The sequence below is a fragment of the Amblyomma mixtum genome, chromosome 3, assembly GCF_055824585.1.
Source record: "Amblyomma mixtum isolate Tamu chromosome 3, ASM5582458v1, whole genome shotgun sequence".
Taxonomy (NCBI): Eukaryota; Metazoa; Arthropoda; class Arachnida; order Ixodida; family Ixodidae; genus Amblyomma; species Amblyomma mixtum.
The window spans coordinates 211,116,394-211,187,488 of record NC_143014.1 but is presented as its reverse complement, the minus strand read 5'-3'; the positions used below and the strand labels follow the sequence as shown (position 1 = coordinate 211,187,488).

The following is a 71,095-nucleotide window of genomic DNA, read 5'->3' as shown; positions in this document are numbered from 1 at the left end:
AGAATCTACTGGAGAGCTACTGGACAACTGGAAGTAATCTGTGATCCGCTGATGACCTTGCCTTGTTAAATCAGGTTTAAGTTTATGGGCGTTTTACGTCCCAAAGCGACTCAGGCTATGAGAAACGCCCTAGTGAAGGGCTGTGGAAATTTCGACAACCTGGGGTTGCTTAATGTGCACTGATATCTAACACTACATGGGCCTCAGGAGAGGAACTGCTAACTCTGATCAATAAATTGGACAGGCAGAGCGGAACGATGGGTATAAAAGTTGACATGCAGACAACAAAAGTAATGTTGAACAACCCTGCATGGGAACTGCAACTGTTCACAACCAGTAGCAACGGGATGGAAGTGGCAAGGAAATGCGTGTATTTAGAGCAGGCGGTGACAACTCATCCGGATCATGAGAGCAAAACAAAAAAAATAAGAATGAGGTGGACCGCATGTGGCAGGTTTTCTCAGACTATGAATGGCAGTTTACCAATATCCCTCAAAAGGAAAGTACAAAAGCTGTATCTTACGGGTACTGAACTATGGGGCGGAAACATGGAAGCTAACGAAAAGGGTTAAGCCTAAGTTAACGACAACGCAGAGAGCTATGGAGAGAAAACTAACTTTAAGAGAGTGCAATCCGGCAGAGTGGTTGAAGGAACAAGCGTGGGTTATTGATATCTTAGTCGAAACCTAGAGGAAGAAATGGGCTTGGGCAGGGCATGTAATGCTGAGGCAAGATAACCGCTGGTCCTTAATGTTAACGGAGTGGATTCCAAAAGAAGGTTAGCATAGCAGTGGGTGGCAAAAAGTTCGGTGTGCGGATGAGATTGAGAAGTTCGCAAAGATAGGTTGGGCTCAGCTGGCAAAGAACAGGGTTAAATGGAGACATATGGGAGAGGCCTTGGCGCTGCTATGGGCGTAATCAGGCTGATGATGATGATGAAGCTTTGCAATATATTTTCTATGCTTCCTATACATGCTCCCCAAGCAACACTGCTGCGCGTAAACTGAATGCTTATTAAACAGCCCCGCCGCGGTGGCTCAGTGGTTACGGCGCTCGGCTGCTGACCCGAAAGACGCGGGTACGATTCCGGCCGCGGCGGCCGAATTTTGATTTAGGCGAAATTCTAGAGGCCCGTGTACTGTGCGATGTCAGTGCACGTTAAAGAACCCCAGGTGGACGAAATTTCCGGAGCTCTTCACTACAGCGTCCCTCATAGGCTGAGTTGCTTTGGGACGTTAAACCCCAATAAACCAAACCAAGCTGATTAAACAGCACCAGGGACCCCATATTGCGGCTATGGGGAGCCTGCGCTGCCCAGGTGGCACTGCAGTTATTCCACTATTCGACTAAAAACTGCTGCCGGCAGTCGCTTGGGCCGCTACAAACGCGAGTGCACATTCTGAACGATTCGAAGCCCGCGTTTTGTTGATAGCACTATTTGCCTCGCTTCTGTAGACATAACCCAGATAGCTGACAGGCACCACGTGTGGCTTCGACAGAGCGCAGAAGCTCATGCCACTAAGCTGAGAAAGATGGCGTGGAATAGCACTACAAATGCACCAAAAACTGCGTGCTCCTCTCGCTATGCTGTGTGTTACGGCGCTGCAATCGACACGGCAAACTTCAGCGCAGGTTCCCCATACGCGTAATAACGCCTCCCAAAGTAAATTTGTCTCGTTCGCATCATTCTGCTCTATGAAAAAAATTAGCCATCAAACAATATTTCCGTGGCCCACATTAACATTCCCTTTGCTGCACTGCGCATACCATCAATTTTCACCATGACTGGCGTAATAACTTCCGCAACCAAAACGCGCTTGTTGCAGCGCCAAGAATCGCATTTTCGGTTGGGATGTCAGCTGAACAACTGCGAGGAACGACAGAATGCACAGGCGTCTGTGAGTTGCCACTTACGGAGGCGGTTGGCAGCGGCAGCAGCAGCACCGCAGTTTTACGCTCTCCTAGCAACCCCCCAACTCCGCCGTCACAACAAAGCGGTAGCAGCCGCCGTTGGCTGCGGACTCTGCACCACAATGGCGGCGTCCCGTGGGGCGCAGGCCGATGTCTTTCTCCACTGGAAACGGCTTCGAGGACTGATGTTGGCTGCACCTGATAAAATATATGCAATCACATTGGTGTAAACGAAAAGCACGATGAATATGGGCTCGTAAGCGGAAATAAACAACTGGCTCCGCTGTACGAAATGCTAAAATTTTGCCCACGCACTGACTTCATGATAGCTGGTGATCGATGGGGTGAAGTTTATGAGTAAAGACAAGCAAGCGCCGACGTATAATTACCGAATTTACATCTCTATTGGCGTCAACTGGGTTATACCGTATGATGTCACAATGGCATATGCACGTTTACAATTATTAGGAATAAAAAGTAAAGTGTTAAATATGTACTGTTATTTGGCCTACCTCACCATGAATTGTAAGAGCAAAGAATAAATACTTTGCCACACACACGGCAGCTGATCATACACAAATCCATAATACACAAGTCCATAATAAGTGATGTGCTCAAGATTTTTACGTGAATACTTCATCTATGACAATTTTATTTCAAGTCCATATTGAGCAACGTGCGAAAGTATGCTACGACATTAGTTCATCTCTGACAATATTTGCTTTCGCAATTACCAAAAATCTTCTATAGCTATCTCAAACATGTGCCCGAATTCAATCATACTACTTCCACGCCCTACCTTACCTACTTCGTCAAAGAGGTAAGAAACTGAGGGGTAAAATCACCCGTCTGGGAACACTGTGCAAACAAAGATGACAGCCTCCTGGGTACGCAGCGGGCGTTCGAAATGGTGCCGTTCTTCGATTTGTATTCGCCATGACACGGATTCGCGGGACTTTGGCGCAGGCGATCAGATTATAGTGGCTAACCAGCTCCTCGTAACAGGACTGAACAACCACACTAATGACCGCATGGAAATCATAACCTTGTGCATTGAGGCATTCTGTTTGCAGTATGGCCAGCACCAGATCTCTTGTAGTGATAAAATCTCTTTCGGAGAACCCCAAGAGGCATGAAGCGGAAGATCTACTTGTCCTCAAGCACGCAGGCCCCGCTCTGCGTCCACCGTCACTCTGACGTACAACTCCGTTCAGCGAGGCCGTGTCGCAGCACCAGAACACTGGAGTGTTGCCCTCGTGGCTTACTCGTCGAGGGGACACAGCACTTATAGCAAGGTAAAAACTGCAGATGATACAAAAATCTCAATGACCGGTTCATTCTTCAGTATCGCCGCGCCTACAAAACGAAACCATGATCGCAGCACGATCACACGACATTGATACACTAGTCACAAGGCAAGTCTGTGACTGCCTGGAGGAATGTGATCGTCCTGAGTGAAATAATTACAAGAAATGATTAAGGACACGGTCACATTTCTTCCACTGCTTACGCTTTTCTCTGTGGTGCGCTGCGGAGCACATCATGTTGTTCCCTCAAAGGGCAACACGACAGCACTAATGTTGTTCCCTCAAAGGGCAACACGACAGCACTAACTACTTTTCAGTGCGAAAACACAGAAAATGAAATATAGCGCAACTATCGCGAATTTCCCTTTTCCGTTTATTCGCTTTTCACGAGACGAAAGCACGAACGGCATCGCGGCGTTGCGAAAACTAACGCTCGTTACCTTGCCGGGCGTGATTTTAGGGATTGTCGCGCAGGCCGCTGATTGATGAGGAGAATTCAGCTAGAGCGCCTATGCAACTGGGCAGAGTAGAAGGCTGAGAAGCAAGCTTACCGTGATTGTTTGTAGTCATCAGTGCCTTGTCCTCCGATGATAGCCGACCGAGGCCACGATGGTCTTGGCGATCTCGGCGACCGGTGGCTGCCGAGCTGGGCGCGTGACATGGTTGCGAGTTCCTGGCGGCTCTCATGGCAGCAGTCAGCTCCTCGTCCAACATTCTCCTGCGCCGCGAGGTAGAGTGCGGAACCACTTTGAAGGGGCTGAGCAGCGGGCCGGTCCGGACAGCCAGGGTGGACTGCCATAGCTCTGCGATGCATCCTGCAACAATGGTTCCAACGAAAAGATGGCGTGCGTTCGACGGCTCGCGCAGCTCGAGCAGAAGACTGGAGCGGTTCTTTTTCTCCTTCTTGCCGTTCGCTTTGCGCGTGCCCTAGGAAACAAGTCGCCAATAATTAGGAGGTCCCTGGCCACGCGATTTACCCCGATGCAGGAGCTCCTTTGACGTCTACAATCGCGGAATCTGAGTGTTCATTACGTCTGCAAGCTTCTCTTGTTAAAAGGAAACACTAAAAGATGAACAAATTAGAATGTTATTCATATGGGCTTCGAGAAGGAAGATGAAGAAGAAGACGTAGACGAACGAAGAAGAAAACTTCGGATCTCATCGAGTGCTTTGCTAATTGTTCAATTTTTTCTTCTCTATGCATTATTACACTTTTATTTAAATAACTATTTCTTTTTTATTCTCTCCCTCTCTCCCATCGACATTCTTGTTAAATGTTACAATAATTCTTTTCTATGCATTATTACATTTTGAAAATTTCTCAGTTATTTCTTTTTTTATTCTCTCTCTCTTTTTTCACCCCAACTCTTATCTCTTCGGTTTGCGTGCACTACTTAAGGTGGAATCTGCCGGGGTTTTCGCGTGCTTTTCTTTTGCATTTATTATGTAAAGATGAATAACAACCTCTGCCTCCCGATTCTTGGCCGATCCCCCACTGTGGGTGTGTGCAATGTTTTGAAAAGATAGGAACAAAGTCTTCTGTCGTTGTTCCTGAACGACACACTTTTTCTGTGATGCACATAGCACTTAACGATTCTGTTCAACTATGCTTCATGGTGGTTGAAGAGCATGACGAGGCGTCAAAGATACTGAACGAAATAAAGGAAGTCAGCAAAAATGAGTGAGCATTTATGTTTTGCCGCCCGTGCAGCAGTGTAAATCTCATAGTTTTGTAGCGGTCACGGTGACAGCGTCATCAGCAACAACCTAACTACTACCTCTATTGGAAATAGGTCTCTCCCATAGTCTTCAACTTTTCTCCTGCTCCAGCCGCGGCCAGCATATACCCACAAACTTCCTATCCTCCCCTGTCCATCTACTTACTTGGAATGCAATAGGCTACCCTAAGTGGCCGTCGGTTTCTTTTCTTTTGCCCTCCGCTACACATGTCCCAGCTATGCCCACTTCCATTTTTGATTTAAGCTAGGTTATCATCAACTCGCGTTTGTTTCCTAACCCACTTCGCTTTCTCTCTGTCACTTTAACATTACCTCTATCATTTTATATTTCAAAGCTCGCAGCGCTTTCCTCAACTTAATTTCGAACCTTTTGTAAATTCTAGGTGTTACTGCCCCATAAGTGAGCTCTTGCATCATACAACTACTGAAACATTCTTCTCGAGGTGTAATTCTAAACTGCTATACATCACCTTTGAGTACCTTCCAAATGTACCCAAGCGCTTTTCTCTCCTATTTTCCTGCCATGGTCTCGATCTGCAGTCATTACTTGCTGTCGACCACTGGCATTCCATCCTTATACTAGTGCCTAAGCCATCTACATTATACCAGCAACCACCGTAACATACCGCGTAGTTTTTTGCCAGTGGGTCGCGAACACGTTGAATATTATGTACAGTCTTGGTGAAAAGTGTTAAGGCCACAGCATTCAGCTCCAGTGAAATGAATGTTCCTAGATGGCTCCATTTAGCGGATCATGCAAAACATAAATCGAGCAGAAAGTTCCCCAGTAGCACAAACGGGGCTCTGAATTGCGGACCCTCGTGGGCCCCGCACGGTTTGCCCATGCGGGCCCGATGTGGGGTATGTACAGGATTTGCAACTGGGCATCGCGCGGGACCCTCAGGAGCAGCCATTGGGCTTGCTACATAGGACCCCTATGGTGTACATGCATAAAAACGATAAAAGCGGTTTTCTTCGGTCCCTTGTGGGACCAATAGGGGCAGAAAAGGGCTTCTCAGAGGGGACCTGCAGGGGGGACTAGGCGGCAGTGCAGCGGGGACCCACATGGGCTAGCCCAAGCCCAGCCCAAGCGGGCTAGCGCAAGTCTGGCCTACGTGGTGAAGTCCACACCCGCCCCACGCCAGGCCCACATGGGCTACCCATACAAGGCCCACAGGGAGACACACACAGACAAAGAAAGGCACAGGGCCCACACAAGCGCTGAATTCTGGGCTGGTGTGTGTGTCCTCTTTCTTGGTCTATGTGTGTTTGCGCTGTTGAACCACCATTATGAATCTACACTAATTAGCTCAATCTGCAGTTCTTTCAAAGGCAAAACCAACTCTTGCTTCTCAACCGGTTTTTCTTGGGACGATCGCTGCCCCACCCTATTTCTTCTCCCGATTAGAAACACCTCGATGCGGGCTATCTTTTGCCCATCGAACCAGAAACACGAGCTCTGATGCATTCCGGGCGAGGTCTATTCTACAATAGCAGATATTAAGAGACAGGGTAAGGAGCTCGTTCAGGTGAAATCCTTGCGCCGCCCGTCGTCAGTCGGAAAAAATCCCACAATTCCTGTAAACAGAAAATAGAAAAAGGAAATAGCGGACGTTTGGGTTCGAACCCATCCCCAGTGTGCCAAGTGGGCACGCAACGCGTACGCCACGAAGGGTTTTTTTGTTATTTATTGCCCGTAGGCCACGAAGGGTGGTGGTTTCAGGTGTGTTTGGGGGACACCCATTGAACGGGTGGCCCGGTGTATGCCTTAGTAACCTGTGCTTGGGTTGAGTTCTGCTCTTACAGTAGTAAAAAAAACAAGCAAATATTAATGTGCTAATTACGCGTCAGAAGTTGGACGGAATGAGAAGGGGCGTTATGGTGCTTCATCGTACTGAAACAAATGGTGTGTATGTGAAGAAGTAGCGTATTATGCCGTGCACTGTAAGCTAGATAGAAATTGATGACAGATAGTCAATAATTGGGATTGTAATCGACGATCGTGATCGGTAATGTGATTGTGGATTGGTAATCGCTAAGAAATAATAAAAGGAAAAAAGAGGAAAAGGAGGAGAAGGAGGTACCGAGTATCTCACGCAGCGGAAGTTGTACGTCGCATTACTTAAAAAAAGATAATGCGCGCAAATTAAGACAGGACGAAAAAGAAGACCCGGACAAGTCATGACGCCTGGCCCTGAGCATTGGCAATGCTCAGTACCGAGAATGCACCTCACGCCTTGGTATTTGAAAGAATAATGTTTTGCAAATCTGTGTCGTAACATTGCTGGTGTATTAACAGGTTGCTCGGACGATTTCAATGCATGCATGGTCATCCTCTTTTTTTTTGCGGCACATTCCGCAGCATCGATGCGATGCATGATGTTTGTTCAGGGCCTTGAGCCGCTCCCCCTCAGGATGCTTGTCGCTGATTTCTCTCGCAGATATACACCATACGCCTCTGTAAAATAAAAGAATACAAACCCTAAAACTAATTTATTCATGTTAACATGAAGGTCAAGCAATTTCCCTATGTAACTGAAAGATAATTTTGCGGTATTTCATCTCTCTACGCAGTGCAATCTACAAATTGCTAGCTAAAAGGACACTGAACAGTTAGAAAGTTTCTGTTGATGCCGAGCATATGAACGAGACGGAGGCAGCACTTGGGCAACAGAGTGATTTCAGATGCGTACTTACGTCCCAGCAGCACGACGTCGCCGTCATAAAATCCGCCTTCACCGCCGTGGCCTTCAGCTCTCAAACGTAAGTAAATGTTACTGTTCACCACTTACGTCTTACGGAGCGAACTCATTCATCACTGAGACAGGGACGATAAGGTTCCAACATTCTTGCACTCGACGTACGCATAGAAGGCGATGTCATCTTCGATCGTGGATTGATCAAGGAAACACGAGTAAAGGCGCAAAGAACTGTATAGCACAAATTCAACGAGGACGAGCGAGTGCCAACGCGTTTTCGCAGCTCCCTTCATCGCCTCACACTCACCCCAACCGCAGGAGAGAAGAAAAACCTTTCCCAAAGCAACGCAGGAAATGTGCTGACATGCGTCTGCGTTCGAGTCACGTGAGAACTGTGACGTCATTGGGTCTGTATATATTTGGCTGCAATAAACAGACTGGCGTCTTTCGCTCTGGGCTTGGACACAGACCTCGCTGCTTCTCGATGCGTCTCCGCTCGGTTGGAACATTCACCCCGATAGCGGCCGGACGCCGCTACGACATGGTGTCAGAAGTATAAAGCTGGGACCTGGGAGAGAAGCATAGCGCGAGAGATAGACGAAGCCAAAATCTTCACAACACCGGGCCTTCAACAACCACTGCCGCTGGACTTCGACAATACATCGGAGTGGCGGGCATGGATTCAGCATTTCGATGACTATCGCGTTGCTTCGGGCCACAACGAACGTTCTGAGGAAGCACAGGTACGAACGCTTCTCTACTCTATGGGACGGCAAACTCGGGATATTTTTGCCACTTTCGGTCTCTCGGACGAGGACTCGAAGATTTTCGACGTCGTCAAGAAGAAGTTCGACACACATTTCATAAAAGAGGTCAACGTCGTGTACGAGAGCGCTTGCTTTCACAAGCGACATCAAATGCGCGGTGAGTCAGTAGACCAGTTCATGACGGCGTTGCATGTCTTAGCAGAAAGGTGCGATTTTGGCGAATTTAAGCAACGACTTATCAGAGACAGGTTCGTCATCGGAGTAACAGACGAAAAACTTTCAGAGTCGCTACAGATAGACTAAGCTTTCTCTTGCGTCCGCAGTTGCGAAAGCACGCCTTAAAGAGACGGTTCAGCACCAGCAGGAACTCCTTCGCAACTCCACGGCAGACCAAGCCTCGAGGGTACCTCTTGCCTGTAAAAATGTGACAGTTGGCTCCGCAGCAACAGTCGACGCCGTGGGACGTAACAAAAAGACTCAACGCGGGAACGCCAGCTCTTCAGTGCGTCATGACGGACGCTGCACCTACTGCGGTAACTCCCTGCATCCACGAACATTTTGCCCAGCGAGGACAGTTAAGTGTAATTACTGCGGCGTAATTAAAGGGACACTTTGCTAAAGCGTGCCTCAAAAAGACTTCCACGGGCAACCAACGCAAGGTACGAGTTTCTTCTGTGCAAGCGCGCAGACGGGACATTTTTTTGTGGGAGAGATTGGAACGCCAGGTGTAAAAGCGCGATACATTCAAGTATTTGTTAACTCTGTTCCAGTGTTTGCAAAAGTTGATACTGGGGCCGAAGTTACCGTGCTTCCGTAATCTTTTCCTGGTCTCCCCGTTAAGTTAGCGACAGCAAACGAGGTTTTCTCAGGCGTGAGTGGTTCACGCCTGAATATTTTGCGCAAATTCGAGGCAGAAATCGCTTGGAAGAGGAAACGTTCTCGCCAAACATGTTATGTCGTCAGCCCGCTACGACGTGTTCTTCTCGGTTTGCCCGCTCTGGAGGCACTAGGAGCCGTGACGTTTGTCGATTCAGTCGCGCAGAAGGGTTCTATCGGTAGTGTTCCAGGCCCCGAGGTTTGTAGTAACCTGTGCGCAATGCCAGGAGAGTATCAGATTCGGCTTCGCTCAGACGCGGTTCTGTATGCTATAACTGCTCCATGCAAAATTCCAATTCCGCTCAGGGAATGCGTCCGCTTTGAACTCGAAAAAATGGAGCGAATGGGCGTTATTCGTACGGTTGACGGGCCTACGGAGTGGTGTGCCGGTATAGTACCAGTGGTAAAGCCGAGTGGGGATGTCAGGATCTGTGTACACCCTACACAACTGAATAAGTGCGTTCTGCGAGAGAAGTTCGCCCTCCCCACAGTGGATCAAGCTCTAGCTTCTATAGCCGGTGAAAAACTTTTTTCTAAACTGGACGCAAATTCTGGTTTCTATCAAGTACGCCTAAGCAAGGCTTCGGAGGAATTTACTACCTTCATTACTCCGTTCAGGCGGTACTATTTCACCAGGTTACCTTTCGGAATTACTTCAGCACCTGAGTATTTCCAGAAAAGAATGTCCGAAATCCTGGCAGGCATGCCTGAAGTCGTCAAGGTAATGGACGGTATTTTAGTTTTGAAATATACCTGCGCTTAAAAGACACGGACAGAAAGAAAGAGACACACACACAAAGCGCTGGACTTACAACTGAATTTTTATTCGGGAAACAAAAGGGAAGGTAGGACGACATGTGACGAGACAGTTGTCAAAATTTTTTATCATCCGGGTGTTACCATCTTCCATTTTTATCAGCTGCTGGTGTGCATAAAGAGCAGTGTTTCCCGAATTAAAAATTCAGTTGTAAGTCCAGCGCTTTGTGTGTGTGTCTCTTTCTTTCTGTCCGTGTCTTTTAAGCGCAGGTATATTTCAATATGGTAAACCAACTCGCCCAAGAAACCACTCTGGTATTTTAGTCTTTGGAAACAGTAAGCAACAACATGATTCTAGACTTACAAAGGTCTTGACCAGGTTGGCAGAATCCAATGCTACGTTAAACAAATCCAAGTTGTCTTCGGCGTTATAAGGCTCACTTTTTTAGGTCATCTTCTTGGTGAGGAAGGCGTACAACCCGATCCAGCTACGGTAAATGCTGGGAAAGAAATGAAGCCCCCGAGCAATGTAGCGGAATTGCGCAGCTTTCTGGGCATGAGAAACCATTTGGGGCGCTTCTTTTCGCACCTTGCTCACACTACAGCTCCTTTGCACGACATTTTGTGTAAAGATAGGGCCTGGATATGGGTCCCAGCGCAGAACGCTGCGTTCGAAAGTGTGAAATCTCTTATCTGCTCCGCGAAATGCATGGCTTTTTACGACCCTCGCCTTGCCACGATTCTATTGGCAGACGCTTCGCCTTTCGGCCTGGGCACAGTCCTTTCTCAAACGCAACGGAACGTTGAGCGACGCTTAGTAGCGTTCGCCTCGCGTTCCCTCACGAAAACTGAGGAGCGCTATGCGCAGACAGAAAAGGAGGCGTTAGCCTTGACTTGGGCCGCCGAAAGACTCGATGAATACCTCAGAGGTAGGGACATAGTCTTCGAAACGGACCATAAGCCTATTGTTTCCTTACTAGGAAAAATGCCTGTTGATATGGTCCCACCAAGAATTCAGCGGTTCAGATTGCGGCTCATGCGCTATCGTTTTGAGGTAGTCTATGTTCCGGGAAAACACGTAGTCACTGCCGACGCTCTTTCGCTAGCGCCAATCAGTGGAGACAAGCGAATAGCCGGAGAATTGACTGTGTCTGTAGTTTCTTCCTATGCAAAATCGTGCATTGAGGGACTGGAAACCGGAGATAATTTGCTAAAAAGAGTGAGAAAAGCTAAAAAAACCGATGCAGGTTGCAAAGCACTCCGATTGGTGTGTCGCCAAGGCTGGCCAGAAAAACCGAGGCTTCCTTCCCACCTCGCCCCTTATTGGCTAGAGTGCGCCTTTATAGTTGAAGGCAACGGGTTGCTATTAAAAGAAACCGGACTCGTAGTGCCTCAGTCCCAGAGAAAAGAAGTGCTAGAAAAGTTGCACCACGGGCATCAAGGCATTTCTAGAAGCTGAGCATTGGCTAAAGAGTTGGTTTGGTGGCCAGGCCTTAGCGAACAACTTGCGCAGCAGGTGAAAGATTGTGAAACTTGCGCGCGATGTGGTACTCAGAATGCAGAGCCGTTGATGACCACGGCTACTATGAATTTTACATGGGAAAGAGTTGGTGTTGACTTGTGCGTTATCAATAATCGCCACTATTTAGTGCTGGTCGATTATCTGTCTCGCTACCCGGAAATTGCGCTTCTGCCTTCAACTACAGCTCTAACCGTTATAGAGAGGATGAAGAGAATTTTTGCTCGTCATGGCACTCCGGAAACGCTAGTGAGAGATAATAAACCGAAATTTTCATGCTCCGAGTTTGAAACTTTTGCTGTTGAGTATGGTTTAAGTCACGTGACTGTAAGCCCAAGGCACCCGCAAGCTAATGGGGAAGTGGAAAGAATGGTGCAAACAACCAAGCGTCTTATACTTAAATCGAAAGACCCCTACCTCGCACTTCTCGAATACAGGGCGACACAAGGAGTGCTGTGCTACAGTCCTGCAGAAATCCTGATGGGTCGACGCCTAAGAACTCGCGTTCCGATGGCACCTCAACTGCGGGGCCCAACACAAAGTAGAATGACTGATCTTACAGCTAAGGATCATTCGAATCGAAAATTGCAAGCGCGTTACTACAACAAACGTCATCGTGCTAGGGATCTCGGTCGGTTGAAGGTCGGTGATCTTATGTGGGTTCAAGACTTGAAAACCCGGGCCACTGTTGTTTGTGCTGCAGCTACCCCGCGGTCCTTCGTAGTACGCACAGAACAAGGTGTTCTGTTCTGCCGTAATCGACGAATGTTAAACCGCTTGTCTATTGTTGGGAAAGCAAAAGGAAGTTATAAGTTCCCCAATGAACATGGTCAGGAGGAGCCAGATGAGTCAGTCAGGGACGCGCCTGCCAGTCTAAACAGCTGTCCGGTGGGGCCAAAGCCGAACGCCAGGTGCCTTCGGCTCCAGTCACGGTGACCAGGTCGGGAAGAGAAGTTCGCCCTCCCGTTCGCTGGGGATTTGATAAGTAATCTTTTGTGTGTGTGCACGTTCTCTGGCTGAGCCATGCGGAGTGTTTATTATTTTTTTTTTGAACAGAACAAAACTGTTGTTACCTGGTTGTAAAGTTCGCACGTTTGCCTGTGAAGTACTTAGTCCCTCAAATGTGATAACGGGATTTCTGATGTCCAAAAAGGGGGATGTGCTGACATGCGTCTCCGTTCGAGTCACGTGAGAACTGTGACGTCATTGAGCCTGTATATATTTGGCTGCAATAAACAGACGGGCGTCTTTCGCTCTGCGCGATAATGACTGCCACATCGCTCCTACCGATGTGGCAGTCATTATCGATTTTTTTACCTTTGTGTTTGTCCCTCGATTGGACTGTTGAATCTCAAACTCTAAGCACATTCTCATCCCTGCTTACTTCGCATTTGGTAGTCGTACATTTAATATCGGTACCCGGTCAGAGCAGTGTGACAGTAAATGAGATTGCTGATCGCCTCGCAAAGGCGTCCCTAAGTGGCGCCGTGTTGCCCTATACTTCCGGCTACTGCGTATATCACAGCATATATGTTCCGGTGACGTGCGTTGCTGAGCGCGCAAAACAACACTTTTAACCTCACAGATTATTCAGATATGAGATAGCCCTTAAGCAAGCAATTTTCTCGAGCCAGGCAGCTTGAAGACTCTCTGAAGAGGCTCCGCTGCAATATCCATCCTCTAAATTTCTGTCGACACAGCCCTGGTTTGACGCTATCTCCGTTCTGGGCACTTTGCCGTGAACCTGAATTTATACAGGGTGTTTCACCTATGACTTTCTGCAATTTTTAAAAGTAAGCGATTTGAATTAGATGCGCGCTTTTTCTGGCATAGCATTGTCAGTGGTGTAGTACATCATAATTCAACTAAGACGTGCTAACTAGCAGGCTTGTTAACCAATATTTAATAGTTAACTTTTAAACGATTACCGTTGGGCTGCTTAATTATTTAGAGGCATGCAGCCCACCGTAAGTAATGTCCATATCCGTTTTTAAAATTTCCAGAACGCGATTATCCTCGGCGCTGTGGCCCAACAAATTTCGCCTACATCGCGCCAAAATACATGCGGTTTGAGAAGCTTGCAGGCAAAGCAACCTCTCCAGTGAACCTAACTCGTCGAAATAGCCAAAATTTGTTGGGCCGCAGCGCCGAGGATAATCGCGTTCTCGAAATTCTAAAAACGGATATGGCCATTACTTACGGTGGGCTACATGCCTCTCAATAATTAAGGAGCCCAACAGTAATAGTTTAAAACTTAACTACTAAATATTGGTTAACAAGCCTGCTAGTTAGCACGTCTTAGCTGCATTATGATGTACTACACCACTGACAATGCTATGCCAGAAAAAGCGCGCATCTAATTGAAATAGCTTATTTTTAAAAATTGCAGAAAGTCTTAGGTGAAACACCCTGTATATAATCTTGTCTCTATCGTGGCCTGTTCACCTCATTGAGAAGAAGGTTACTGGAGGAGCGCTTACTGCATCTTGGCCTAAGTTTGAGAAGCCCGATCTTGCTATCATTTGGCGTCACCGCACTTGGGTTCAGCCGCTGGCCTGTTTGTACTCTTGTCCAAACTTTCTTTCTAGAATCGCATCGACTGCCTTGCTAAGTCTTACAATTCTTTCTTTTCTATGCATTATTCCGCCTTCGCTTAACCAATTAATCCTTTTTTTTAAATTTTCATTCAAACACTTCTCTTTCAGTTCAGGTATGCGTTTCCTTTTGCCTTTATTATGTACAGGCGTACAGCAACTCATGCCTGACGATTCTTGGCCGATCCCCCAGTGCGCGTGCCACCTTCTGTAATGCTAACAACAAATGTGCTTATTTTCGAGAAAGCGTGCAAAGTGGGCCTTCAGTGTCCTTTTCTGGCCTGGTAGTCAGTACTGGGGAGGAGGAGAAAGAAGGGTATATTGGGTGAAGGTAGGGGCAGAAATGAATGCACCTATTCCAGTTGGAAGACGCAGCTCCTGGTCAGGGTCATGGGAATGTACAGCATTAATTTGCTTGCGCGGTACTACAACAAGCCGATTCGACATACATTTAACCACGTACCACAAAGGCATATCGACCGCGAGACGCGAGAAGCCGGCCGCGAGACGAGGCCGGCTTCCTAAAATCTCTCCAGGAACGAGACACCTCCTGCTAGCAGCAAATACGCCAAAACAAAAACGAATATGGGCTTGTGACTGCCCCAAGTGAAACACGCTGCTTGATTGAAACAACAGTGCTTTCGCAATGGTAAAATAATGTGAAGCGAAAAGGTCATTCCTGCCACACTAGACGGTTTTATTTCTTGAATCGCTGGAGACCACCGCCTGAATATGAGAGGGGAAAGGAGTCGTCCGCATGCGAGGTGTGAGGGGTGACGTCCAGTCACACACCGAACAATTTCGGCAGCTGGCCATAGGCACCAAGTGTCAGAAGAGACAGACAGAAAAAATTTATTTCGCGACCCTAGTCCGAGTTGCCGCCTCAAGTTGAAGAGTTGGAACGAATATCGCCCAACACTTGATCTATATGGGCAAATAGCAGTGGCCACAGCATTGGACGGAGCGCAGCAGGAGGAGCGACCCTGATCTCTGATGAATAGGGCGATTGGTGGCTAGGTATCTTGGTTCGGGGCAGTGTGTTGACGGCGTAGCACGTGTGCAGGTCGATTATGTCTGTACGTTGTCATAACAGGCACAACATACGTGAAAGCGGAGATGGCCCGAGGACTTGAGTGAGTGGTGGCTAAACAGTAGAAAATTTGTTTCCGCCGGTCTAACGAAAGTAGATTCGCGGTAAAATGTGGAGAGGGGACAGGAAGGAGGCAGCAGGTGTGTCGTAGTTCTTTGTCTTTCTGTCAAGTATTTTCGGTGCACTGCCCGCTCATCGTAGGGGTTCTAATCAATCGGCCGAGGGGAAGGAATGTTGGGAGACGTATCGCGGGCTAGGGCGTGTGCCCATTCGTTTCTACTCTTGTCTAGTCTACGGGAACCAATTCCAGAAGGTCGTGGAGGTTTTAGGACTGGTCAAAAGGTATTTTTTTAGCTGGGCGGGATATGTGCAGGGAGCATGTGAGTGGCGAAGTATTGGAGGGCATTCTGGCTTTCCGTAAAGACGGTGATCGCATCAGTGTGGTGACGGTGGTGAAGGATCGCTTCTGCTACTGCTTGTGTCTTTAATGAGGTCAGGTTTGAATTGCCGATGTGGGTTGGACTTTCTGGTGGCAAGGGCCTGCAGTCGAAATTGTAGCGTTGAAGTCCCCTAATATTCCGTCGGAAATGTGGGTGTCGAGGAATGCGGTCTTGAAGTGACATGCTCTTGCATCTGGGCGTGCCGAATTCCACTCCAGGTGCATGCTGCACAGATGAGGCAGGATAGTAACGAGTGGTAGTTGGTATCACGGCGGTCGAAAATCGGAGATTGTCGGGAGGTACGACGTGTCCATGCAAGTTTTCCTAGTATGACACGCCATGACGGGAGGAGGTCTTGTGGAGCTCGTGATCAGTTAATCGTTACGTGTGTGTTTGTGGAGAGGTGGCTGTTTGTTTGTCGGGGGATTATTGATGTCCACATCGTACTTTTTTATTCGGTTGCTATGTGAGTCAAGGATGTCAATATGTGCCGGACGTGGACTCGGAAGGTTACCAATTTTCAAAATAATTAGAGCGCGATAGGCATTGGCGGCCCTCCTCTTGGAGTTGAAAATCGTGTATTCTGATTTTCCGGTTGAGCATTCGCGAGCGGGGCGCCCCGCTGGCAGAGTGGGCATGACTAATCTCCATGCTTTTTTGGACGATAGGTAGCTTCTTCACATCCTGGGTTACTATTAGCATAGCAGATCGTGATGTCATCCACATAGATGGCATGTTTTAGGTGGAGAGTGCTGGCAAGATTTTTTATTACCAAGTTAAACAACGTGGCGGATAGAATCAATCATCGAGGTGTGCCCCGTTTGATGGGGCCTAGTGGGTGGGGCTGATTACCCAGGCTGATTACCGATCGGACAGGATGTTTTGTATTAGTTAAATAGTCGGACTTCTGGTTCGGTTACCTGAAGGTTGTTGGAATAGCGCTGCGTGAGACGTTGTCGAAAGCCCATTGATGTCCACATTCACAGCAGTGTTCAATTGGGCCGCGCGTGGGACAGCGTATGCGCCTTTCTATAGTCATGCAAAAATATCTTGCCACGTGCTTGCCGAGGGCATGGAGTGCGGGTGGTAGACGATGGAAGTGTATAAGTCTCACTCCAGGAGAGTGAGCACTGTGGGCAGCATTCACTCCATAGCCTTTCCCATACAGGAACGGAGTGAAAATTTGGAACAAGCATAAGCTTCGCCTTAAAGGGACCCTGAAAAGCTCTTTGCCAAGGTTAGCAAAAGCGCACGAGAGATTGGCATTCCATCACTTGTCCCAACACCGCAAAAATTGTTAAGCGAACTTGATCAACAACGAAGATATCGCCGATTAAAAATGATGCTCCTCCTCTCCCCCACCTACCACCCTCAACTCATACACGGGAGGCTCGTTCCGAAAAAAAAAAGAAAAGACGGGGCGATGCTCCGCCCACGACTACGTCACGCAATGGCGCTCGGCTTGTTTACTTCCGGTGGTCCCAGCCATTTGCCCACGCGTGAGTTTCGCCGTTCAGCTGCTACCGCATAGCCTCCTGTCCTTAGCCTCGCTGCTCGAACGGCATGGATCCAGAGCTCGAAGCGCGGCTCCGTGCAGCCACCGCTGAGATGGGCTTCGAGCCTTATCAGTACACGCCATACAGAGACCCGCAGGACGACGACGACGGTAGCAGCGACACGTCGGCGTGTTCACCGGATTCACCCGGCGGCAGCGGAGGCGACGGCGTTCCCTGGTGCGTTCCGTAGTTTGCGTGCTTAGGCGCATAAATTATCGCAACTTTCTTCTCTCACGAAAGCCCGTTTCATGTCTGCCTCGGCGTCTTCTCTTACAGGTGCCGTTGCGGCCACTGTGAGCGCATGGCGACGCTCGAAGAGCAGCTTTGCTGCCGCAACGTGCCAGAGGTTGTGACTGAACAGGGTGACGGCTGCATCACTGCTCACCCTGCCTTCCAGAGCGTCTGTTGCACCCCGCAAGTATTGCGGGCTGTACATATAGTTCTGGATGAGAACGGGGTCGACGTCGAAGGGGATGACGATGCGAACAAGTAGATAGTGCGGAAGCGTCGAGTGACATGCGCTGATTTGTGATTCTCTGTAACGCTTATTTTCAGGCAGGACCGCTTCATAGCGTACCGCCTGTTCACCCATTGGATCTGGGGTAGGTTGGGAAGGGGGAACAGGGTGGTGCTGCCCGCCTGCGTCGTAGCCCGGATTCGGCGTCAGTTCCCCTCTGCAAGCTACGTGGGGTTCAGGCACCCTCCCCTTTAATCCCAGGTGATTGTCGCTGCGCTATATGCTTGCCTCCAAAGGGAGAGAGCTCTTTAATGAACAACAGATTTTAGCCTGCGTGATTATTCGCTGGCATGCTACTCTGCGTAGGGAGAGTAAAGATTGAACAAGGGTGCTAGAAAAGAGTGCAGTCGTTGAAGAGGGTTGTAATGCAGTGTTCACTGCATGATGGCTTCTTTGGATAAAGACTGAAGTCGAGTTCTGTGCATGTACAGCTGTGTGATCAAGTGGTCGGGCAATTTAATGTTTGTGTAAAACATCAATAGCGCCTAAACAGACAGATAAGAATTATGACGTGTGCCTGGCATCCTGCGCAGAATGATGCTTGCCAGTGCCCTTTTATTTTTTGGGTGGCCAAACATAGAATGGAATTTGACGAATGCAAAATAATTAACTTCGTCGGGCATTTGTTCTGTGTCTCTATTCAACAAAAAAGGCATTTAAATCCATATCAAAAAAACACACCCAGGCAACAAAGCACTGGAATGGAGGCAAGGCTGAGCAAATCACTATGCCACTTTGGCATAAGGCCTGTATGGGCATATGCATCCCTGAGGTGAACAATCATTCGGTTGAAATGCGATTTTGTCAAAACAGTAGTCACAGTGCTGGTCCATCAAGCAAGCTTTCCATAGGGTGTGCAGTCCAGTAACAAAAAATACGCTGCAAGTCCCCTTTTATTGTTCATTGAACAGAGAAGTTTGACTCAGTTTAAGTTGCTTGGATCGATCATACCAAGAGTTCTAGTTTATGGTTCGGTATGTAGGGGCCTACACTTGATGAATGTGCTGGTATTGCACGGACACTCAACCCTCCATGCATTTGATTGCTAGTTTGTGGCCTCCCTCGTACGTGCTCTTGTCTACGTTCGCATCTGCTGCTTGTAGTGACCCTATTTGTTCTCTCCGTGTGGAATAGCTTTGTTTGCTTGCTTTGTTGTTTTGGTGTGTGCCTTGAATGCCTGTGCTTATGCCATCTCCTCCACTATTTCTTTTGCCCACCTAATGGGCCTGGCGTGGAACATTTTACACCACTGGCAAGGCAGCGAGACCAGAAGGGGTCTCTAGTGGGAAGGATGTAGACATTATTTCACCATTGCTGCCATGTGATTCTTTAGTATCGGCACCACTAAATTATTGCATAAAGGTTTGTTTGTTGACAGCATTCACTGCTGTGTTACATTCTGTTTTCAGAGAATATAACACAGCACGAGTGCACTCCAGGAGTGGGGTAATGCAGGCCTAGCACAAATCATATTGGAACTCTCGTTCCTGTACGTGCTGACCTGGAAAATTAATTTGGATTTTATTTGCAGCCTGATGCAGTTACACTTGCAGTGTGTCACTCTTCTTGGAGGCAGAAATAGCTGGCCCCTTTCACCTGCGTTTTCAAAGTGTATGTACACTACTGCAGGCACACTACTGCAGACTTCTCGGCCACCACTCATGTACTGACCCTTACTGGCTGTTGCTGCCCAGCATCCCCCTCTTCCTTGATTATCAGCTGTTTTGCTGCACCTGCTGGGTACTTCGCCACTGTCCTTTTCGACACAGAATATACGCAAGCCTTCCAGTTATGATAGCCACTACTTCTTTTGGGGCCTATCTCAAAGGGATCACTTGGCTATGGCTGGTGTTGGGGGGGGGGGGCCTTGTCATTGCATGTTTTGGCATTTGTCCCTCTAGCTTTTTGAACGAGCCGCCGCCGCGGTGGCTCAGTGGTTATGGTGCTCGGCTGCTGACCCAAAAGACGCGGGTTCGATCCCGGCCGCGGCGGCTGAATTTCTTTGGAGGAGAAATTCTAGAGGCCCGTGTGCTGTGCGATGTCAGTGCACGTTAAAGAACCCCAGGTGGTCGAAATTTCCGGAGCCCTCCACTACGGCGTCTCTCATAGCCTGAGTCGCTTTGGGACGTTAAAACTCCCATAAACCAACCAACCAACCTTTTTGAAGAACGAAGAGCTCCTTTCATTGTTTGCATTGTTGACTGTGGTCTGCAGTTTTTAGAGCCTGGGGCCTGAATGTTGTTGACACCTAGGTTTATTTTCTTGGTTTTCCTATGTGTGCATTGGTAGTTTTTGCATTCCTTTTCTAATCCTCATATGTCTCCCTTTCTGGCTCCTTATCATAGTCGCTCTTTGCAAAATCATTGGCAGCTTATTTTTCCATCTTGCTTTCTCAGCCTGAGTTATCACTTCCAGCAACATTACGTTTATCCACTCCACTGATCCATCTGCCTCTGGCTATGGCTTTGCATGTTTCACTAGAGTTTCGTGAGGCTTTGGGAAGTGCTCCTTGGATGCGAAAGGGGCTTGTTGCCTGACATAACTTCTGGGTTTCTAACCCCTGTGTATGTGCCATTCATCCACTTTCCAGCTGATTTTGCTCTGGTGCTCTCCATCACTCTTGGCTTCGGCCCCCATCTAACCCCATCTGCCAGGTGCAGTACTCAACTAGAGCTGCCATGAAGTCTCCCCAGGAAAGGGGCACCATATTTCTACTGCCACTTTCATTCAAGGCTGTCATGGCAGCTTATTTGGCATTAAAAGTTCTGCTGACAAGATGACGTGGGATTTTGTTCTTATATTTCTCCATGGCGCTTGTGATTGAAGGCCAGCACGTTTTGTCTTCAACACATTGCTTCACCCAAAGCCAGTGTGGCCCACATGTGCCAGTCAGCATTCTTTTTTTGCAGTGACTTCTGAATACTGCCCCACAAATGCAGGACACTGTGAAAGCCGAGGGAAGCTAGTAGCCCAGCACCAGTGCTGACCGAAAAAGAATGCACACAGGAGCAATGTGAACTTGAACTCGATGCTAGTAGCCCAGCACCAGTGCTGACCGAAAAAGAATGCACACAGGAGCAATGTGAACTTGAACTCGATGCTAGTAGCCCAGCACCAGTGCTGACCGAAAAAGAATGCACACAGGAGCAATGTGAACTTGAACTCGATGCTAGTAGCCCAGCACCAGTGCTGACCGAAAAAGAATGCACACAGGAGCAATGTGAACTTGAACTCGATGCTAGTAGCCCAGCACCAGTGCTGACCGAAAAAGAATGCACACAGGAGCAATGTGAACTTGAACTCGATGCTAGTAGCCCAGCACCAGTGCTGACCGAAAAAGAATGCACACAGGAGCAATGTGAACTTGAACTCGATGCTAGTAGCCCAGCACCAGTGCTGACCGAAAAAGAATGCACACAGGAGCAATGTGAACTTGAACTCGATGCTCATTTATTTGCCTCAGCACCTTGCACTAGGCGTTCTAGTGACTCATCTTCTCCTTGTGTTGCTGCTTCTTTTGTGCTGTGGTTTCTTGCAGCACCTTTGCGAGGCTGCCAATTGCAGTCCTGTCCTGCTGACGTCTTCTAGCTGGTGTTGCTTCAGTGCTGCGGGAGGGCATAGCTGGTTCCTCTTCAACATCAGCAGGCCCATTGTAGGGCAGCATGTTCTCTTCTTCCCTATTGCTTTCATTATTAAAGGTTCATTAATTTCATGATAACAAAATTGTTCATTCCATGCTATAGCTATACAAGAGGAGTGGCAGAGAAATATGCTTTAGGTAGCTTGGTTTCTTGCCATTCCTGTAAGGAGAGCAGCGTACATAGCGTATTTAAGAGCTGGAGAGGTCACTATAAAGTGAAGTAAAAAATTAATTGCAGATTCAAGAAAGTCATATTTATCTAAATTGTGCAATAATCAGAATTCGTTAATTAGTCAAGATTTCTCTGTAAAGGCCCACACGACAAACACATGCATGCCAGCATGCGAAAGCAAATTAAAACCAAATTAAAACATGCCAGTTCGCATTATGTGAACATAATAAGATGGCACAGTTTTAAAAAATTGCGTCGTGGAAAAAAAATGTTAAATTGTCAACTTACGCAACTACCCTTTCTGGTGCGAGCATCTCGGAAAGTTCTCTGTCAAGAAAATACAATGTCAGATTATCTTCAGAGGACATCTGCGTGAACAAACAAGTAAAATGTCTACTGTCCATACCGTTCGTACAAGCAGGTTGCTTGCAAATGGCCAGGTGAATCGTTCTTTGCTTTAGATTTTTTATGCGCTGTTTCCATTGTTTTCCATTTATTTTCCACCTGCAGTGGTGTGATGTGGCTGCCAAGTTTGCAGTTTATTTGATGCGCAAGTTTTCCCGCATGACCTGTTTTGTCCTAAGAAAAAAAGATTTTGCCAAGCGTTAGTACTTTACTATTACATAAGTTCTTGCATATGGATAGCACAAGTTACAGCACATTCCAAGCTTATGCCGTGGACCTGTGTGCTTTTGTGTAACTTTTAACATCAAAGAAGAGATGAAAATGAGAAACAATGAATGATGTGCTTCTAGAAGTAGATAGTAAAATGTCCGTTGCCAGTTCGCCAAGCCATAACTTATGGCTGAGAAAACATGCATCTAAAATTCAGCAAAAAATTCAGAGGGGTTAACGACACAAAGTGCACCAATGGTGCACTGCAGAAATCAGACATCTGTGCTATCTGACACGCGTCACTATGGCATTTCACACGCTGTGACTTACCTAAAACCACCTTGTTGCTAATGCTACCTTTGGCTTCCTTGTACTTCACGATCAGGAATCGAGAGTTGTTCTCGCTCCATGATTCGCATTCACCGTCACCAGGCAGTGGCGGTGAACCACGACGTGGAGGCACAGGTGACGGCGTGGACTGCTGAAGAGGCGGTGGAGTGAACTGACTGGCACCCTCAACGACAGCCGGTACTGTGGGTGGAGGTGTGCTGGGCTCTGCCGGTACAGCACACTGATGCAAAGGTCGTCTGGGCAAATAAAATAACTTGAAGCACATCACAAACGGCGACATAGTTAACCAACAACAGTACTCACCTTCAGTCTTGTAAAGGAACCGATCATCGCTCTGCATGTGCGAGCCTTACTCGTCAACCACGACATATACCGGTGTTACGTGCTCACACACGAGCTTGCACGAAGTGAACTCGGTGAAATGGTAGTGCAGAAGTGTAGAAAAACTCGTGCAGCGCTTGGCCAGATCGAGTGTCGGAAGTGCAGGTGGCGTTGGTTACACCAACAAATCGAATGCGTGAGTGCAGCACTGCCTGCACTATTCTATGAAGTGTAGCCAAATCGAGGAGACCAACTGCTTCAAACCATGCAGGACTTGCATCCACAGTGTAGTTTTTGCCTCCTTGAAATTGGAACCTTTACTTTACTTCTATTTTTCTTTTTGGAAACTGCCTGGTACTCAGGCTCCCAGTGCCAGTCATTTGTCTTTTGCAGGAGCTGTTGCAACAAGCTGGCTAGACTTTCAAGCTGTGGCAGGAGTTCTGCATTAAAGTGGCAAGTCCCGTGAATTTTTGCAGCTCACTGACCATTACTGGGCCTGTTCTCTCTTGAATGGTTGTCTTCTGGTTTCATGCCTTCTTCATAAAGCATGTAACCCCAAAGCTTTGGGTTTGTTGACTGTAAATGCACACTACGAGTTCATTTCAGTTCGTCTTTCTTTGGCATTTCCAGTACCCTGCTTAGGCATTCGTTCTGTTCCATGTCCTTGCCATATGCAGTGGCGTCTGCTTAGACATTGCTTGTTTCTGCGCAGTGGTGGTGGCGTTTGACTGGATTTTCAACCTATATAGCTCACTGTGTCTGCAGAAGGTTGTGTGCTAGGAGGCCTCTTCAATTTCCAGCTGGTGTTACTGCAGTGTTAGGTCCAGTTTGGTATCTAATTTGCATTGTGCATCTCCTCTTTGGTTGCTTCAACTATTGACGTTGTGTATCTACCTTTTGATGGCTTTCTTGGCTTGTCTCAAGTCTGCATAAGGCCAAATGTTGTTGTTGCTCTTGCAGATTGCTACAATAGGTGAGGCACCCAAGGTGTTGATCCTTGAATTGGTTTTATGGCATCATTTAGGAGCAAGTGTTGAATTTTTGCTTCCACTTTGTTTCATCGACATAGTAGTATCCACGTCAGGGCTTGTGCTGCTGATTGCACATTATTGTTGATATGCAGTTTTTGCCATCTAATGAAGCTGCGTTGTGTATGGGCCCAGGATGGGCCCTTGCGCGTCGCTGGTTTTCTACTTACCAGGCCCAGGATCATGGCGTGCTTGGGTGGTCAGGCGAGGGCTAGCGATACTCTCCCGTGGTTGCTGTCGCCGGAGCTGGTAGAGCTGCGAAGACGTTACCGGCAGCGTCGCGACAGTGGTAAAGGAGGCCCGCTGTGGTGAGGGTCCAGGCAGCTGGTTCCTGGGGCTGACTCAATGCAATCGAGCCCTGAGCAAAATAGGAGCTCCGGCACTTTGGCCACGCTTCTTTCACTGCAACTCCACTTCCAGTACTGTTTGCCCACGCCGCAGTAGTCCACTATCCACATTATCACAGAAGCGTTCTTCATGCCTTTTCTTGGATTGACCATTTACCTCCAGTGGCTGCATTGTAGAATTCTGTCTGGTTTCATCTGATGTGTTGGATACCTAGGTTCTCGGAAGTGTCGCATACTAGTAGTGGGAGATGGGCGCTGCTTACTTGTGAATGTTGCTTTCTGTTGTTTTTGTCCAAATATAATTTAACTCATGGACTGTCTTGATGTTGCCAGCAGTGTTGTAGAATCATTTGACAATACCTCCCTTTGGAACACCAACTTCGCGGTGTTTTTGTTAAGCCGTCCCCATTTTTCATTGCTGGCTCTTACTGTATTGCCTGAGTGAATGGTGAATGTTATCAGCACGCCCTAAGCTCAAGTTTCTCCCAGTGCACGCACTTGTGCCGTCGTACGTATGCCAGTCCAAGCTAACGTGTCTTGCACCACCTGGCTGACCTGTTATGATGCTTGCGCCCACAGCTTTTGCCTAGTAGTTCGAGCATCCAGCTTGCATGCAGAAGGTGTGGGTTTTTATCCCCAGTGCTGTTGGGTACCTGGCAATGATACAGTGAGTTCAAGCTTTCCCATGGCCTGGTGCACTGCTTTTTTGAGGTAAACTGCTTGGAATATGGGTCTTTGACTCCACTTTGAGTAGACGAAGACAACTTTAGCCATGGCACACATTAGCCACAGATGTCCTTGCTCCATAAAAATCCGCAAACATCATCGTTATGATCCTTTCTTCCTGCCAGTAGCGGGGAAGTGATCCTGCAGATAGCTGTGGGAACAGGCAGACGCTGAGAGTTTGTACACCAATGAGGCCCAGGGACATTACCTTCACTGCAGCTGAGGCAATATACTTTGATTCCTTTCCACTTAGCAACAAAGTTCAGCTTGTTTGTCATGGTGCCTCTTAACACCATTTTTTTTTTGCATCTAGTCAGCCCAGTTGAGCATTCTGTGGTAGTAAACTAGAAGGCCAATTTCTTCAAAGCCTAGTTTGCACTCATGGAGCTGGTCATGAATTTGGCTGGTGGCCAATTCGGTGAAAGCAAGATCCAAGGAGCTTTCTTCATGGCCATACTATGACTATGACGAGGTTCGTGATGCTAGTTAGTGGATTTTTAGTGCGAAAGAACTATTTGCCTCCAGCACCACAAAATCCGAAGGTGGACATGAAGCCTCTGAGATAGTCATGTGACAGTGTCGCGTCAGCCAAAATGAGGCCGGGACGAGGCAAACATTGCCTGATTTATTGGCATTAGTGCCAGGTTTGGATGCGCTGCCTTGAGCCAGCCGGACCGGAATCACGAGAGGCTCCAGTGCGAGGAGGAGGCCAACCAGAATGCTCCTCGGTGTTGTCTTTGATGGCAGCCACTACTACCTGTGCTGTGTGAGGCCGGTGGTGCTACTGCAATAGGCCCCCCTGCTAGTGAAGGAGCCCGGCGGAGTTGGGAGCTGGAACGAGACATGTCGCTCCTGTGGAGTAGCATGGGGAAGATAGCGCAGATGGGCAGCCAGCCATTTGCGGCAGAGAAACCGCACAGGAAGATGTACTGGGGAGAACAGCCTTTATGAAGGCTGGCTTCAGGCGGTCGGTAGAAATGGAATTAGGGCATCCTTGAAGGTCCACGATGAAAAACTTCGACTGGCATTTGATGACACGGAACAGGCCGTAGCATGGTCGCTGAAGCGGTTTGCGGATGGAGTCTTGCTGAATGAAAATGTGAGTGCAAGTTGAAAGCTCAGGAGGAACGTGCGAAGGTGGACGAGTCTGGTGTTGAGGTGCAGCAGCTGGGAGATGACTGCAAAATCTGCAAAGCTGCGTGACGTAATCCGTGGGATCGGGGCTTGGAGAGGAAACAGTGACGTCGAAAAACTCACCAGGAGGACAGAGGGGTGTGCCAAAGACAAGTTCTGCTGGAGTGCAGCAAAGATCTTGTTTCAAAGTAGCCCGGGGGCTAAGCAGAGTAGTATGCAGTTGTGCTTTGAGGGCTGTCTTTAGCGAACGATGGAACCTTTCAATCATGCCGTTGGCGATAGGATGGTAAGCGGTAGGTGAATTCAAAACGTTCCAAGCAGGTCCGTACGATTTTTGAAAAGGGAAGATTCAAACTGTGGGCAATGATTGGTGGTGACAGTCGAGGGAGCCCTGTATCGTGACACCCACCCAGCGTCGTATGTTCTGGCGGTGGTGTCACTGGTGGCATTGGGGAGAGGGAAAGCTTCGGGCCAGCGAGTGAAACAGTCGATGCACATCAGAAGAAAGGAATATCCAGCAGAAGGTGGCCAAGGGCCCAAGATATCGATGTGGGCGTTGTCGAAACATGCTGATGGAGGAGGGACCAAGCCGAAAGATGTCCTGCGTCACTGTCTTTTAGACTGCTGACATGCCAGGCAGGTACAAAGCCAGGAGCGCACATCTTTTCTGATGCGAGGCTATACATAACTTTACGTAATGAGATGCTACGTGGCACGAATTCCAAGATGGGAGAGACCATGGAGGGTGTTGAAAACAAGGCGATGAAATGCAGAAGGAATCAAGGGAAGGAGTGCCTGTCACCATGTCGAAATGATGGGGACAGAGCATGAAGGGAGAAGAACTTCATGGAGAACCAAGGAGTGTGGTGAAGTTGAGGTTGGCTGACGAGGCGGCAGAAGTCAGGGAAGCAGTGACACATGACAGTGCATCAGCCAGGGCGTTGTCAAGGCCTTGCACATGTCTGATGTCTGTCGTAAATTCCGCCACGTACTAGAGATGACGGATCTCACGTGGCGAAAATTTACTGCTCCCCGACTTGATGGCAAAAGTGAGTGGCTTATGGTTGGTGACCATGTGGAACTGCTGACCTTCAAGGAGGAGCTTGAAATGCCGAACGGACATGTAGATGGCTAAAACTTGCGGCCGGATGTACTGCAGCAGCTTTCAGTGGGGGAAAACTTCCGGGAGAAAAACGATAGAGGGCTCCAGGCACCATCTGCGAGCTGGTGAAGTACTGCTCCAACGTTGTTGTCGGAAGCATTGGTCCTGAGGCGAAGAGGTGCATCAGGACGTGGATGGGCCTGGAGGGCGACATTGGATAGGTTCACTTTGGTGGCTTCGAAAGACTCTAGAGCGGCGGACGACCATGTAAGTTGTGCAGAGTTAGCTTCCTTGTCTTGAAGCATGTCCGTGAATGGTTTGAGGGGGGGCTGCACAGTGAAGGATAAATCGGCGATAAAAATTGGTAACATTAAGAAATTCACAGAGTTAGCGGATTGAAGGAGACTGTGGAAATTCGTGAATGGCCTTGACTTTGGATGGAAGAGGATGGATGCCCGTACGGTCAACGTGGTGGCCGAGGAAGTTGAGCTCCGACTTGCCGAAGTCACACTTGGCTCTGTTGATGATGAGGCCATGTTCAGAGAGACGCTGGAAAAGCTGCCGGAGGTGTTGCAAGTGCTGTTCAGCATCGCCGCTGAAGACGAGGAGATAATCGATGTAAGCCATGCAGAAGGGTAGACCTCGAATCACGGTGTCTGCAAAGCGTTGAAATGTCAGTCCAGAGTTACGGAGGCTGAAGGGTGTAATGATTGTAGTTTTGGGTATGTCAGATGGTTCCACAGGGTGGTGGCTTTTGGGCAGGTCAATTTTGGCCAGGCCAGGTAGGGGATAACGGTCCGGAACTGTTGCGTTGTTAAGAGCGCAGTAATTGCCACATGGCTGCCAGTCCTCCGGTGATTTCTTCGGTACCATGTGGAGAGGTGATGCTCAGGGGCTAAAGGAGGGTCGGATAATGCCGAGCTCAAGCATGTACTCGTTGCAGGCAATCTGGAACTAGTCTGGAGCAAGGCGCCGAGGTCTAGAGTGTGTGGGCGGGCCAGTTGTTACAGTTTGGTACGTGATCTGGTGCTTGACGGGCAGTAAGAAGTTGCATGGACGGAGCAGGAACGGCTATTCATCCAGGAAGGTCTCAAAGGCCAACTGAGGTATGCTGACCATAGAGGCAAGACAATGGCCGCCATGGTGGCTGAGTGGTTATGGCGCTCTGCTGCTGACCCGAAGGATGCGTGTTCGATCCTGGCCGCTGCGGTCGCATTTCGATGGAGGCGAAATTTCAGAGGCCTGTGTAATGCGCAATATGAGTACACATTAAAGAACCTCAGGTGGTCGAAATTTCCGGAGCCCTTTCACTACGGTGTCCCTCATAGCCTGAGTCGCTTTGGAACGTTAAACCCCCCCAAACCAATCTTGCAAGACAGTCTGGCATGCTGGTTTGCACGGTGCCTTCCTACTCAACAGTGAGTGGCCAGAAGAATCTTGGCTTCCATTTTAGCTTAGCTCATGGCATTGACTTTGCATAACGGCTCTTTTTGGATGCTATGAGGTCTGCTTTGTCTGGCCTGTCGTATTCAGCCGCCATGTGGTGAGGAGTGGCCTGTCGCTTTTGCTGAAAACTTTCTCTGTATGAGGTTTTTGAACGCTCCACAGTGTCTTGCAGCAGTGCGTCAACATAGCCTGTGTGAAAAGAAAGAAGCAGTGTTACCTTAGCATATACCTCTCGGAGCTGTCTATAGTACTGCATGTTATTATTTAGCAAGCATGCATTTGGTTGGCTTGTTCACATTTTGTTTGTTGCTGATTGTACTCTTATTCCTTGAATAGTGCCTGAGGATGCACTAGGGCTTAGTATTGGAAAGTACCGAACTGTGCATCAGCATATTTGCACTGACTCGTGATCAGTTTTCATAGCTGGGTTTACGTACTGTAGCTTGGCTCCTCCTTCACTTCACTCACAGTGAAGTGGCCTCTCCTCGCCTTCGAAGTTTTGACTTTCCAGCGTTCCTCGCCAGCTTGGGTGACTGCTTGTGCTCGTGTTGCATTTTCATTAAAATGCAACACGGCAAGACGCGTCCTGAAAATGAAAAAGACAGTGTAAGATTTCTTTCCTGGCTGCTGTTTGTTGCTTACCTTTCTTGCATTCCCTCCTCTGAAAAAGCATTCGACTTTGGAGCAAATCTGTTTAGCACACTGTGGAATGACTCCAAAGAGTACGTCTGCACCTTTGGGGAAATTTGACGTACGTCCCGGAGCAGCAGTGGGCTGTCCACGATTTTGTGCAGCTCCAGGAATGCTTCTGATGCTAGAAATGGATTGCGATAATAGGTTATGAATCATCACATTTTAATACCTTATGTTATCACTATTAAAATGGGTATACAGTTGTGCCTCGTTAATATTGACACTTTGATTTCTGAATAAAATTGTCTATTAAGCCAGTCATCCATAATAACAAATCTTGAAGCAAAAACATGTGCTACGATTAAGGTCTGCTTTTGTTCATACTGGCGGCTGGCGAAGTTGAAATTAGACTTCATTGTGGGAGCTACAAGCCTATTATTGTGGTCGCCGTTGTGCTTGAAAATAATGTGGCGCAGCTTGATGCGCCTGCAGGTCTATATGTTTGATGGCATCTTATGGCTGAATGACCGAACTGCTATTGTTACGTTTCACATCTCTCAAACCACTGCTGCATGTCAGCACTGATTAGGCTGGCAGCTGTTGAGCGTGGCTTTCTACATAGCACAAGCTACTGTGGGAGTTTTCAACAGTCCCTCCTTCAAGCTGGAAAATTGAGGCCCTTCGATAGGATAGCTCTGTACTGCAAAGCATTAAACCACAAAAGAAAAGGGCCAGCTCTCAGCCATTTGCACTTTTCACTGCATTCCTCTGTTATCCTGCACGAAAAATGCTGAAATTGAAACACTTGGGTGTGGCAGTAGAAATTTTGGTCTCTTCCGTCCTAAATTCAAAAACACATGGGCCATAATGGATACTGTGCACTTTCCCATGTCCATTGTCTGCACAGTGGGTTTCCGCATTAACAAGGCCTGAATATCAACACTGTCAAGTGTGGTCTCCAGAAATATTGTCTATAATTTGTGTAGTCCACATTATGGGAGTCATATTAACGGGGCGCAACATAAGCATTGTATATAGCATTTCAGGTGCTACATACTTGGTTTCAGCCATTTCCTGTTCTCAAGCGGTTCATGTAGACAACGCTTGTAAGGGCCATTGTGTCCGTCATGCTTGTTGCAGATGTGGTTCAGCAGACTTCTCCACATACTAACAACAAGCTCTTCATCACCTTTTGCTGCTCCAGCTACCCAGTAAAGATGGTTGATAATTAGCTGGATCCATGCTGTCAGAACTGCATGCTTACGGCTGGCAGCAAGCAGCTTCTTCTTGAGACCTACATTGAATGAGGAAAGAAATGTCACAAACAGGCCTATCAAGGTGGGGGGAAAATATGGTTCCTTGCCTTTAGCAACATGCCAGACGTCGAACCAGTGCTTGATGTCTGGCCGGCTAATCCTGCAGTACCGCCTGATGGCAGGGTGGCGGTCTAAGAAAAAAAAATAAGTTTAGCGACTGGGCTCGTTGAAAATGTTAAGAGCACAGTTAAATACTGAGCAATTCGTGATGATGGTGTCAAAGTCTTATTAAAAACATTCATATCAGAGTGGAGAATTGGGCCAGCTGATACATATTGGGAAGAATAAAACTAACAGAAAAGACACACAGTAAGAAACTCCTTTGCTTACTGCGTCTATGTCCTTTCCGCTGGTTTTATTCTTGATAGTGTGTCCTATCTGGGACAAAAGTAACTGATCTCTACTTCAAATTCCGCACCGCAAATTCACTGGTCTTGATACTAGGAGTGCGTCAGGTGATGCCCACATGCAGTGCTACACAGTTTGGAACTTGGAGGAAGCTCAGTTGCTTTTTTCTCCGATAGTACCAACTGGCCGTGCTCTCCATGTACTGAATCATGCTTGTTCCATGGGCAACCTTCTTCATATGCAACCTTCCAAAAATGAATGCACCGCATGCATAAGTGTTATCGCCATCATAATGTGTAAAGCTAGTGTAAAACAAACGTCTTCCTGTGCTTCTTACCGTGTCTATGTCCTTTCCACTGGTTTTATTCATGCCATCATTGTGGCCAGTAATCTGGTTTTGGTATTTTAGCACTTAGTGACAATATATCATGGAAAATTGCAACCAACAAGTTGTTAGTAGTGTTAATGTTGCTAGAATAAAGATAACAATGAGTGCATTTATTATATGTAATGAGTGTAGGCAACAATGCAGCACTGTGCATTTGCATCATCTTATGTGATATGTGACATGCATCCAAGTGCAAGAACAAGAAATGCTACCTGTAGTCAGTGAAGAAATGCTTATGCCCATATCTTCCACCGCAGCCAAGCACTTAATCAGCCCTTTCTTCTCCATTGATACACTGTTTGGTACCTCTGGCGACTGCACAAGTGAACAGTAAGCGTATTATAAAAATGGTGACAAAATAATCATTCCAGATGCTCCAGGCTCACCTCACCAACTTGAACTTGTGCAGTGTGCAATACGGCTCCAGTCTGCACAGCCAGTACGCTATATGTCATATATTTCGCACTGTAACCTGGCCAGTCACACCGGCCATCCCCTGCCAGGTCTACGTGCATGCCCACTAGGCCACTGGCAAGTTGCGCTTGCTTTTGCTGAAAAAGCTGCAAAGAAGAACATGTACTGTTTAGATAATAGAATACAAAGCTTACGGTGATGTATTTGCAGTAATGCGCATTAGCACAAGGCATCCTTCTTTCTTGTGTTTCAGTGTTTTTTGAAATACTTCATTAACTTCAGATTTTTTGTCAGCACATTTACTGAACAAGATAACAGAGTGAAAAAAATGCTGATGACTTCAATACTAGGACATGCAGTTGGTCTGTAAAAGCATAACCCATGACAACATAAGTGCCGGGTCGGTGGCATTGCACTGCAGGCACTGGTGCAGTACATATGTTGCTTTGCACTGTAGTTATCCAGTTTTCATTATGGCCGCATGCGCCATCAAGCTTTAGGCATGAATGATACATACACATACATTCAGAGTATTACAGAATCATTATTGGCAAACCTCATTTATAGCAGGAAGCAAGTATGCCCGTTGGTAGTTATAATAGGTCCTCTCCGTGATGCCTTGCACCCCGATGGATTGCAGGAGCCGTACTGTCGAAGCCACCACCGAGCCAGAAAACAAGATGCCTGCAGCCAGGAGGATGTTGCCTGCTGCCTTGCCTGCAACCAGTGGTTGGCTTCTCCAGAGGAAATTGTGCTGCAGTGGGCAATTCCCCTTGACAGTGAGAAGGCTGCCCACCGTGCTCACGTCTATAGTCCTTGTTTTTCCGCACACTGTGCAGGTCTCAAGCAGCTGTCGCAGGCAACATTCAAACACAAGGAACTTTCGTTCCTTGTGAAGGGGAACATCGGCCAGCGACTGGCCTGTTTCTTCATGGTGGTCACTGCAAACAAAGTGCGGTGACATCAGCAGTCAGCGCTGTGTGATTTTTAATGTTTTCTACCAATACGTGATGGCAGTAAATGTTCAGCTCATGATGTGTTGGCTGTAAAAAGGTGTGTTAAATAAAGCTGCTATCAGAGTACACAGTACCAATGCAGTATTTTTTTCTTTCTATCTGCAGGAAAAGAAAAAGTACCCTTGCAAATAACTGCAAACTATGTGCAAGTAATTTTTTTTCCAAAACCGAATCGAACATTCTTACAAACATTCTCAACTTCTTCAGATATTTGCTCTAAATGAGACAGCTAATTGCTTGATGCTGTAACTTAACAAGTTGCAGCTGTAGCTGCGAATATACTACATTACGAATATACTATGAATATACTAACACCACATCTCAGTAGATGAGAGGGGCATGAGGTGCATATGAGCCATAGACTGTGAGATTGGGCATCAAATCACACTTTGCCAAGCAAATCAGAGTATTGCCACATCATCCGATATTCCAAGCCAAGTGTGAGAATTATGAATGCCACCACGCAAATGAAGTACATTGCACTGTGGATCCTGTATTTGAAGAAAGCTAGAAAGCACCTTACTCAAGCTTTGCATTATTATTCGTGTAGCTGCATCGAATTATTCCAAAACTCAACAACGCAGTTGAATAAAACACTGTGAATACTCGCATGCCCCTACTGGACACACATTCCATGTATCATCTGGCTAGTTTTGATAAGTCTGTCCATCTACAGTTGCAGTGGAATGCACAATTTCTTGGCTGCCTGCAGCTGAGGCTTTCAATTTTAAGCAATGAGATACAGGGCAAACTAATGCTATCAATACCTGCAGAAGCTGTTGTCAGATGACAACACATAACTGGGGTCCTTGTCTGCAGTTGGGTGCTCCTCACTGTCATCTTCGGTGCAGTGGGACTCGTTCACTTCCATTGGTATTGGTGTGGAGCCACGCAGAGGCTGAAAGATTGCTGGCACAGGTGGCAGCAGATCAGGCACCGCTGCAGCTGAATGTGCTGTCTCAACTGCATTGGTCTCAACTGCTTGGTCAGCCTGTATTCCAGCTTCTCTGGTGGCAGGCTTCTCCGTTTGCACGTTTGCAGCAACCAGAGTTTTCAGCCCAAGGCACACCTGTGTGGCTGAAAAAATTGCTTATGTTTGCAATGGGTGGCAGGGTTTACATCCACTTTTGGCTGTCAGCAGTTACTAGCCTTTAATTTTAAGTTGTATTTATAACTGCAAACTACCACATTTTGGAATACTACCTCGGCTTTCTCATAGATCACTTACCAATTGACTGGTGTTCCCATGTCGTCTGCGTTGCCACAGTTTTCCTGCTGACACCTGATGGGCACGCTTGCAATGGTTCCTAGGGAAGGGTATTTTTAGCAATACTGAAGTTTACATGAATTATTTTTCATGCTTTTAGTTTTAGCTACTCCAGGCGTGAAGTGTACATTACAAAAATTGCAAAAAAAAAGAGTTGTGAACCAGCTGAAAAGAAATTACACAAATCTACTGAAAACAGATAATACTGGTGTGGTTATAAAATATGCACACACAAAATATTGATTTCTTTCTCATTCCCAGGTTTATTAATGACCATTGAAACGAACAATGGCACATGAACATGGCAAGCAAAAGATGGTCACAATGAGGAACAACAGACTCTGCTGTTGCATGAACCAATCGAGCAAGCACCTGTTCTGTTGAACCTAACGTCTGTATGTCACATACTTAGCATATGTTAATAAGTTTCCTCTTGATGTGCCAGTGCAAACCATATGCCTTGCATCATCCATGAGGCAAAATGAGCTTCTTTAAAGCACTGCTGTCTTAACAGCTCCAGAAATATTCGCACCTCTCTAGGCTGAATCGCTTCCAGAGTGTGCTGCAGGCTCAACACATTGCTGCGTGAAAGCACATCAGGAAATAATATACTTGTTCTATTAGGTGGCATTCAATTTCAAAGCGCAATAGGTACAAATAACAGGGCTAACAAAGGGATCTGCCGACATCGCGGAGCGAAGTGGAAAATCCGTGCTCGGAGAACTCTCATATGGACCGCCGCGGTGGCTCAGTCGATGCTCGGCTGCTGACCCGAATGACCCGGGTTCGGCACCGGCCGCGGCGGCGGTCGCATTTCGATGGAAGCGAAATGCGAAAGGCCCGTGTATTGTGCGATTTCAGTACCCCAGCAGGTCGAAATTATCGCGAGCCCTCCACTACGGCGTCTCCCGCATTAGTCGCGGAACTCTGGCTGGAATTTAAGCTGTTCCCACAAAATGCACACGAGGTACAGTATACATGCGGTCGCAAAACAGGGTGCGGCTCATGCACCCGCGACTCCATGCGCAATTCCCAGGCTTGGAAACGCTCGCCTGGGTACATTTCCTGAGCTCTATTTGCTACAGATGCGCAAAGTGCTCGCGAGCGAACATGCTGCACGTGTGCACAATGTGCTGCACGTGTGCACAACTGCTGCACGTGTGCACAACTCGAAGCCATGAAACTTACCTTTGGGGGGAGAAACATCGTTGGCAGCGCGTCGGATTTGAGCCACACCTTTATGTTGATTCCAGATTGCTGTACCAAACTGGGATTACGCCGGTACGCATCAGGAGAGAAGTGGCGACCGCAGACTCTTAGATCCCAGCGACTGTCTGATGCTGACAGCCCGATGCGTTGCAGCCAACCTGCTCGCTTGTCCCCTCTTGGGACACGATGCCTCATCGTAACACCGTGCCTGTCCTGGGCTTTACATCCGACTACACAGCAAGGGAGGTCCATTTCCGACGAGGAACGAGGCAGCAGCAGCAGCGGCTAGGAAACTCGCAAAGGCGGGCGCAAAGATTTGACGAGAACACGTGCTTTTGTGAGCAGACGGATTTGCTTCTCCACCGGAAGTACTGCATTAATTTCAAGAAATGCGCTGGATTCTTACCTCTGTATACGTGTGTTTTTAAAAATAATAAGTAATCAATAAAATAGTATTTAAAGGAGCATCAGTGCTAAGCTTCAAATGAATTATTGCAAAAATTGCGCGTGACGTCAAGTGGCAGAGCCAATGATAAAGCTCGCCGAGTCCATGGCCAAGGCTGCCCAGTTTACGTCAAGTGGTAGGGGCGGGTAAAAACGCGCGGTGTGGTGTCGCCCCAATCGGCTGTGAGCGGTAAGTTTGAAAAATTATTTGTAAATTATTGGTTCCACGCGCAGCTTTCTGAATTGGACTAGAATACTCGTAAAGACCACCTCTACAGAGTTGTTGCAATAGAATATAAGTGAAGAAACCATTTCAGGGTCCCTTTAAGGAGGGGAACGAGACAGCATGTTGCAGCGCTGCCAGGGAGTCCACGGAATGCCATCGTCCGTTCACCGCGACACTTGCCCGTCGGAAATGGCTTTGAAAGCAACGTATTTTTGAGGAGAGGGAATCTCAATCATTCTCTCACATCTCGGTGTACACCCGCACCCCGCCGTAAGGAAAGGGAGGTAGGTGAGAGTGGAAGAAGAGAAAGAGGTGCCGTAATGAAGGCCAAGGTTTCGCCTCCCTCAGGTCGTTTTTACTCAAAACCTTTTATCGGTCATTGGTGTAGATCTCAGTTCTGTGTGTAGAGTAGGTTCTGCAACGTCCCCTGTGGATATTGCTTTTGATTATATTTTCCCACCTAATTCAAAGCATCTGCCGTCCAGGACCCTACTTAGTCTCCTCTCAGAACACCTTGACTCTTTCCCCCACCACAGCGTGATTGCTACAGATGCGTCCGGGGCTGGCCAGAACGCAGCCGTTGGCATTTTTTCTGAGGATCTCTCTTGGAGTTATTCACTTCGAGTCCCGGATTACACTCCCATATTTCTAGCGGAGTTTATGGCTCTTGGGCTGGCTGCTTTAAAGATTCCCCCCAGTGTCTCCCAAGTGATATTCCTGTCAGATTGCCTCTCTGTGTTGTTGGCGCTGGATTCTAAACGGGACGATCTATTGAGCCGCTCATTGAAGTATTTCATTCCTGGATGGGTGAAAGAGGTGCGCTTCGTTTGGATCCCAGGTCACTGCGGTATTTCTCAAAACGATGCAGCAGACTTTTTAGCAAAATCTGCTCTCAATGCACCGGTCGCCTGTAGCGTCCCTAATCTGATTCTTTTCGGAATGTCTCGCTTTCAGCGCTTTCAGCATATTACCACTATGTGCAACGATCCCTTGCTGTCTACTATTGACTACCACCATCTCATGTACCCATGGAAGGTTCGTGCTTGTAAATCCCGGCAGTGTGAGGTTGCAATGACACTCCTGCGGTGCAGAATTCCCAGCTTAAATCTTTATTTATGCAGATGCGGGTTCAGTCCCTCAAACCTTTGTGCGACTTGCGGAGAGGTGGAAACACTGGAGCATTTCCTACTCTATTGCCGGAGGTTTGCACTTCAGAGAAGGACATATCTCGAAATTCCAATTTCTCGAATGGGACTCACTTTGTCGGTTCCGCTTCTCCTGTCCTTCGGTGCTAGCGCCAGAGGTTTTGCATTGCATCAAGTTTGCGATTTCCTCCACAATTACATAATTGCTACCGGCAGGTTCCCTTGCTAATGGTACCCAAAATGTCCGCATTGCAAAATCCTTCAGAATTTTTCTGGTATTCAGTTCTCTAATCTTTATGCCGTTTTTTTTTCATTCATTTCTTCCCGTAATTTCTTTTTATCCATAATTCCATCTTTAATTCCTCGCAATACGTACCCAAAGTTAATCATTAGCTTGGCCCCAAAAGGTTATCCATTAGCTTGGTACCAATTTGCCTTCTTTGGGCTCTCCTCACTGAACCCTGGCCAATCCCCCGTCGTGGGTATGTGCCATGCCACCAAGGCAACAACAACAACAACGAAAATTGGATTTGAGGAAAGGAACTTGCAGTAGCTGTCTCACGCATCTTGGTGGACACCCGCAGCCCCGATTAAAGGTGGCCGGTTCGAATTCCTGCCGTAAGCTACCTAACATAAGTAGAAAGTTTGTGCTCCTCGAAAGCCTCAATGATATTACACCATCTGGAACATTCTGCGGCAAACGGTTGGCACGATACTTCTTCCGGGGAGCGGTGCCGACAACTATATCTACGACGCCGACGGCTTTTCGACCGAACCAGCTGCACACACTGGTGCGTAAATGACTGTGTGTGGGATGCTGAAAAGCCCGCCATAGAACTACACAGATAAGAAGTCGCGCTCATATTCTCAACCACAACATATCGCATAATAGCTGACGCTGTATATCGCGTTGACACGTGGTGACAACCATGACATTTCTTGTTTTTTTATCTGTAACCCCAGAGTAAGAGATACGCGGGTTGCGACGCATCACACTGGACCGTGGAGTGCTAGCCTTCGGTCGCAAGCATGCAGATAAGCAGTGGAAGTAGAAATTAAAACATGGCCGGGGCACTCACGCATGTTTTACATGAGGGCGCAGGCGCGAGAGTGTGCCAAAGCAACTGGTTTAAACAACAGTGTGTCAAGTTTGCTCAGCTGTGGGCTAGCATCGCCTCCCTCTCTCATTATGCTTAGAAACTTGCAGAGGTACCCGGCGAACTTGATTGCCGCATTTCCGTTCCGACGAAAAGCCTGCACGTCCTTGTAGTGATCAGTTAAAACCTTGTAGAATAATCTAAGAAACGACCGGAAACAAATTTATTTATTAATGCTTCTGGGATATTTCGCTCACTGCGAACGCCGCCGACGCCGACGACGACACCGGCTTTTCAGCGACACGTGGCCCTTAACGCTGTCGCGTTTATATAGCGCGAAGGTTTGCCTGTGAATTCATCGGTCTACCTGGTTTTAGTAGAATAACGACATTGGCTTCTTTCCAGATAAGGTGGTGCATCTGCTCTCTTCAAAACATGATTGATGTGGTCCAGCTTAGAGCAACTTTGGCATGCTGTAGATGACAGGAGTCTTTATTTTGCGGTGCTGTATTCTCTCAGAGTCGTGTAAATACGGGCAGGCATTATGCTTAACATAGCAAAGTTTTTTCCTTCAAAACTAAGAAAATGTACAAAGATAAAATCAGTAGAACAATAACTGCAATAATAAGAAACTTACTAAACGGTGAGGCCGCTGGCCCAGAGCGTAGTAAGTGATAACTGCCATACTACCTTGTTGAGGCACAGAATTATCTCCGTTAACCACCCCTTCACAGATGATGTGCTCTGAAGTGGGTGGTGTTGAGAGCGTACCACAGTGATTATATGGACGTAGTGGTGGGTAATGTTGTCCACGTGTGTCAGTGATGACTCTACGTTACAATTAACGGAGCTTTCTTTCACTGAATGCTTTGTCCACCAGTGTGCTATACACTTGATCTACAGCGAGCTTTACCAGATTTTTTTGATAGAATAACCCATAAGAGAACAACGGCGCGTAAATGCTCGCAGACGGTGGCTAAGCCCGAAATTTATGCCGCGTGCCTCATTTCGGTAACCGGCGTCAGTGGACGCATTTTCTTTCAAAGCGCACAAGATCGCGTCTCGTTTTACATCTTCTTCATGAAGGAGAGCGTTGACTCTTCACAGTCAGACACGTCGCGTGACCGAACCAAGACTTCTGAATACGGCGTAATAGACTTTAAAGTTCTTCATTAATAAATACAATCTTTTCGATTTTTTTCTTTCAAGAAATAGCCTCCAGATAATGCTGAAAATTGTCCAACTATGAACGCGACGAACTTGTTCTGTATTCCTCCGCCTTCTCCGTTCCTAGCGAGGCCAGGCCGACCAGCGGTTCCCTGGGTTCAGTCGTACCAGAAATTTGAGACACGATTGAGCGTCACGATTGTCAGCAGACTACAAAGCTGCGCTCCTCATCTATCATCTCGCGGATGAGGGAGCCCGCATTTACTCTGCACGAACAGCGGTCCAACTGGTTGGATCGGAAACCAACGCAACAGAGAATGAACAACGGGATAAATATGAGGCTATGGTGGCCATTCTTTAAGAAGACTTTGCTCAGAATCTTATGCCGTCATCGAGCGACGACGTTTTAGGGGCAGAACGGAAAAGCCTGGGGAAACTATTTCTGATAAGTTAAGCCTTCGCGGGACTTATTGAACGCGCACATATAGGCCGCTTGAGATGAGATGCTTCTTGACCAGTTCATAATGAGAGTCGCCCCTCAGCGATTCCGTGAAAGACTATTGCTCGAGGGCTCATCAATGACATTCGCGACAACTGTTCGCATCGGGAAGTACTATGAACAAATCGTATCGGACGCTTCGGAGATCGACATGGGGGCACACCTTGTTTAGAGTGCGGCTTCAACGCCGTTCACATCACAGGCGCGTTCGGCTGCAACGCTTGGGCGACAACGAAAGAGCAGAAAGCGCTTTCCATCTGGATTAAGCCGACATATCGCGCGGGCAACCACCTGCCCATCAAGAGGTAGACCTGGTTCTTCCTCGAAAATAGGACACTATCAGCGTGTCTGTCACCAACGGAGGGTTGCGATACGCGCGGAGCATGAACAAATTTACCAAAATCGTGACGTCGAGGAACTTCTGGAAAATAAAGTTTTCAACTCGTAAAAAGCAGATACCAAGTTCGGAATATACATTTAGCTTCAGGCAGAGCGTGCGGCTATAAGATTTCTTGCGAACTCTTATTCCGCTGCACCAATCTTTGAACACAAGGTGTTCCTCAGCAAATTTCCGCTCACGGCAATGCTCCAAGCAGCTTCTGTAACATTGCATGAAAATTTCAAAGCACTAATCAGAATCATCTGCTGTTTTACAGCCAGCGCAACATTCAAATAGAGAACAGCACAGGCCTTGCTGTATGTGGTTCAGGGGGGGCCACACCGATTGTGCTAGATACTACAAGAACTTTGAACCTTTCGATAAAAGGATCCGCACTCCACTATTTTGACACCATGGTCAGACCAGGTTTACAGTCATCATGCTAGCAGCATGAAGAAACATGAAAAGATGAAGTATTAATGGCAGAAGCAGGACTTGGAGTTTTCTTTTTTTTTCACCAAAACGTTCTTTGTTATTTCACTTCAAATATTCTTCTGTCGTTTTTCATGAATACGTTTTTCAAAATTCGCGTTTGGCTCCGGTAATTGTCGTAATCCTATGGAAATTTCCTTTTTTATACCATTATACCTTGGCCAATCCCCCCACGTGGGTATTTGGCATTATAAAGAGGATGAAGAAGAAGAAGAAGCAGGACGTAGGTAGTGCCTGTCCATTTTGCAACGGTTCATTACGTAGCCGACTGGGTCACAGGTGTCCCCTGGAATTATACACTCCCAACCACGGGTCTAGATATCTTCAGCCTGTGGTTTTTTCTGCGATGGTGATGTGGAATGCTGAATACGCAGCGGCAAGAGCGAAGTACAGTCAATTAAGCGAAAATTCGGAGTCGTGCATCCTGGATGTCTTCTAATTCTATGTACAGAAGGGCTGGACGAGGAGAGGAATCCTCTCCAGCCCGGACTGCACGAGCCCAACCAGTGTCTAGTGAGGCACCACCAGGTCTGCCAGCACCGGAAGGCAGATCGATGAGAACCAGCCGTCCTCTAAACACTATCTGTAACTGTTCGCTGAAAGCATTTCTTTTTTTCTGCAACTGTCCGTATGTGTCCATATGTGACCCCAGATCCGGATCACGAGAGTAAATTAAAAAGGTGAATAAGAATAAAGACGATCGTATTTGGCAGGTCCTCTCAAATTATGCATGGAAGTTTAGCAATATCCTTCCAGAGAAAAATATATAACAACTATTAGTGTGGTGAGGGTGGTGAAGGATCGTTTCTATGAATGCATGCGCTTCAGATGAGGTCGGATCAGATATTCCAATGCGATACAGGACCTTCATTATGGCGGGTCCGTTCAGAGGAAGTTCTAGCGTTGAAGTGCTAGCGTTGCATCTGTGTGGTGCGTGCCATGGGATGGGGTCCTGAGGCGAAGCATGCTCTTTCTTATCGACGTGCCGATTGCCTCTCCAGATTCCTGTTTCGGTGTATAGGCAGGGTAATGAGGGGCCGTAGATAGTCGCACCGCGATATAAAATACGGATTTGTCAGTAGTGCAACATGTTCCTCCCAAGAGTTCCTAGTATGGCACGGCCTTGACCGCAGGTGACTCAAGCTGTGCAGCGGAGCATCACGGTAAGCAGCATAACCAGATGCCTACACCGGGACACCTAGTTTCGTGTGTAAGCACTTTCGGATGGCTGTTTGAATTTTGCTGAGTTGACTCCTTTGTTAGGCGGTGGTCTGGGAGCATACATGACTCGCGAGAACCTGGTAGCTTCGCCAATGTGGTGGTGCTCGTTTTCAGTGAGTCCACTGGCTGGTATCGGTAATGCATTTTGAGCGCGAGCGTGTTGGGGGAGGGCTGTGGGGGAGAGTATTTATTTGCAGAAGGATTATTGCCGTCTATACCATGCTTTTGTCCTCCTGTTGCTATATGAAGCCAAGGACGCGAACATGTGCCTGACGTGCAATAGGGAGGCTGTCAATTTACAATTTCATGACAGAGCTAAAGGCATTGACAGCCCTGCTCTTCTGGTTGAAAACAAGAACGTAGGCTGATTTTCCAAGTGAGCCTTGAAGCCCCACCCAGGCAGCCTTGTTGGACGGTAGTTTCTTGACATCCTGGATTACCATGGGCACAGCTTATCATGATTTATTCCTTATAGATGCCATTTTGTAGATAGCTAATGGCTGCAAATATGTTTCATCACCAAGTTAAACAACATAGCGTATATAATCGAGCGTCGGGTAGTGCCCCGTTTTAAGGGGACCGGTGGTAAGGGCTGATTATCTGGGTCAGTGTGTCTTATTAAGCGATCGGAAAGGTAGTTCTGTGTTAGCTGAATAGTCGGACACCTAGATCAGTTTCTCGAATGTTGGCTACGATGGCGCTGTGGGAGACATTGCCGAAAGCCACTTTATAGACACACCCAGAATAATGTGTAGTTGGACAGCACAGGGGTTTGCGTGTACGTTTTTCTACAATCATGGAGCAACGACTTGGCAGCACACGTGCTTGCTGAAGCTATTGAGTTTAGGGCGTAGATGATGGAAGTGTTATAGGTGTCACTCCAGCCATGTGAGCACTGTAGCACCATTTTCTGCATATAGGCCGTAGGTATCCCGGTGAATTCATTAGTCTGCCTTCCTAAATACGGGGTGGATGCCCCGTCATTCAAACATGATACACGTAGTCCAGTGTAGCTTGAGCAACTTTGAGTCAAGAAATTAATGAATCATGTTTAGGTGAGAGAAGCCTATGTTTTGTGATGCTGTTCTCTAGAACAGTCGGGTAAATACGGACATTTTGATTACCATATGAAGTTTTTGCTTCTCAAAATTAGCAAAAGGACGAAAATACAGTAAATAACAACTTCACTAACAAACTGCTTAAGGGATAAACGGTGCGCCCGCTGGCGTACTTAACGAAAACTGCAGCACTCACTTGTTGAGCTACAGAACTGTCTCCGTGAACCTCCCTTTGACAGTTGTTTCGGTTTAAAGAGGGTGTGTCGAAAGCATACCACCTTCCGATTATATGGACAAGTGTCAGCGATAACTCTACGTCACTAATAACGGAACCATGTGTACTATGCACCATGCATTTCTTGTGACCTCTCACAATATACATAGGTCATTCTAGAGCTACTTTTACAGCTTTTTGTGTGTAAACAATCCGTCTGAGAACAATGGCACATAAGTGCTCGCAGAGTGCTGCTAGGCCGCGCAAGGAATGAAGAGACCGCTTATACGTTCCTTTCATTTAATTATTTACAACATTGCTGATAATCATATCTAATTCACAAAAGTCGAAAAAACATTAATATACATAATCGAAACTCCTGCCCACTTTCTCCGTGGCACACGAGGACACGTCGAACTTGCTCAGGATGGCCACAAACTTCACGGCCAGAAGTCTGCAAAAGATAACAAAAAAAAAGCGAATGAGGCTGTTGAATCAACCGGAGCGACCCCGACTACATTCACTAAGGAACTGTGTTCACCAGAGCATATTTTTTCCAGTGATTTTCGGGGCTCATTTAAGTCACTACAAATTGAGATACTGAGGTATAGTTCCGATGAGACTGAGGCACCCTCTGAATTGGCGCCTGTTCCTTGTGCTACACTCCATCGTAATGCCACGACACAAGAGCTTTAGCCACTCACAGTCTTGGATATTGCATATTATAACCACGTGGAGCCAAGTTATACTTCAGTATGCGAGCACGTTCGCTGCTTTGAGTTTTGTGGTTACTTCTACGCTACCCCATTTGGCCGTTAAACAATGAGTGCGATCAGCAGGCGATGCATTCAGCCGTATTTACAGTATAAAAAACTAGTAAAATATTCAAAAGGAGAGGCGACGCAGATAAATACTCTCTGCATTTTATAAATTCTATTTGCGTGGGCTCGTCGCTGTCGACAAACTGCATATTCAGAGGCTCTAGCGTGAGCTCTGTGCACTTGAGAAGGGCATTGAGGAAAAATCCATCCAACCTTTAGTCTTAGTAAAAATCGACCTGTTAGCTTTTTATGATTGTGTTGATATTTTTTCTGGCAGCAAAATACCCATTTATTAGAGGAAAATTTTGATTCAAAAATTTGATCGCCACCCGACTCAAATTAATGACGTCAAGAGCGAAAAGGACTCCGTAGTCACGGCGTTCGTAGTGAATACCTGTGTTGACTCAAGGATGAGCGCGAAAATAATAGACTTCACGTGGCCCAATTCTCTTGCGAAAACTGCCGACGACAATTATACTTGTTTGATTTTTGCTGGTTCTGTAGTTAAAAATGCTCCCTCTTTCCGTTAATGTACGCGCTTTTCATATGTGCAGGTTAATTTATGGAGGCGCCTGACATCCCTTTGTCTTCGGTGTCTCTTTAGCACTATTTGATTACATCCCACGACTGATCGACGTATACAGCAGGCGCTGATTTCGACACGTAGAAACAATCTCTCTGGCAAAGCATGAGACTGCCTCCGATCGATTGAATGCGCCATTGATCCATGGGTGACATTCCAGATCACTCGTTTGAAGCTTATTACAAGAACGTTGTACGTATCAGTTCCTAATATGTGGTTGGTTGGTTTATGGGGTTTAACGTCCCAAAGCGACTAAGGCTATGAGAGACGCCGTAGTGGAGGGCTCCGGAAATTTCGACCACCTGGGGTTCTTTACTGGCATGAGTTACATGCCACTATGAACGACACGATTATTTTTGGTATGATGTGGTAGCCATCGAATAGTAAAGGAGGCTCTGGACAAATCGGGACTCGGAACAACGAGAAGCTGGTTTGGCCACCGGACTTCCCGTCAAGCCGCGTAGAGAGGCTTAATCACTATATTCCCGCAAAACTCAGAAATAAAACTGCGTTGTTTTTTGAGGATTGCGTGCCCTATGAACTTGTTCCTTTGGAACATTCACTTTGTTATCGATTCCATTTTGAATATTATGAAACATCAAACTGCTGATGAACAAAACACCGGACAGAAGTAGACATGACGAGCACAGATTTTCAACTAGTTTATTAAAACAACGCCTGATAATTTCCGCGCCAAGCACTCGCCCGTGCACTCGAACACAATCACCTCCTCAAGCCATTCACAATAAGTTCCTTTTTGTACCCGTGAACGGAAGGCTCGCTAACGCGTTTATTTTGGCCATATCTGTGCATGTGTAAATCTTCGTACACTTCAAGCAACTTGTTGTCTTTGGCACCGCCGGTTATCTTAGTTTTCTTGAAAAGCGGCGTACAATTTTTGTCGGATGATAGGCAGTGCACAGGCACAGACTGAACAAAGTGCAAGTCTACGGAGCACCTTTCCTCCTGTAAATGTTTGCTGATGAAGTGTACCGTCTGTCCCACATAAGCCAAAGCACAGCTTAGCAGGATTTCGTAAACCACCGAGGCCTTGCAGAGGGCATAGCTGGTTTTGTGGTTAATTGCACAGGTAGGCTCCTTTCGAATATTTTTGTTGCGTACTTGGCCCAGACGGCACGGCTTGCTGGGCGCGGAAAAAAAAAAGAACACACCGAGTTTACTTCCTACCCTGCTCAGATAATGCGCAACCTTCTGTACATCAGGAAGAAATTCAAACTTTCGCCGTTCGCTGCTAGCTGTGGTGCGAACGTGTGTGCTTGGGCGTAGGCTCTTTAGCAGACACTCGCCAAGAGCCTTGAGGAGGGCAGGGGGAAAACAAGCGGAAAGTAGGCGAGACACTTGAGCGGAAAAGCTAAGGTGCATCACGTGCGAACACGACTTAATGAGAGACGACCTCAGGCGGGTTGACGCGATTCCCAAGAAGTTAGATCTAAGAACAGCAAAGAGGAGATCACAAGGAGTTCAAATGGAGAATTGAAACTAGGAGCAGCCGTTTTAGATGCCCCTAAAACTTTTTTATGTCCCCTTCGAGGTCATCCTCGAGATTATTAGCTTCCAAAATATTAAACACCCGTCAATACATATAAAAACGCGGATAATGCGGTCGTCAGTAAACACTCGCGAGAGTCAGCAGTCAGCTTCAGCACCAAAATTTGTGTTAGGACTAGGGCCACACTCGACCTTACACAGATGCCCCCTAACTGCACATAGAATTAATCCTGAAAATTGACGATATCAGATAAAAGACGCCCTTTTAGCAGTTCCTGAAACTGAACTGAAATGCCACGCGCATTGCTGTACACGACCACCCCCGAATGGTCCCTACATTTGTGGACTGCCTCAAACAATTCATCATTAGGAACTGAGTAGAACAGCTCCTCCATGCCTACTGAGAAGCCAGACTGGGCTCCTAATAAGTTCTGACTGAAAAATTTCGTCACTCTAGAAAAGGCCAAAGGTGTAGCGCGCATGGATCAACTGAAGCTAGAGCGGATTAAAAGTGAGGTATATAAGAAGTTTCGTGTCCTTCCGCTGTTCTTTATTTCTAAGAGCCACAAAATTCATTGCTCATTCCATGCCATCGTCAGGCGAGAGGAACATGGCAGGCAGTCGTCAGCCGCTACCTACAAATATCTGTCAAGATCGTTGCAGCCAAGGATCCTTACAAGGTCATCAGCTCTGGCAGAGTGACGGCAAGCTTTAGAAAGGACCTACCAGGTATCAACTCGGGCGTTTCTGGAGACATCGAGAAGCTGTTCTACTGAGTTCCTTGAAATTATTTTTTGTAAGAGTCCGCAAAAGTATTAACCGTTCGAGGTTTATCGTGTTCCACAATGAGTTTAGCACTTCAGTTGGTGGGTCCTTGGAATTGCTGAAAGCATCTTTCTTCAACCACTGTGAATTAACATGATAATCTCTGAGTACAGCAACGAGGCATCTCTATAAGGTCGATTGTGGCCCGACTCCTGATATCTTTTTCCTGAAGTTGACCTCTCGATCTCGCGGGTGCTTACGGGCGACCGCATTGCCCGAGGTTTTAGATACACTGATGACTTTTTAATTTTTTAAGTTTCATTCCCGATGATAAGCTAACGGGCTCGCTAAACAAGTTTCAGCGATTTTTGAAACGGCTGCCACTAGCTTCAATTCTATATTTGAACTCCCGGTGAACTCCTGTTTGAAATTTTTATATAAAAGTGTTTTTTTAATCAGCTTCACTCGTGTTGGGGGTACATATGAAGCACAAAATTTGCTATTCTACATTACGATTCCAGCCACTGAAAAGTCGTCAGGCGAGGAGTGGTGTCTACCTGCCTGAGGTTCTCTCCCATTAAGTCGTGTTCGCGCGTGGTGGACGCTAGTTTTTCCACTCCCTTCTCTCGCCTACCTTCCGCAGATCATCCCCGAGCTCAAGGGTTTTAAGGGTCTCTGATAAAGAGCCTACGCCCAAACACACCGGTTCTCGCGACAGACAACCGCGCCCGGCCGAATTTTTAAGTTCTTCCTTATATACACAAGGTCTCGCATTATCTGTGGAGGGAAGAAGGTAAATTCGGAGTGGACTTTTCTTTTACGGCGCCCTACAAGCTGTCTCGTCTCTGCCAACTATCAAACACAGACACACGAAAGGAAAATTGCGATACATCAACCACAGAACTATGAACTCCCGCTCAGCTGTGGTTTGGTTTATGTGGAACAAACTGGAAGCTGCATCCACAAACGTTTACAGGGGCATAGCAACACCCTGGGCTCGCATCGCGGCGAGCATTCGCCTAAGCTCCGCCTGTCATGCGCCAATTTTTTTACGCTGCGTTTCTAGGAAACTAAGATAGTCGGTGGAGCCAAAGACAAGAAATTGCTTGAAACTTATGAATCTTTGCTATACGAAGTATTGGCCCAGATAAATGCCTTTGCGAGCCTTCTGTTCCCTCGTACATAAAGCAACTTATTTTCATCTCCTAGATAATTTCTGTTCGACTGCCAGGGTAAGCGCTTCTCGCGCATGAGTATTGTTGTGGCAGAAAATATCGATACTGGCTTCAATAAACTGACCGAATGTCTGTGCTATCCTGCCTACTTCTTCCCTGTGTCCCGTCCTTCGCGCACTCCCATCGTACAATCTAGGATATTTCGGTTCCCTCCTTACCCACGAACTTAAACGAATATCCGCATGAAGAGCATTGGCCTTTGGGCTAGTTGGCGCATTGCAGTCGCGCACCAGAACAAAAAAAAACACGGACAACGAATAATGTGGACAACACGAGCGTTTTTAACTCCACACTATCCACAAATCTCCATGTTGCTATTTACAGGTAATGTCTGTAGGGACACTGCCCATGCAGGGTGTGCTGCGATACTGTTTGGGAATACAACAAAAAAAGCGCCCTGTAAATAAGATGGAAGCAACTATCTTAGCGTTTCTGTATGCTTTAGTGGTTGGTGTGAACTCCCAATAAGCCGCCACTCATTACGCGCATAGCTATGGCGGAAACTGCAGTGGTTAGCAGGACGGATTTATAGTCAGTAAGCTTTGCAATATACTTTGCAATATACATACAGCACTGTTGGGCATAAAGTGACTGCTTAGTACGTAAACTACAGCAGGGACCCAGTACTGCGGATTTAACGCAATGAAGCTTCGCAGAGTAAATCTGACGCTTTTCTATGGCCTAATAACGCATTTAAAAACTGTTGCTACATGACTATAAGCGCTGGGTTCATTGTGCTGGATCTAAAAATTTGTCAGCAAAAAATATCTACCTGGCACATATTAGCTTTCTCATTTTCTCCATAGCAGATACTATCAATTTTTACCTTGACTCGCATAAAACTTTCCGCCACGAAAACCCGCTTGGTGCACCGCCAACAATGACATTTGCGGTTGCGTTGTCATCGGAACAACTAGAGGGATGATAGAATGCGCGTCTCTGAGATGCTACTCACAAAAGTGGCTTGGAGCGGCAGCAGGGACCCCGCGGGCGGACACCCTCCCAGCGACACCAACTCCGCCGTCACCACGAAGCGGAAGCAGCGACCGTTGCCTGCGGAGTCTGCACCACAGAGGCGGCGTTGCGTGGGGCGCGATCCCATCTCTTTCACCACTGGGAACGGGTTCGAGGACGGTGATGTTGGCTGCACACAATAGGAGGTGAGCAATAATATTCAGGTAAACCAAAAAGGACAATGAAGTTGAGTTTGTAAACGCAAGTGAAAAAACTAACACTCGTGCATCAAAACTGGCTCAGCATTACGAGATCGTAAATTTCCGCCCTCACACGGAATTTGGGACTCATTCAAACTGTTGACGGAGGGGATGAGGTTTGCGAAAAGGGAGATCGAATTGCCGAGGTATAATAATTACCGAATTTCCGACATGTCTAACTAGCTCCAATAGTGCTATTTAGGATGTTTTTAAGATGAGAATTGCACCTTTACGATAACATTTAGAGCTGAAAAGTGATAAACATGTGACCAAAATTAATAATACCACTTCGCGGCTCTACCCCACCTCTTCTTCTATGAGGTATTAGAGCGTGAGGAAATTACCATCCGGAAACAGTGCGCGACAAAGACGGCAGCCAGCGGCCATTCGACTTCGTGCCGTTCTAAGATTTCAGTTCGTTATGACACGGATTCGAGGAACTTTGGCGAAGGCGAAAGATTAAAGTGGTTAACCAGCTCATCGAAACAGGAATGAACAACCACACTAATGACCATAGTACGTAAAGGCGGCCCGTTTGCAGTATCGCCAGGACCCGATCCCTGTCGAGATAAAATCCCTCTTCAGAAAATCCGACGAGTCATTAAGACAAAGATCTTGTCCTCAACTGAATTAAGCCTTGTTCTGCGTCCACCGTCACACTGACGTATAACTCCTTTCAGCGAGGTCCTGTCGCAGCACCAGAACACTGGAGTTTACCCTCATGGCTTATTCGTCGAGGCACAAAATAATTATAGCAAGAGAAACACAACGGCTAATGACACGGAAGTCTCAACGAGCGGTACATTTTTCAGTGTCAACGCGCCTGAAAAATGAAACGATGATCACAGCTCGATGATACGACATTGGTTGACTGGTTGCATGGGAAATCCATGACTGTCTAGAGGGATGTCGTCGTCCTGAGTGAAATGACCTGAGCAAACGATTAAGGCCACGGTCACATTTCGTTCTCCCTACAGCGCACTCCGGGGCGCATCATCTTGTTCAGGACTTCAAAAAGCAACACGATAGCCCTGTACCCATTTTTCACTGAGAAGACACACAAAATGGAATATAGCGTAACTCTAGCGAATATCGCTTTTCTGTTTATTTGCTCTTCCCGAGAGGCAGCACGAAAGGGATCCTGGCGTTAAGAAAACTAACACGCGTTACCATGCCGGACCTGATTTGACGAATTCTCGCGCAGGCCGCTGGTTGACAAGAATTCAGATAGAGCGCCTACGCAACTGAGCAGAGTAGAAGGCTGAGAAGCAAGCTCACCGTGTCCGTCGCTGGGGGGACGGCTTAAGCACCCCTTGGCCTCCGATGATAAGCGACCGGGGCCGCGATGGTCTTGGAGGGCTCGGCGATCGGTGGCGGCCCAACTGGGAGAGTGGCACAGCAGCGCTCTCCTGGCGGCTCTCATAGCAGCTCCTTGTCCAACCTTCTGCTGCATGGCGTAGTGGAGTCCGGAACCACTTTGAGGCCGCTGAGCAACGGGCTGGTCGGGACGACGGCCTGGCTGGACACCCATAGCTCTGCGATGCCTCCTGAAACAACGGTTCTAAAAAAAATATGGCGTGCCTTCGACGTCTCGCGCAGCTCGAGCAGAGCACTGAAGGGTTTCTTTTTCTCCTTCTTTCCGTTCGCTTTGCGCGTGCGCTAGGAAACAGGTCCCAATATTTAGGAGCCCCCTGGGCAAGCGATTCATCCCAAAGCAGAAATTCAGTTACGTTTACAGTTGCGCAACTTCGCCGTTCGTCACATCCGCAAGCTTCTGTTATAGACCGGAGACACTGAAACGTGCACAAGTTAGAATGTTATCCATGTGGGCGTCGAGAAGGAAGATGAAGTAGAATACGTAGACGAATCCATCATTATTTTCTTGTTTAACATTCTAAGCACCTATCAGTCGCCGCCTATGTCTTGGCCAATCCCCCGCAGTGGGTACGTGCCATTATTTAGAGGAGGACAACAACAACAGCGAATGACGAAGAAAACTGCGAATCTCATCGACTGCCTCATAAAATGTTAAAATGTTTCTTTTTTATGCATTATTATATTTTTGAAATTAATGAAGTGTTCGTCTTCTTTTCTCTCTCTATTTTTTTCATTCTAACTCTGATCCTTTTTCAGTCCCTGTCCTATTTCAGGTAGAATCCACAGGTGTTTCTCACCCGCGTGCTTTTCTTTTGCCTTTATTACGTAGAGGTGAATAACGATCTCGGCTTCCCGATTCTTGGCCGATTGCGCAGTGTTGCTATGTGCCATCTTTTGAAGAGCTACCAACGACAACTATACATGGCAATTTGGCGCTTCAGCACATACTTCCTTGGACGATTTTCAGCGCCTTCTGCTGCGTTGGAAGAGTAAAGCTTAGCGACCTCGCAAACGTTTAGTTTCCTTCACGCAACTAGGTTGCCGTGCACCGGGACTAAATTTTTCACCTTCACATTCCTGGTCTTGCGATCTTCACATAGTGTCCTCATTGTGCTGAGCCAGAAAGAGAAGAGCACTTTTTTATTGTCGTTGCTACTCAACGCTGAGGAGTCGACTATTAGAAGTTCCATTCCGGAAAGCAGTTTACACCTGTCTTTTGCGGTCGTTGGATCCCTTGGCGCTTCTATGCTTGTACATACCAAAGGGAATGTTTGCTGTGCCGTTCAAAACATTCTTCTAAAATCAAGAAGCCTACCATCATAAGTTTTCGCAATGCCCCTATTACCCATTTTTTTGGAGCCACCGCAGTGGCTCAGTGGTTATGGTGCTCGGCTGCTTACCCGAAAGGCGTGGGTTCGATCCCGGCCACGGCGGTTGAATTTCTTTGGAGGAGAAATTCTAGGCCCGTGTACTGTGCGATGGCAGTGCACGTTAAAGAAGCCCAGGTGGTCTAAATTTCCGGAGCCCTCCACTACGACGTCCCTCATAGCCTTAGTCGCTTTGGGACGTTAACCCCCATAAACAAACAAACAAACATTTTTTGGTAGTTCCCTTTTTGCAACTCCTATATCTTTTTTTCTCTTTTTTCTGTTATTAATTACCTGATAAATATAAGCGTATTACTACCCCTTACCGCTTTCAAGCACATCTACCACGGAAACAGAGTTGCCGAAATGTTTCAAGTGATCCCATGTTTCCCTATGGAAACAACAACAACATGGGTCTCCACGAGAGCTTCAGTAAAAAGGCTGAAAAGCAGAGGAAAGGGGTGGTAAACTTTCTCGTGAAGATCTCAGCCTCTTCTAACATAGGTTTGCGAGGACCCATGGGCTCTTGTTCTCCAAGCTATCATGGAGAAAGATTGAGAAGTTGAAGAAGTGGTCGAAAAAAAAACATTATGGTCAGAATGAAAGAGGCAGGGAATGAGTTATGTGAGCAGCGGAAGACGCTGGATATGTGGTTTTGGATCTTGTTCCTATATAGTTGATTGTCTTGTGATTCTTCTTTGTAGATGCGTACTTCGGGAATGGCTGGTGTAAGTGTCATGTGACTAAACAGAGTAAACTTCAACGTCCTGGTTAAATAAAACGTTATTTGTCTAGCACTTGAGCTCCAGCCCCTTCTCAATTCCTTCGCGCTCTACCCCCCCCCCCCCCCCCCCCTTTCAAAACAAAGGTAACTAATATTTCTTGACGTCCCGACGGTTCGTATGAGACTTTAAGCTGAGTTCTTTAGCTTAAACCTTCGTCGGCATAGCTTCGACTGCGATTGGGAGTTCTTCAAGTAATTTCCTTCGTTCGAATGGAGTCAGCGTCGGCGACCCGCACGGAGCAAAACAAGTTTTTCTAAAGATGTTACGCATCAAGCAGCTCATCTCGGCTGCGTTGTTAGTTTCGATGCGACTGCACGGAATTTTTTTCAAGGTTCCGAAGTGGCATTGGCCGGTATCTTTAGAACTCGGTGGGAACAGGAATGGGGAAGCACCACTTCAAAATCACTGAACATCGATAAAAAGAGTGGGGGTACAAAAAAAATTCACGAAGGACTATGAGGATACAGGTAGCCGACCATCAAATCACAAGTATTTTCAAGCAGAACCACGAAATTTATGTCGGGTCCCTCATTTCTGTAAATGGCATCAGGGGACACATTTTCTTTTAAAGCGCACAAGATAACGTCTCGTCTTACAACAGCTTCCTCGTTGAGGAGAGAGCATTGACGCCTGACCGTCAGACGCGTGGCGTGACCGAAACAAGAGTGTTGAATACAGCGTAATAGACTTGAAAATTATTCATTAATAAATAGAATCTTTTCGATATTTCTCTGACGAAAACGCCTCCAGATAATGCTGAAAATTGCCCTACCACGCAGGCGACGAACTTGTTCAGCATTCCCCCACCTTCTTCGTTCCTGGCGAGGCCTGGCCGACCCGCGGTTCCCTTGCTTCAGTCGTACCAGAAATTTCAGACACGATTCAGTGTCACGATTGACAGCCGACTACAGAGCTGCGCTCCTCATCTATCATCTCGTGGATGAGGGGATGAGGGAGACCGCATTTACTATGCACTATCGGCGGTCCAACTGGTTCGATCGGAAACCAACGACACAGGGAATGAACTACTGGATAAATATGGGGCTACGGTGGTCGAGCTTTAACAAGACTTTGCGCAGCATCGCATCCCCTCATCTAGTGACGACGGTTTAGGGGCAGAACGGAAAAGCCTGGGTAAACTATTTGCGATATGTTATGCCTTCGCGGGATTTCTCGAACGCGCGCATACAGGCCGCGTGTGAGGAGATGCTTCTTCACCAGTTCATAATGAGAGTCGCCCCTCAGCGATTCCGTGAAAGACTATTGCTCGAGGGGTCGTCAGTGATATTCGGGACAGCTGTTCGAATCGGGAAGCAGTGTGAACAAATCGTAACGGACGCTCCAGAGATCGACATGGGGGCACACCTTGTTTAGAGGGCAGCTTCAACGCCGCTCTCATCACAGGTGTTTTCCGGTGCAACGATTCGACGACAACGAAAGAGCAGGCAGTCCTTTCCGTCTGGATCAAGACGACATATCGTGTGGGCAGCCGCCTGCCCACCTAGAGGTAGAAGATGTTGTTTCAGGAAAAAAGCAGACTTTCAGCGTTTCTGTCACCAACGGACGGTTGCGATACGCGCAGTGCATGAACAAATTAACGAAAATAAAAACGTCGAGAACATCTGGAAAAGCAAGTTTTCATCTCGTAGAAACAAGATACGAAGTCCGGAATATTCATTTAGCTTCAGGCAGAGCGTGCGGCTGTAAAACTTCTTGCGGACACTTATTCCGCTGTACAAATCTTTGAGCACAAGGTGTTCCTCAGCAAATTTCCGCACACGGCAATGCTCCAAGCAACTTCTGTAACATTGAGTGAAAATTTCAAACAACTAATCAAAATCATCGGCTGGTTTACAGCCAGCGCAACATTCAAATAGAGAACAGCACAGCCCTTGCTGTATGTGGTTCAGGCGGGGACCACACTGATTGTGCTAGATACCATAGGAACTTTGGTCCTTTCGATCATAGGAGCCGCACTCCAGTATTTTGAGACCATAGCCAGACGAGGTTCACATTAATCATGTCAGCAGCGTGAAGAAACATGAAAAGATGGTTTGGTTGGTTTATGGGGTTTAACGTCCCAAAGCGACTAAGGCTATGAGAGACGCCGTAGTGGAGGGCTCCGGAAATTTCGACCACCTGGGGTTCTTTAACGTGCACTGACATCGCACAGTACACGGGCCTCTAGAATTTCTCCTCCAAAGAAATTCTAGCCGCCGCGGCCGGGATCGAACCCGCGTCTTTTGGGTCAGCAGCCGAGCACCATAACCGCTGAGCCACCGCGGCGGCCCGAAACATGAAAAGAGGAAGTATTGCTGGGAGAAGCTGGACTTCGGGAGTCCCTGTCCCCTTTGCAACGGTTCACTACGTAGCCGACTGGGTCACAGTTGTCCGATGGAGTTATACACTCCCAACCACGGGTCTAGATTCCTTCAGCCTGTGGTTTGTTCTGCGTTAGTGATGTGGAAAGCTGAATACGGAGCGGCAAGAACGCAGTAAAGTCAATTAAGCAAATCTCCGGAGTCGTGCATCCTGGACGTCTTCTGAATCTACATACAGAAGGACTGAATCAGGAGAAGAATCTTCTCCTACCCGGACTGCACGAGCCAAACCAGAGTCTAGTGAGGCACCGCCACGTCTGCCAGCACCAGAAGGTAGATCGATCAAAACCAGCCGTCCTCTAAACACTATCTGTAATGGTTCGCCGTAAGCATTCCTTTTTTTCTGCAACGGCCCGTATGTGTCCATATGTGACCCCAGATCCGGATCACGAGAATGAATTAAAAAGAGGAATATGAATAGAGAGGATAGTATTTGGCAGGTCCTCTGATATTATACATGTCAGTTTAGCAATATCCTTTCAGAGAAAAGTATATAGCAACTGTTAGTGTGGTGAGCGTGGTGAAGGATCGTTTCTGCGAATTCATGCGCTTCAGGTGAGGTCGTGACACAGGACCTTCATGATGGCGGGTGCATTCAGAGGAACTTCGAGCGTTGAAGTGCTAACGTTGCTACTGTGTGGTGCGTGCCCTGGGCTGGGGCCCTGAGAGGAGCTGCTCTTTCTTATCGACGTGCCGATTCCCCCTCCAGATCCATGTTTTGGTGTAGAGGCAGGATAATGTGGCGCAGTAGATAGTCGCACCGCGGTCTAAAATGGGGATTTGTGGGAGGTGCAACGTTCTCCTCCCAAGAGTTTCAAGTATGGCACGGCCTTGACGGCACGTGGTCAAGCGGTGGTGCGGAGCACCACGAAAAGCAGCATAATCAGATGCCTACACCGGGACACATAGCTTCATGAGTAAGCACAAGCGGGTGGCTGTTTGAATCTTGCTTAGTTGACTCTTTCGTTCGGCGGTGGTCTGGGAGCATACATGACTCGCTAGAACGTGGTAGCCAATGTGGTGGTGCTCGTGTTCGTCGAGTCCACTAGCTGCTATGGGTAATGCATTTAAGCGTGCGTTTGTTGGGCGGGGGCAGTGGGGGAGAGTAATTATTTGCAGGAGGTTTATTGACGTCTACGTCAAGTTTTTGTTCTGCTGTTGCTATATGAATTTAAGGATTCGAACATGTGCCTGACATGCAAAGGGAGGCTGTCAATTTCCAATTTCATGAGATACCTAAAGGGATTGACAGCACTCCTCTTGTTGTTGAAAACTACAGTATAGGTTGATTTTCCATGTAAGCCTTCAAGCACCATCCAGGCAGCCTTGTTAGACGGTAGTTTCCTGACAACCTGGGTTACCATGGGCACAGCAGATCATCATTTATTTCTTATAGATGCCATTTTCTAGATGGTTAACGGCTGCAAAGATGTTTCATCACCAAGTTCCAATACGTAGCGGATATAATCGAGCGTCGGGTAGCGCCCCGTTTCATGGGGACCGGTGGTAAGGGCTGATTATCTGGGTCAGTGTGTCTTATTAAGCGATTGGAAAGGTATTTATGTGTTAGTTGAATAGTCGGACACCTAGATCGGTTTCTCGAATGCTGGCTAGGACTGCGCTTTGGGAGACATTGCCGAAAATCAGTTTATGGACACACGACACACACCCAGAATAAAGTGTCGTTGGACAGCGCTGGGATTTGCGCATGCGCTTTTCTACAATCATGGAGCAATGTCTTGGCAGCACACATGCTTGCTGAAGCTATTCAGTTTAGGGGGTACATGCTGGAAGTCTTATAGGTGTCACTTCAGGCATGTGAACACTGCAGCAGCATTCTGTGCGTATAGGGCGTAGGTCTTCCGGTGAATTCATCGGTCTGCCTTTCCAAATACGGGTGGATGCCCCGTCTTTGAAACATGATATACGTAGTCCAGTGTAGCTTGAGCAACTTTGAGTCAGAAAAGTAACGAAGCATGCTTTAGGTGGCTGAAGCTTATGTTTTACTATGCTGTATTCTAGAACACTCGTGTAGATACGCACAGCCATATTGATTAACATATGTTTTTCCTTCCAAACAAAAGGGTAAATACACAGCCAATAACAACTGCACTAGCGACCTGCTTAAGGGATAAGCGGCGCGCCCGCTGCCGTTGCGCGTGCTTAACGAAAACTGCAGCACTAACTTGTTGGGTGACAGAACTATCTCCGTGAACCTCCCTTTGACAGTGGTTTCTCTTTGAAGAGGGTGTGTCGAAAGCATACCACCTGTTAATAATATGGACTTGTGGTACGTAATGCTGAGAAAATCTGTCAGCGATAACTCTACGTCACCAATAATGGAACCATGTGTGCTATGCACCAAGAATTTCTTGTGACCTCTCGCAATACACATAGGTCATTCTAGAGCTACTTTTACAGCTTTTTGTGTGTAAACAATCCATCTGAGAACAATGACACATAAGTGCACACAGAGCGCTGGTAGACCGCGAAAGAAATGAAGAGACCGCTTATACGTTCCTTTCATTTAATTATTTACAACACTGCTGATAATCATATCTAATTCACAATTGTCGAAAGAAGCATTATATACATAATCGGAAGTCCTGCCCGCTTTCTCCGTGGCGCACGAGGACACGTCGAATTTGCTTGGTATGGCCGCAAACTTCAGCACCAGCAGTCTGCAAAATTGAACAAAAAAATTAAGAGGAACTTTGACGGCTAAATTGGTGAAAGGCGAAAGCCTCTGTGGTGAATTCTGCTACGCACATGTTCACTTCAGTTTCTTTTGGTGCATTAATTAACTCCCAATTAGGAGTGGACCGCGACAGCTTGTTGTAGCGCTGCCAGGGAGTCCACGGAACGCCACCAACCGTTCGGCGCGATGCGTTGCTCTTTGAACGCAACGCTTTTTCAGACTCCTGCGCAGCCATAGACTAGAGGAAAATTCAGACCAACACTTTCCCTAACTTGTTCATCCTACACAAGATTAGCCCCACTCAATATCAGAATACATGCCCTTGGTGTGGAGCTTGCCCTACGCTCTACCACATATCGTGGGAATGCACAACGAAACCAAAACACTTAACTGTATCCAACCCGACATATGAGCAGTGGGAGGTGGCCCTGACCAGCGAGATCCTGGATCAGCAACTTAAGTTGGTTCAGCAAGTCCGTCAGTCAGCTAAAGCCAGTGGCGCTTTGGACTAGGGGTGCACCCAATTTGCTCGAGCAACCTTCCTCATTTTAAATAAAAGTTTTTTCTCTCTCTCTCTCAACGCTTTTTCAGGAAAGGAAATGGCGCTGTAATTCTCTGTCATCTCGGTGTACACCTGAACCGCACCGTACAGGAAGGTAGGAAGTTGGAGTGAAAGAAGAAAGAGAAAGAGGGGCCGTAATGAAGAAAATGAAAATTGTATTTGAGGAAAGGAAATTACGCAGTTACTGTCTCACATATCTGGGTCGACACCATCAAAATTCGCGCGCCGTGCCGTCACGACGATTTCGACCAATATGAAACGCGGACAAATTTGCTAACACGTCTTGGTCACGACAATATGAGCCATTAAAGGCTTTCGCCTTAAAAAAAAGAGTGAATGATGGTGTTGAACCAACCGGAGCGACCCCAACTACAGTCAATAAGGAACCGTGTTCTCCGCAGCATATTTTTGCCAGTGATCTTCGGGGTTCATTTCAGTCTATACAAGGTGAGACACTAAGGTATAGTTCCGGTCAGACTGAGGCACCCTCGGAATTGGCGCCTGCTCCTTGTGCTACATTCCATCTTAATGACACGACACAAGAGCTTTAGCCACCCACCGTCTTGAATATTGCATATTCTAACCTCGTGGAACAAAATTATACTTCAGTATGCGAGCACGTTTGCTCCTTTGAGTTTTGTCGTTACTATCTTCACTACCCCATGTGGCCGTTAAACAACGAGGTTGAGAAGCAGGCAAAGTTACAGCCGTATTGAGAGTATAAAAAACTAGTAAAATATTCAAAATTAGAGGCGACGCAGATAAATGCTCCGCGCATTTTATAAATTATGTTTGGGTGGCCTCGTCGCTGCGGACAAACTACATATTCAAAGGCTCTAGCGTGATCTCTATGCACTTGAGAAGGGCACTGAGGAATAATCCATCCAACCTTTAGCCTTAGTAAAAACCGATCTGTTGGCTTTTTATGCCTGTATTGATATTTTTCTGGCAGCAAAATACCCATTTATTAAAGAGACAATTTGATTTTAAATGCTGCTCGCCACCCGACTCAAATTTATGACGTCAAGTGCGAAAAGGACTCCGTAGTCACGGCGTTCGTAGTGAATACCTGTGTTGACAAAGGGATGAGCGCGAAATAAAGAGACTTCACGTGGCCCAATTTGCTTGCGAAAACTGCCGAGGACAAATAAACAAGTGTTTAATTTTTAGTTAAAAAATGCTCCGTGTTTCCGTTAATGTAGCTTCTTTTCTGATCTGTAGGTTAATGTATCGAGGCGCCAAAACATTGCTTTGTCTTCGGTGTCTCCTTAGCACTGTTGAGTACATCCCACGACTGATCGACGTATACAGCAGGCGCTGATTTCGACACATAGAAAAGAGCTCTCTGGCAAAGCATGAGACCGCTTCCGATCCATTGAATGCGCCTTTGATCCATGGGTGACATTCCACATCACTCGTTTGAAGCTTATTACAAGAGCGTTGTACGTATCAGATACTAATATGTCATAATTTACATGCCACTATGAACGACATGATTATTTTTGACATGATATGGTAGCCATCGAATAGTGAAGGATGCTCTGGATAAAGCGGTACTGGAAATAACGAGATGATAGTTTAGCCACCTGACTTCCAGGCAAGCCGCGTGGCTAGGCTTAATCAAGGTCTTCCTGCAAAGACTCAGAAATAAAACTGCGTTGTTTTTTGAGGGTTGCGTGCCCTTTGAATTTGTTCCTTTGCAACATTCACTTTGTTATAGATTCCTTTTTGAATATAATGAAACATCAAACTGCTGATGGAGAGGACACCGGACAGAAGTACACATGACGAGCACAGAGTTTTAACTAGTCTATTAAAACAACGCTTGATAATTTGCGCGCCAAGCACTCACGCGTGCACTCGAACACAATCACCTCATCAAGCCAAAGAAAATACGTTCCTTTTTGTACCCTTGAACGGAAGGCTCGCTAACACATTCATTTTGGCCATATCTGTGCATGTGTAAATCTTCGTACACTGCACACAACTTGTTGTCTTTGGCACCGCAGTTTATCGTAGTTTTCTTGAAAAGCGGCGTACAATTTTTGTCGGATGAAAGGCAGTGCTCAGTGAAAGACTCAGCAAAGTGCAAGCCTAGGGAGCACCTGTCCTGTATATGTTTGCTGATGAAGTGTACCGTCTGTCCCACATAAACCAAACCGCAGCTTAGCACGATTTTCTAAACCACTGTGGCCTTGCAGAGTGCATAGCTGGTGTTTTGGTTAATGGCACAGGTAGACTCCTTTCGAATATTTTTGTTGGGTACTTGGCCCATACGGCACAGCTTGCTGGCGCGGAAAAGAAAGATCACACCAGATTTACTTCCTTTCCTGCTCAGATAATGCGCTACCTTCTGTACATAAGGAAGAACAAACTTTGGCCGTTCGCTGCTACCTGCGGTGTGAACGTGTGTGCTTGGGCGTAGGCTCTTTAGCAGACACGCGCCAAGAGCCTTGAGGAGGGCAGGGTGAAAACAAGCGGAAAGTAGGCGAGACACTTGAGCGGAAAAGCTAGGGTGCATCACGTGCGAACACGACCTAATGAGAGGCGACCTAAAGCGGGTTGACGCGATTCCTGTCTTGACGGTTCATTAAAAAAAAAGAAGTTAGATCTAAGAACAGCAAAGAGGAGGTCACAAGGAGTTCAAATGGAGAATTCGAACTAGCAGCAGCCGTTTTAGACGCCTCTAAAACTTTTTTATCCTCGAGATTATTAGCTTTCAAAATATTAAGCACCCGTCAATGGATCTAAAAACGAGGATAATGCGGTCGTCAGTAAACACTCGCGAGACTGATCAGTCAGCTTCGGCACCAAAATTTGTGTTAGGACTGGGGCCACACTCCATCTTACACAGATGCCCCCTAGCTGCACATAGAATTCATCCTGAAAATTGACGACGGCTGATGAAAGATGCCCTTTCAGCAGTTCCTGAAACTCATCAATGAAATGCCACGCGCATTACTGAACACGACCACCCCCTAATGGTCCCTACATTTGCGGACTGCCTCAAAAAATTCATCATTAGGAACTGAGTAGAACAGCTCCTCCATGCCTACTGAGAAGCCCGACTGGGCTCCTGATACGTTCTGACTGAAAATTTACGTCACTCTAGAAAAGCCCAAGGCTGTAGCGCGCCTGAATCAGCTGAAGCAAGAGCGGATTAAAAGTGAGGTATTGAAAAACTTTCGCGTCCTTCCGCTTTTCTTTATTTGTAAGAGCCACAAAATTCATTGCCCATTCCATGCCAGCGTCCTGAGAGAGCAACATCGCAGGCAGTCGTCAGCACTACCTACAAATATATGTCAAGAGCGTTGCAGCCAAGGATCCTGATGAGGCCAGCAGCTCTAGCAGAGTGACGGCAAGTTTTAGAAAGAAACTACTAGAAATCAAGTTGGGCATCTCTGGAGACATTGTGAAGCTCCTCTACTTAGTTCGTCATGATGAATTGTTGGTAACAGTCCGCAAAACTTTTCGCCGTTCGAAGTTGATCGTGTTCCAGAATGATTGTAGCACTTCAGTTCATGGGCTTCTGGAATTGCTGAACGTATCTTTCTTCAAACGTGAATTTACATCGTCAGTACTGAGTACAACGAGGCATATGTATAGGGTCGATTGCGGCCCGAGTCCTGAGTTCTTATTTCAAGTTGACCTCTTGATCTCGCGGGTGCTTACTGGCGACCGCATTCTCCGATAATATAGATAAACTAATAATTTTTTTAATCCTTTCGTGCCTTAATCCTGAGGGTAACCTAAAAGGGGTCGCTAAACAGGTTTTAGCGATTTTTGAAACTGCCGCAAGTTTTAATTTTACATCTCAACTCCGTGAACTCCTCTTTCAGATTTTTGTGTAAAAGTTATTTTTTTAATGAACTTCACCTGAGTTGGGCGTACAGGACAAGCACAAAACAGGCTCATTTACCCTACGAGTCCAGCCACTCAAAGAGCATTAGGAGAGGAATTGCGTCTACCTGCCTGACGTTGTCTCCCATTAAATCGTGTTCGCACGTGGTGCACGCACATTTTTTCACTCATTTGTCTCTCCTTTGCTCGGTTTTTTCCCCCTGCCATCCTGAAGGCTCTTGCAGAGCATCTGCTAAAGAGCCCACCCCTAAACACACCGGTTCACGCGACAGACAACCGTCAGTGGCCGAACTTTAAAGTTCTTCATTATATACACATATTCCCGCATTGTCTGAGGACGGTGGGAGGTAAATTCGGTGTGGAGTTTTTTTTTTTTGACGCTCTGCAAGCTGTCCCGTCTTTGCAATGTACCCAACAAAGACGCACGAAAGGAAAGTGGCTGTGGCATCAACCACAGAACCAGATATGAGCCCTACACAACAATGGTTTCTGAAACCCCGCTAAGCTGCGGTTTTATGTAGAACAGACCGGATGCTGCATCAACAATAGTTTACACAAGGAAAGCACCTCAATGGGCCTGGCACTGCGGCCAGCATATGCCGAAGTACGCCTTATCATGCGGCAATATTTTTGCGCTGCTTTTCAAGGAAACAAAGATAATCGGTGGAGCCAAAGACAAGAAGGCGCGTGAAAATTAGGAAGCTTTGCTATACAAAACATTGGCACCGATTCGCACGTGGTAAACGCTTGTTTTTCCACACACTTGTCTCGCCTACCTTCCGAGCTCAAGGGTTTTAAGGGTCTCTGATAAAGAGCCTACGCCCAAGCACACCGGTTCCCGTGACAGACAACCGCGCATGGCCGAATTTTTAAGTTCTTTTTAAGGGAAGGGGGTAAATTCGGAGGGGACATTTTTTTACGGCGCCCTGCAAGCTGTCTCGTCTCTGCAAAGTATCAAACAAAGACACACGAAAGGAAAATTGCGATACATCAACCACCGAACCAGATATGTGCCCTGCAAGACAGCAGTGGATTCTGAAATCCCGGCTCAGCTGTAGTTTGGTTTATGTGGAACAAACTGGAAGCTGCATCCACAAACGTTTGCAGGGGCAGGGCAACACCCTGGGCTCGGATCGTGGCCAGCCTTCACCTAAGCACTGCCTGTCATGCGACAATGTTTTTATGCTGCGTTTATACGACACTAAGATAATCGGTGGAACCAAAGAGAAGAAAGTGCTTGAAACATAGGAATCTTTACAGTACAAAGTATTGGCCCACATAAATGTCTTTGCGAGCCTTCTTTTCCCTGGAGCATAAAGAATCTTATTTTCATTCCCTAAATAAGTTGTGTTAGGCTGCCAGGGTCAGCGCTTGTCGCGCATGAGTATAGTTGTGGGCGAAAATATTGACAGTGGCTTCAATAAACTGACTGAATGCCTCTGCTATCCTGCCTACTTCTTCCCTGCGTCCCGTCCTTCGCGCACTCACATCGTACACTCCACGATATTTCTGTTCCCTCCTACCGATGAACTTAAACGAACATCAGCATGAAGAGCACAGGCCTTCGGGCTAGTTGGTGCATTGCAGTCACGTACCAGCGCAATAAACACGGACAACGAATAATGTGGACAACACGAGCGTTTTTAACTCCACACAGTCCATAAATCTGCATGTTGCTTTTTGCAGGTAATGTTTGTAGGGACACTGCCCATGCAGGGTGAGATGCGATCCTGTTTGGGAATACAACAAAAAAAGCGCCCTGTAAATAAGATGGAAGCAACTGTCCTTACGTTCCTGTATGATTTAGTGGTTGGTGTGACTCCCGATAAGCCGCCACTCATAACGCGCATGGCTATGGGGGAAACTTTACTGGTTAGCAGGACGGATTTTTAGTCAGTAAGTTTTGCAATATACTTTGCAATATACATAAAGAACTGTTGGGCTTAAAATGACTGCTTAGTACGTAAACTACAGCAGGGACCCAGTATTGCGGATTTAACACAATGAGGCATCGCAAAGTAAATCTGAGGCTTTTCTACGGCCTAATAACGCATTTAAGAACTGTTGCTACACGACTATGAGCGCTGGGTTCATTGTGCTGGATCTAAAAATTTGTCAGCAAAAAGTATTTACCTGGCACATATTAGCTTTCTCTTTTTCTCGACTGCAGATACCATCAATTTTCACCTTGACTCGCATAAAACTTTCCGCCGCGAAAGCCCGCTTGGTGTACCGCCAACAATGACATTTGCGGTTGCGTTGTCAGCGGAACAACTAGAGGGATGATAGAATGCGCAGGCGTCTCTGAGATGCTACTTACGAAAGTGGCTTGGAGCGGCAGCAGGAGCCCCGCGGGCGGACACCCTCCCAGCTACACAAACTCCGCCGTCACCACGAAGTGGTAGCAGCGACTGTTGCCGGCGGAGTCTGCGCCACACAGGCGGCGTTGCGTGGGGCACAAGCCCATGTCTTTCACCACTGGAAACGGGTTCGAGGACGGTGATGTTGGCTGCACACGATAAGACGTGAGCAATAATATTCAGGTAAACGAAAAAGCACAATGAATTTGGGTTCGTAAGCGTAAGTGAAATAACTAACACTCGTGCATCAAAACTGGCTCATCAGTACGAGATGGCAAATTTTCGCGCTCACACGGAATTTGGGATTCATTCAAACTGTTGACGCAGGGGATGAAGTTTGCGAAAAAGGAGATCGAATTGCCGATGTATAATTGCCGGATTTGCGACATCTCTCTCTAGCTTCAATTGTGCTATTTAAGATGTTTTCGCCATGAGAATTACACCTCTACGATAACATTTGGAGCTGAAAAGTGATAAACATGTGCCCAAATTTAATAATACCACTTGGCAGCTCTACCCTACCACTTCTTCTAAGAGGTATTAGACTGTGAGAAAACTACCGTCTGTAAACACTGCGCCACAAAGACGGCAGGCAGCTGGGTCCACACAGCGGCCCTTCTACTTGGTGGCGTTCTAAGATTTCTATTCGTTATTACACGGATTCGCGGGACTTTGGCGAGGGCGACCAGATTAAAGTGGCTAACCACCTCATCGTAACAGGACTGAACAACCGCACTAATTATCGTAGTGCCTAGAGGCGTCCCTTTTGAGTATCGCCAGGACCAGATCCCTGTCGAGATAGAATCCCTCTTCATAGAATCCGACGAGTCATTAAGACCAAGATCTAGTTATCCTCAGTTACGTAGGCCCTGTTCTGCGTCCACCGTCACTCTGACGTACAACTCCGTTCAGCGAGGTCCTGTCGCAGCAGGAGAACACTGCAATTTTACCCTCATTGCTTACTCGTCCAGACCACAAAGGGACTATAGCAAGGTAAACACAACGGCAGATTTTACGGAAATCTCAACGACGGGTACAGTTTTCAGTTTCGACGCGCCTACAAAATGAAACTATGATCAGAGCACGACGATACGACATTGATTCACTGGTTACATGTTAAATTCATGACTGCCTAGAGGGATGTCGCCGTACTGAGTGAAATGACTTGAACGAACGATTAAGGTCGCGGTCACATTTCTTTCTCTCTGTAGCGCACTCCGGGCCGCTACATCTTCTTCCTTCAAAAAGCAACACGAGAGCCCTGTACCTACTTTTCTCTGAGAAAACACAGAAAATGGAATGTAGCCTAACTATAGCGACTTTCGCTTTTACGTGTATTTGCCCTTCACGAGACGGCAGCACGAATGCCATCATGGTGTTAAGAAAACTAACGCGCTTTACCATGCCGGACCTGATTTGACGAATACTCGCGTAGGACGCTGGTTGATGAGAATTCAGCTAGAGCGCCTACGCTACTGAGCAGAGTAGAAGGCTGAGAAACAAGCTCACCGTGTCCGTCGCTGGGGGAACGGCTCAAGCACCCCTTGGCCTCCGATGATAACTGACCGGGGTCGGGATGGTCTTGGAGAGCTCGGCGATCGGTGGCTGCCAAGCTGGGCGCGTGGCACAGCAGCGCTGTCCTGGCGGATCTCATGGCAGCTCCTTGTCCAACCTTTTGCTGCATGGCGTGGTGCAGTCCGGAACCCCTTTGAGGCTGCTGAGCAGCGGGCTGGTCGGGACGGCCTGGCTGGACACCCATAGCTCTGCGATGCCTCCTGAAACAACGGTTCCAAAAAAAAAAATATGGCGTGCCTTCGACGTCTCGCGCAGCTCCAGCAGAGCACTGAAGGGTTTCTTTTTCTCCTTCTTGCCGTTCGCTTTGCGCGTGCGCTAGGAAACAAGTCGCCAATATATCGCAGGTCCCTAGGCAAGCGAATCATCCAAACGCAGGAATTCAGTTACGTATACAGTTGCGGAACCTAGCCGTTCGTCATACCCGCAAGCTTCTGTTATTGACCGGAGGCACTGAAAGATGCACAAGTTAGAATGCTGTCTATACATGTGGGCGTCGAGAAGGAAGATGAAGTAGAATACGTAGACGAATGACGAGGAAAACTGCGAATATCAGCGACAGCTTCACAAAATGTGAAAACATTTCTTTTTATGCATTATTACATTTTTGAAATTAATCAATTGTTCCTTTTCTTTTCTCTCTCTTTCTTTCTCATGCTACCGCTCATCCTTTTTCAGTGCATGCCCTGTTTGAGGTAGAATCCATCGGTGTTGCTCACCCGCGTGCTGTTCTTTTGCCTGTATTATGTACAGGTGAATAACGATCTCTGCCTCCCTATTCTTGGCCGATCCCGCTGTGTTGCTATGTGCCATCTTTTGAAAGGCTAACAACAGCAACTATACATGGCAACTTGGCGCACCAGCACTTACTTCCTTGGACGATTTTCACCACCTTCTGCTCCGTTGGAAGAGTAAGGGTTAGTGATCTCGCAAATTTTAAGTTTCCTTAACGCGACAAGGTTGCCGTGCTCCGGGACTAAATCCGCCGTGCGCCGTAAAATGCCGTGCACCGGGCTCCTCCCATTGTGTCCGTATTGTGCTTAGCCAGAAACAGAAGAGCACTTTTTTTTTATTATCGTCGCTACTAAACGCTCAGGAGTGGACCATTAGAAGTTCCATTCCAGAAATAAGGTTAGGCCTTTATTTGGTGGTCGTTGGATCCCTTGGCGCTTCTATGCCTGTACATACCAATGGTAATGTTTGCTGTGCCGTTCAAAATATTCATCTAGAATCAAGAAGCCTACCATCATAAGCTTTCGTAATGCCCCTATTACCCATTTTGTTGGTATTTCCTTTCTTGCTACTCTTATATGTTTTTTTCTTCCTCTTTCTGTTACTAATTACCTGATAAGTTTAAGCTTATTAGGACCCCTTACCGCTTTCAAGCACATCTGCCATGTAAACTGAGTTGCCGAAATTTTTTAGGTGATCCCATGTTTGCCCATAAAATTTGCAAAACAGATAGTCACCGCCTGGTAATTGTCAACCTCCCTTGTGGGTAGGTGCTGTTCTATAAGGCCATCAACAACAACATGGGTCTCCACGGGAGCTTCGGTAAAAAGGCTGGAACGCAGAGGAAAGGGGCGGTAAACATTCTCGTGAGGATCTCAGCCTCTTCTAACTTAGCTTTGCGAGGAGCACTTGGGGTTTTGTTCTCCAAGCCCACATGGAAAAAGATTAAGAAGTTGAAGAAGGAGTCGAAAAAGAAGATTATGGTCAGGATGAAAGAGGCAGGGAATGAGTTATGTTTGCAGTGGAAGGCGCTGCATATGTGGTTTTGGATCTTGTTTCTATATATAGTTGATTGTCTTGTGACTGTTCTTTGTAGATGCGTACTTTTTGAAAGGCTGATGTAAAGGTCATGTGACTAAGCAGAGTAAACGTCGACGTCATCATCAAATAAAGGGTTATTTTTCTAGCACTTGAGCTCTTGCCTCGTCTCCATTCCTTCGGGCTCTCCCCTCCCCTCTACCCCCCTCCCCCTACAGCGGCGACAATCGATCGTTAGGCTCGCGCTGTGGGCAGCCCCGATATTGGTCCCCCGTTCCATAGCTGAGTCGAACGACAAAATTCGTAGCAACATAATGGTAAGTAATCTTTCTTACGTCCCGATGGTTCGTATGATACTGTAAGCTGAGTTCTTAAGCTTAAACCTTCGTCGGCATAGCCTCGACTGCAATTGGGAGTTCTTCAAGTCATTTGCTTCGTTCGAATGAACTCAGCCTCGGCGACCAGCACGGAGCAAAACAAGTGTTTGCAAAGATGTTGCGCATCAAGCAGCTCATCTCGGCTGCGTTCTTAGTTTCGATGTGACTGCACGGAATTTTTTTCAAGTTTCCAAATTTGCCTTGGCCGGCATCTTTCGAACTCGGCGGGAACCGGAATGCGGAAGCACCTCTTCAAAATCAGTGCACATCGATAAATAGAGCTGGCGTGGAAAAAAAAATTCAAGAAGGACTACGAGGATATACGAAGCTGACCGTCAAGCCACAAGTATTTTCAAGGGGAACCCCGAAATTTATGCTGAGTGCCTCATTTCAGAAACCGGCGTAAGTGGACGCTTTTTTTTCAAAGCGCACAAAGTATCGTCTCATCTTAGAACAGCTTCCCCGTTTAGGAGAGAGCATTGACGCTTGACCGTCAGACGCGTGGTGTCACCGAACCAAGAGTGCTGAATGCGGCGAAATAGACTTGAAAGTTCTCCTTCATTGATAAATACAGTCTTTTCTATTTTTCTCTCAAGAAATATTTTCCACATAATAATGAAAAATATACAACCATGCAGGCGACGAATTTCTTCAGCATTCGTCCACATCCTCCGTTCCTGCCGAGGTCTGGCCGACCCGCCGTTCCCTGGCTTCAGTTGTACCAGAAATGTGAGACATATACGACGCTGCAAAGAGCGTCACGATTGACAGCAGACTACAAAGCTGCGCTCCTCATCTATCGTCTCGGGGATGAGGGAGCCCGCATTTACTATCCACGAACGGCGGTCCAACTGGTACGATCGGAAACCAACGCAATAGAGAATGTACTACTGGATAAATGTGAGGCTACCAGTTAAGTTTCTCCTCCAGATCGTCGTCGGAATGGACGGTTGATATGATCGAATGCTGTGCACTTCACGTCTTCTCCACTCGTCCGGCGACACGCTGCCGTTTGGGCAGCCACTCTAAACTTCTTGATATTCATGATATACAACACTTGTTTATTGAAGATGGAAACAAAAATAACGGCAACAGGAGAAAAAGGGGGTTAAAAGAAAGGATGTCTGAATGCGGCCGAGACTGGGACTAGGCGCGCTTCTACCGCTCTTTGTTTGCAGCGGGTTTTATTACCTTCGATAATTGAGCGGAGCTTTATTAAATCTGCTCTCGCCCAATTTCAACCAATACTGCTGCAATGGCACTGTACATACAAGTGGGCGGAGCCCAGTGATCGCCAGAGCCCGACTCTAGAGGCGCTAGTAAAGTCCACTGCTTAGCTAGACACTCGGGGTTTTCAGAAGGCTCCGACCTTACTTACCCCCACCCACTTGAGAGCTAATCTCTTTTCAATGGGAAACGGTCGTCGGCCCCTTGCGACCCCGACAAGGCTGTTCGCAGTCTTGCTCCCCAATCCCCGCGACCTTGGACAGCGTACTGTCGCGAGTGGAAGATAAAGACGAGGAGTGTTTTGCCGCGCGCCGACGACGACGTTGCTGCTGGTGGACCGCCCTGTTTTTCTGTGCTAGCATCGGGACGATGCTTCTTTATAGGGGGAGGTAGTGTCGCGAGTGGAAGATAAAGACGAGGAGTGTTTTGCCGCGCGCCGACGACGACGTTGCTGCTGGTGGACCGCCCTGTTTTTCTGTGCTCCCTGTCTTCACCCGTTCTCGCCGCCGGCCTGTACGTGAAGCCGTGACAGTACGAGGCGCGCGACCCGCTGTCACCATTCCTAACCCCTCCAGACTTTCGACGGACACGGTAGGGGGAAATTAGCTACTGGCGCCGTAGGCCTCTAGCTTAACATCTCCCCATCAATAATGTTGGGTGGACGCTCGCCGTGCATACAACATACAAAAGCACGCAAAAGCGCAAAAGACCCGACCGTCAACAACATAGAAAAGGAGCGCTTCTGCGTCCTACTAAGAATGGCAAAAGAAACATGCTCATGCACGCACATGCAAACACAATTTTCAGTTAACACATTTCCATTACCGACAGACAAGCACGAATGGAATCCTCCCGTAAAAACACTAGAAAAATGGCGCATGCTACAACATTGCAATGAATGCAAGAAGAATGAAACACATATTAACTCCCCAGTTCTCATGAAGTGCCAAAGGCACGTCAACACGATCCCAACGCGGGCAAAAAGGCATTTCAGCACGGCACTCTTCAGTATGGTATGTCGTCAAAAAGGAAAACAGTTTGCACGATACAAAATCAGCACACCCGCGTGGCTCTGTCCATTCATTTTCAGAGTGTCTTAGCTGGGAACTGTTCCCGTTCCCCCACTCTCACCCACTGCCTCATTGCGTGCTCAAGCCACTGGGCACTTTACACTTATTGCAACCTGTCAGTGGCAGAGTGGGTTACGGCTGTGGCCATTAGGTGTTTGTCGCCTTCCACCAGGATCGAACACGTCGTCTGGTCGCGTAAGTTTGAACATTCTGTGTTCCGGCGTGCACGATTCCCGCATTCTTCCTGCCTTCCGCGTTCGATCATCTGCCTCCAGGAAGCCGCCGCCCTAGTGCGCATATGGGCCGCAAGCCACCGCGAAAGCCTCTAAGCGCTCGTTCCTAGCGGGACCCTTAGTCTTTGGCATGGCCAGCTGA

General features: G+C 47.2%; 2 protein-coding genes and 1 pseudogene across 8 annotated transcripts; 2 read left to right on the top strand and 1 right to left on the bottom strand.

Annotated features, from left to right (window-relative positions):
• The first annotated feature begins 8,573 nt into the window (after window positions 1-8,573).
• Window positions 8,574-12,119, top strand: LOC149353541 (uncharacterized; annotated as a pseudogene).
• Window positions 12,120-16,909: 4,790 nt separating this feature from the next.
• Window positions 16,910-32,834, top strand: LOC149353540 (P2X purinoceptor 7-like). Of its 6 annotated transcripts, XR_016291005.1 has the most exons (5): window positions 16,910-17,431; window positions 17,531-17,743; window positions 17,810-17,972; window positions 21,310-21,423; window positions 23,264-32,834. XR_016291005.1 is itself a non-coding variant. In XM_089582642.1 (4 exons), exons 1-3 carry the CDS (start codon window positions 17,262-17,264, stop codon window positions 17,964-17,966), a joined length of 465 nt encoding a protein of 154 aa, XP_089438768.1. In that variant the 5' UTR covers window positions 16,910-17,261; the 3' UTR covers window positions 17,967-17,972; window positions 21,310-32,834. The 6 variants fall into 6 exon arrangements, 5 of the variants coding, with proteins under 5 accessions (XP_089438768.1, XP_089438767.1, XP_089438766.1 ...); XM_089582642.1 differs by having other exon boundaries at window positions 17,531-17,672; window positions 17,814-17,972; window positions 21,310-32,834; XM_089582641.1 differs by lacking the exon at window positions 21,310-21,423 and having other exon boundaries at window positions 32,393-32,834.
• Window positions 22,528-36,010, bottom strand: LOC149353539 (uncharacterized). Of its 2 annotated transcripts, XM_089582638.1 has the most exons (11): window positions 35,224-36,010; window positions 33,997-34,075; window positions 33,536-33,845; window positions 32,309-32,693; window positions 31,725-31,898; window positions 31,551-31,653; window positions 30,650-30,733; window positions 30,344-30,580; window positions 29,296-29,467; window positions 29,091-29,239; window positions 22,528-28,842 (listed from the first exon to the last, which is right to left on the bottom strand). In XM_089582638.1, exons 1-11 carry the CDS (start codon window positions 35,494-35,496, stop codon window positions 28,667-28,669), a joined length of 2,142 nt encoding a protein of 713 aa, XP_089438764.1. In that variant the 5' UTR covers window positions 35,497-36,010; the 3' UTR covers window positions 22,528-28,666. The 2 variants fall into 2 exon arrangements, with proteins under 2 accessions (XP_089438764.1, XP_089438763.1); XM_089582637.1 differs by having other exon boundaries at window positions 30,344-30,733.
• Window positions 36,011-71,095: the final 35,085 nt, after the last annotated feature.

What these genes read in the sequence shown, in the direction of transcription:
- LOC149353540 (XM_089582641.1), top strand. Translation starts at nt 17,262, where the DNA reads ATGGATCCAGAGCTCGAAGCGCGGCTCCGTGCAGCCACCGCTGAGATG. An exon ending in GGAGGCGACGGCGTTCCCTG is followed by an intron (nt 17,432 to 17,530) that starts GTGCGTTCCGTA and finishes CTTCTCTTACAG; the next exon opens with GTGCCGTTGCGGCCACTGTG. An exon ending in GGGGATGACGATGCGAACAA is followed by an intron (nt 17,744 to 17,809) that starts GTAGATAGTGCG and finishes GCTTATTTTCAG; the next exon opens with GCAGGACCGCTTCATAGCGT.
- LOC149353539 (XM_089582637.1), bottom strand. Translation starts at nt 35,496, where the DNA reads ATGGACCTCCCTTGCTGTGTAGTCGGATGTAAAGCCCAGGACAGGCAC. An exon ending in ATGGGAACACCAGTCAATTG is followed by an intron (nt 33,846 to 33,996) that starts GTAAGTGATCTA and finishes CAATTTTTTCAG; the next exon opens with CCACACAGGTGTGCCTTGGG. An exon ending in GAGGAGGGAATGCAAGAAAG is followed by an intron (nt 29,240 to 29,295) that starts GTAAGCAACAAA and finishes TTTCATTTTCAG; the next exon opens with GACGCGTCTTGCCGTGTTGC.